The 72,089-nt window shown below is 34.0% G+C and overlaps 3 protein-coding genes across 3 annotated transcripts; 2 read left to right on the forward strand and 1 right to left on the reverse strand.

Annotated features, from left to right (window-relative positions):
• The first annotated feature begins 3,921 nt into the window (after positions 1-3,921).
• LOC134266475 (uncharacterized) lies at positions 3,922-49,326 on the forward strand. Its single transcript, XM_062748706.1, has 6 exons — positions 3,922-4,014; positions 4,172-4,394; positions 4,526-4,606; positions 6,085-6,159; positions 46,353-46,461; positions 49,179-49,326. The coding sequence occupies exons 1-6, from the start codon at positions 3,922-3,924 to the stop codon at positions 49,246-49,248; spliced, it is 651 nt and encodes a 216-aa protein (XP_062604690.1). The 3' UTR covers positions 49,249-49,326.
• LOC134266472 (uncharacterized) lies at positions 19,669-23,596 on the forward strand. The gene is made up of 4 exons (XM_062748702.1): positions 19,669-20,838; positions 22,523-22,651; positions 22,766-22,890; positions 22,987-23,596. The coding sequence occupies exons 1-4, from the start codon at positions 19,982-19,984 to the stop codon at positions 23,010-23,012; spliced, it is 1,137 nt and encodes a 378-aa protein (XP_062604686.1). The 5' UTR covers positions 19,669-19,981; the 3' UTR covers positions 23,013-23,596.
• A 2,155-nt stretch (positions 49,327-51,481) lies between the features above and the next one.
• Positions 51,482-56,011, reverse strand: LOC134266473 (uncharacterized). The gene is made up of 4 exons (XM_062748703.1): positions 55,524-56,011; positions 54,741-54,899; positions 53,226-53,418; positions 51,482-51,576 (listed from the first exon to the last, which is right to left on the reverse strand). The coding sequence occupies exons 1-4, from the start codon at positions 55,990-55,992 to the stop codon at positions 51,486-51,488; spliced, it is 912 nt and encodes a 303-aa protein (XP_062604687.1). The 5' UTR covers positions 55,993-56,011; the 3' UTR covers positions 51,482-51,485.
• Between the last annotated feature and the right edge of the window lie 16,078 nt (positions 56,012-72,089).

The following is a 72,089-nucleotide window of genomic DNA, read 5'->3' on the forward strand; positions in this document are numbered from 1 at the left end:
TTGATGCCCTGGCATACTCTCAAAACTAGACAGTGATTCCTTAAACATATTTTATCATAAATGGTATAGTCATTAATGGATTATACCTTTAATTAAAGGTTTAAAGTTTTTATATAAAATTAAAGTTTACTATAGGTTGCTACTTCAACAGATCAAAGCCAAAAAATATTACACGTTATGCTGTTAAAAGAATGTTACCAGAAAAAGAGAAAGGGGGAGGATGGAAAGGCGTTGGTAAATATAAAATATTATAGTATAAGAATTATTTGTTTCTATACATAACGTCTACAAATCTTGATATTTAAAAATGCAAGATATTTTTGGGCGAAATCAGGTTGAATGTATCCATACTTGTAAATATATACGGTCTACTTCAGATGTAAAAACATTGCATACGTCTCCTTAAGGTATATATTGCATATGTCTACCTAAGGTATATATATTGCAAATGTCTCCCTAATGTATATATAATGCATATGTCTCCTTAAGGTATATATATTGCATATGTCTCCCTAAGGTATATATATTGCAAATGTCTCCCTAATGTATATATATTGCATATGTCTCCCTAAGGTATATATATTGCATATGTCCCCTTAAGGCATACAATATGGTTTTTAAATATTAGGGGGACACCAAATTATATATATTTTTAAAAACTAATGTTTTCTTAATTTTCATTGTGAAAAACTCAAAATTGTTCTTTGTTATATATAAATTTGCGCTTAAAACATCACAAAGTAAAAGATTAAAAAATATACAAAATGTCCCCTTAAGGCAGAATATTATGTATGGTACCCCTTATGTAGAAAGCAGATATATATATATATATATATATATATATATATATATATATATATATATATATATATATATATATATATATATATATATATATATATATATATATATATATATATATATATATATATATATATATATATATGTACTGTTACAAGACCTTTCTAAATGTATCATGACTTCTGACTCTGTGACCTTGACCTTAAAGTTTAACCTACTTTTCAAAAATGTTATATATCCTTATAACTTTTGATTGAGAAGAGATATGACTTTCACATTTGACATGTACCAGAGGAGTCTGAAGTTTTTATCGTCAAAAATAAAGTAAAATATTTCCCACTCCAACTTCAAAACACCGGGATGTCAACGTGTTTTGGGGGAGCCACCTAAACAAAGAGGTCAGGAAAACTTCATAAGGACTATTGATAAAGTTGTACTGTAATGGCAATCGATAATATTTAATTAAGTCACAGCTAATAATGATGTCCTGTCTCTCTATACTTTTGTAAGCATGTAGCTATATGTATGACTACCTTGCAGTAGTTATTCAAATACCAATTAAGGTTTCACCAAAGGTCAGCATATCCAAAAAATTATTTTTTCAATACCTCCAAAACGGTTTATAAACTTAAAAAGAAAGAGGACGTACAAGGCGTAGACAATCCCCAGCACCGAGATAATTTGTTTCTCAATTTTCAAAATTCACGGAAAAGTTATATATTTCTAAAATCACGTTCTCAGTAATGTAGTAATGTCACCTTCAAAACAATTTATTTATTTTACTGAACGACTTATCATTTGATAATCTTTATTTCAAAGTTGACAGTTAAGCATTGTAAGTGGAAAATGGGTTTATTAGAGCAATAGAAAATGAATTTTGAACATGACTGGGTCAAGTCTCCATTCTTCACGTTTAAATGATGGAAACGTAAATGTGAAACATTGAAAGCATTAAACAGGTTTTTTTTTTTACATATACAAAATATTGATATATTTTTCTTTTAAAAAAAATATTTTTTTGAAATACTTGTTTTCAAATGATACTTTCTATCTATTAATCAATGATATATTTATACACTGTAGAAGTTTTAAGTAAATACCTCATACAGATTTGAAGATATTATAAAAATAAATTTTTGAACCTCTTCACATTAGGAAAAACCTTAAAAATCCTACTCCAAATACAGTTTTAATCTGATTATAATATAATGCGGCATTTAAGTAGACTACACTGAGATACATTATTGTCATTATTGTTTTTTTTTTTATTTTGATGATTGATGTTGCCATGGCAACTGTAATTAAAAATTCTATGAAATTTTATTAAAAGCTTCTCCTACAGTTGTAGTCTTATTGCAATCTTTCACCACATTTATGACATGTTTATAGGCAACATCTTTGCATGTAAAAATTAAATGTAAATCGTTTCATACACAGATTAAAAAAAAATTGAATGATGTATCTTCATTAAAAAAAAGGATTGATTTATCCTTTTTGGGTCAAATTTCAGGCGGCTGTGTCTATTGCTTGAAGAGTATGGCGCTCCAATCCTGTGAAAAATTGCATTAGAAGGAAGATCTGTATTTTCTGTACTTGTATCAAAGGTTAGTTGATTGTTTTGCTTCGAGCATTTTTCACTCGTATTGGGACACATCCAAAGCTATTTAAACGCTGACATTTTAGACTGATAGTCGACAGAGGAAATTTACACTTCTAAAATGAATTGCGTTCGCACTGTCAATGCTGACCCGTTGTCTTTTCCATACACTTGCTCCTTTATATATAACGAAATTCTGCAATAAACATCCATAATTCCTGGAAACAGGTAAGATAGCATATTGTGTGAAATAATTATCAATTGTAACATCAAATAAGAATTCTACGAGTTTAAAGCTCTACTGGTCAGAGCCCATAAGAGTTAATGCAATAGTAAGGTGTATATCGTCCTTCCGTCTGTCTGTGAACAATTTTTCAAAATGGTACTCCTCCTACAGTTTTGATCTAATTTCAATCTTACTTGGAGCACAAATAGACTACGCTAAGATTCAAAGTTTAATGCATCGGTTTTTGATTTGGATGAAAAGTGTTGCCGTGGTTACAAAAATTGAATTTTCTTAGAAAATCTTTTTAAATTGTACTCCTCCTACAGTTTTGGTCTGATTTCAATATAACTTGGCTCACAGATGATAGACTGCACTAAGAGATATAGTTTAGTGCATCAGTTTTTGATTTCGTTGAACGGTGTTGCCATGGTTAATATAAATTAAAAAAAATTCAAAAAACTCTTTTAAAAGGCTACTGCTCCTACAGTGTTGGTCTGATTTCAATATAACTTGGCACATAAGTAGATTACACTAAAATACATGATAAAGTGCATCAGTTTTTGAATTCGTTGAACGGTGTTATCATGGTTACTAAAAATAGAATATTTAGAAAAAAAACCTTTAAAATCGCTACTCCTCCAACAGTTGTTTTGGATTGATTTCAGTATAGATTGGCGCATGAGAAGAGTATACGAAGGTACATAAATCCATTTATTGCTGTCTGTTGCAAAGTTTCAAATCAAAGTTATACTTTTCTTTCGTTATATGTACAGACCAATAGAGCTACAGTCTCAGAAAGTCAACGATTTTATTCCTAGTGTCAAACATGTAGAATGTACCTGTCATTGTGATGTACGATTCATACCGCGTCGACATCATTGTACAAATACTGATTTTATTGTAGTGTGTTCGATTGAGTTTAATTAGGTCCCCTGAGTCACTAAGGAGTCCAATTGCTATCTGTTTTTGCCAGTCGTGCCACTTGTGTCGGTCGTTAATTAATGATCATTTTCAGCTTCTCTTAAACCACTTAACCAGTATCAATCTACCTTCAGATCTGTAGCTTGTTGGTCTGAAAAATTAGGATGGACAATCAGGGAGGTTAAGTGTCACCCATTGAAAAAAAAGTGTATATTTATTGCGCACAAAAAAGTGCACCGTTTTCTCGATTTATTTCTCCGTATATTTAACATGCCATCTCAAAATATTTCTATGCGTGTTCCTAGTATAGAGCTTTTACTAGTTGAACAACATAACATTACCCTAAACCGCTTTAAATAGCTTTCATGTGCATGAAATGGAGACCATTGAATATTGCCTGTTTACCATTTTTGGTGGCTATGCAATTCGGTCCATAGCGTTTCCTGCATTCAATTTTGACGTGGACGTAGTAATAAAATATGATAGAAACACATAGTTAATAATATTCTGAAATATACGGAGAAATGGTTCGAGAAACAGCGCACTTTTGGTGCGCAATAAGTATATACCCAAATCTTGGATCCTGTGTATGAATTTTTAATATTTTTACTTTCTTACATTTTTAGATTCAAGTCAAGAGACGTGTAACTATGAAAGAAATACTTGTCGTATTTGTGTTTTGTTGCTGGCATCTGATACAAGGATACGGGTATTACAAAACAGGGGTTATTAGGGAATCATGTTTAGAAAATGAACTGGAATCAGCCGTCATCAACTCTGTATCAACTGGTAGCATCTACATTCTCTGTATTCCCTCACCGCCATTTACCAAAAAATGTAGTTATCAAGGTGGGCACACACGTTTGCTTCTTATTTAACAGATATTAGTAATACGAAAAAAAGAAATATTGATACTTCTCTGATTTGATGTTGAACTTGCTTTTATTGTTGACAACATTGTGAATCTCTACCTTCATCAGATATTACAGTGAGAGGTTGGAGATGCCCTGGCAATTCTTTCCCGGATGGGAGAGTGCGATGTTATCCAAAGGAAGTCGAAGGTGAGTAGTTCGTTCAAATTTAAACACCTCAAATATCAACTTGACATTTTCAATGAAGCGCATTGAAGTGGTGAAATTTTCCGTTCGAATGGAACGAATGGAACGTTTTGAGTTATCTTGATTATCGGACGCAGCAGCGGGAGATGATACATTATTTTTCTATTAGTGCAGTCAAATAATTCTTAAATGATAACTTATATAAAATCATGAGTAAAATATTTTTAAAACTTACTTTAAACTAAGTATTTATTGTTGTTATTATGTAATGATTGTTACTATGTTTCAATTTCATTATCAGATAACTAATAATTTATGGTCAAATAAAAAGAGTTTACAATTATAGCTACTCCCACGCATGGGAGTGTGCATAAGATATGAAAGGAAATCGTCATGATTTTCCGGAATATAATGGCGTGGTAAAAGTGCATGATGATAAAAAAAATTGAAAAGTTGTTGAACCAGTAAAATTTGTTTTGAATATGCCACTGCTGCGAATGACACAATGATATTTTTTCTACATTTTGCACCGCGCCTTGCAGTATAGCCTACGCTGCAGTAACCATAGGCATTATCACGTGACAAACATCCAGGGTACATGTATCAGCATGTGGTTCATCTTGAGTGGCCTACATCATTTTGAAGACAATAATTTTTTATCATTTATCATTGACTTTATTACATCGATGAATCCATTTGATGAGCAAATGCAGTAAAATTCCCATTTAAAAAACAATTATTTATTCATTTTGCTTTGATATTGAAGACAGACTGAAATAAATATGATCACTATTTCTACTTTGAATATCTTGTGCGCCTTGCATGGATGCTTTTTTATGTGAAAGTACTTTTTTAAATGCTACATTTTGTTTGCGGCCGATTTGATGCTTTGCATCAATTTTACTTGTTGTCATATGAAGTCAAGCCTGTTTCTTCACAAAGAGATAAAACGGTCAAATGTTTATTCAAAAACCTGTAGAACAGGTTTTCGGTAAATATAATAGCCGATCAAATTGACGATCTACATGAACACAAAGCAAACACGTGTTCGACCTTAACATGTGTTGTGGTAACTGCAACAGACAAGATTAATTCATAGATATGTGTATATTCGTTGCAATACGTGCTTTACAGAAGAGCGGGATCTCGAACTCTCCGATTCATTTTTTTAAGCTCCATTTTAGTGCATGTCATGTCGCTAGTCACAAATTAAAGAGTGGTGTATCATAAATGATTACGACGAATATTTCTTTCACGTTTTTAAAGAAATGGGTGTGTCATTAAGTGATAATTGACGTTCGATATGAAACACCCAAACTTTCCATCCAAACGAAAAAAATTACCACTTCAATGCGCTTCATTGTAAAAGTTTTGAATTCAATATAAAACATGTATTTGAGAATCAATAACATAAAGTCTACTTTCATTGTGTTGAACTTGCTTTTATTGTTGACAAAATTATGAATCCATAGTTTCATCAGATATAACATTGGGTTCGAGATGCACTGCCAATTCACCTTTCCCGACTGGAAGAATGCGATGTTGTACAAAAAAAGGTCAGTAGTTCGTTCAAATTCCAACACCTCAAACATCAACTTGACATTTTAAAGTATTTAATTAAATATAATATATGTATTTGAGAATCAATAACATGAAGTCTACTTTCATTGTAAATAAATAGGTTTGGAGATTAAGAACTGCATTGTGGACCCTAACATCTACACCTTTGACAGATATTTTGTATCAGTTCCTCCCAAAGGTTTTTTTCTGAAAGGCCGATTTAGTGTGGGGTAAGATACTAGTATTTGAATAAGTATATTTGATACATATTCCATAAATCTCTACCCAGAGTTATCGTTCCACTTTTACCTCTGTCAACGTGTAAAAAGTAGTGCGGAAGCGGAGGAGCTTTTTTCAAATATTGTTTATATTGGCCCACACGAAGAATAACACCTTTACATATCTTCATGTGTGTTAATACTGCAAGTTGTTTGTCTATAAAATCTAAACCTTGCTGATATTTATCGGCAATGCGTTTTAAATTTTCCACGTTCGTAATATCCTGCCGAGAAATAATCCCTTGTGAGATATGGTGAAAAAGCGATATCTGATTCTAATTCTAATATATAATCTTTTATTTAAGAAGTTAAGTAAGAATATAGAAGTTTTAAATTTATAATTTATTATGTAATAGGTAAAAGTAGTTTTGCCAAGAACCCTGGCATTTATACGTTGACGGAGGTGTTGTAGCGAAGCGTAATACGCCCTCTGCTGAGAGATTGGCATTCCATGACGCTTGAATTAAAGCTGACAAGAATTCTTAAAAAAACAATATTTTCATCTATGTACGACGACGTGTTTTATACCTACTATAGGCGTACTCCGCCATATTTCTTTCATATACAGTAAAACTCGGTTAGTACGTACACGGATATTGCGAATTCCCGGATATAGCGAAGTCATCTTGAATCCCCAAATATATAATTTAATTGAATTTGTTATACGGTTATAACGAATCAGGGATATAGCGAAGTAATTTCATAGGTCCAAGCGACTTCGTTATAACCGAATTTTGCTGTACATGTACCTTTTCGTATTGTAACGATATATACCCCAATGCGCTCGTTACACTTGAATAAAAAATTTTCTTGGCTGTCGACTTGTGCATATATCAGATGGTAAAGCATTTGTGAATCCATCAGCTGATAAAGGCATTTCAAAACCACAACAGATAAAACAGTCTTAATAAGATATTTCTGAATAATTGTTGTAAAAAAAACAAGAAAGAAAAAAAATTGCAAACGTGGAAGAAACATTTAGATGCACGAGTGCGTCTTTTACAGTACGCCAGTATATAAAGAATAAACTTGAAACAAAAAGCAGTAAAACGAAATTTGAAATTTATCATTAGAATTGAACAAACAACCAGCGTGTCTATATGCAGTCGATGCATGTCAAGAAAACGCGTCGAACGCTGTATACTTATCCATTCCTGGTCATGTGATCACTGCATCGTTTCTAAGTGATGAAGGTACACAAGTCAAGTGATATACACTCCGAATTCCATTTATTGAAATATGCATCATTAAAAAGTATGAAACTCCATAAAATCTCCTCAAGAGTAGACACACTGTCACTATTCCGTATAGTCTAGCACGTCGATACACTTAGTCAATGTTGAGCAGAATTTGGTCAGGGGAAATATCACAAGTGAAAATAGAATTCATAGAAAATAGAATTCATAGAAATAGTATTAGTGCCGTTGTTTACAATTTGCACAAATTGCACAATTTATTTATCAATTTGCACTGGTTCTGTACTAATAAATCATTTCTAAACCAGGAATTTCGTGTACGGAACTTATTTTTATCATGACTCAAAAGCATATAACCTAAACACAACTTTTTAGAATGGGGTCATGTCCATTATTTCTGCCCCCCCCCAGCTTTCAAAAACAATGTACATTTCTCTCAGTCCAAATGGGGGTTGGCCTTTCTCCGCCTGCATGTTCATATTTCGGTCTATGAAAATCCATAATCATGATCTTGGTAGGTAATGCAACCTCACACCATTATTCCAAGTTCCTGTCAGTACTACGCTTCAGGTGGCCGACACAGGAAGGCATTTCTCCGGAATTTAACAACCTCACAACCTCGTACAGTTATTACGATTTCATCACTAAATACGACCTTTCTCCAGTTTTGAGCTACTCTCCAATTTTAACTTACTTCTGGTCCAAGAGACTCGACGTACTCATTTTTATTTATATAACTTCTTGCCGAAAGCTCGCTTTCTCGTGGTAATACTTATGAATGGAGGTTCGTGTCCTATATCTATTCCCTGGAATGATGCAACTGAGTGCCCGACAACTCCATCGTAAATTTTTTTTTCGGTGGCGATTTTCAATAAAGCAGCAGTCCAGATGCCGCTTAAAAAACCTAGTATATACTGTTGCTGGACATAATTTGAATACTTTGTTTGAAACTGCTGTTTAGTAGCTAAAAAATAATTGTTTTGTTTCACTAATCTATATGCATTTACTTCTCATCCACAGAAACCCGAACAATCCATTCGGTTATAGGTTAGAATATTGTTCTGTGCAACCTCGACGTCGTCAGTATTGATATCAACCATCAGTGGCATCCGACATCATCACCAGTAATCGACATCATCTTTGAGATTTTATTTAGAGAGTGATGACTAACTACATCGTATCAATATTTTTTGTTCTAATAAAGATAATGATATACCAAATTTTTGTCATTAAATTCACATATAAACAATCTACATTACAGTCATTTAACCAATTTCAAAGGATGATTTAACGCCGTGTTTTGGGTCTTTTTCAGTCGCTTCTTTTCCTTCGAATTCTTAACATAATTTCACTTTGTATATCTGCTACAAAAATCTGTCAATTTCGCACCAAATATATGCTTATATATTAATAAATTTTGCAAATAAACTCCGAAATAGGTGCACCAGAGTTCTTACCTACTCCTCTAATAATACACTACATGTATATAGAAAATGATGTCCGTAAACCATTAATACTTAGATTTCACTCGGATAGTACGTATCGAGCATTAAGGTAGGATTATTTTCATATTTCTTGCATTTGAAAATTAATGAAATTTTCACAGAATAAAGAAGACATTTTCACAAACTGATGGTATCATGGAGATTAAATGTGACTGTTTTTGAGGCAAGATCAGGTCAAGGCCATCACCTTTTCCCTGGACTTTACGAATAAAAAATACTGTTGTCAATCATGCGATCCCTACTTCCATAGAAGAAGACCAAAACTGTAGGAGGAGTTGCATTTTAAAAGTATTTCAAAGCTTTGTCAGATAGGCTCCATCACTAAATCAAGAGTATTCATTAATTCAAACCCAGCCACACTAGTCATATAAAATGGTATTGTTTTTAATGAATCAAATGTATTTAAATTTACTTACATCTCAGAAAATCTGTTGAGAGGAAAGACGGGAGTTGAGAGCCCTGTGTATATCTGCCACACAACTTTTTCCCCGCTGAAATACTTGTGACATGATTTGGAGGAGACGCAAAATGTCAAGAAGAAAAGCTGCAAATATGATGTTGTTGTCATCTACAAAAATCTTATAGAGACCAAGGGCTTTAATTTTGGCAATAGTTTGCACACATGACCAAGTGCAAGCTGAAAATAAATATGTGTTTTTATCAAAATATCCTTAGATTAAGGTAGATTCAAAGTTTGTCTTAACTTAATTCTTGCAATAAATAGAAAAGCATTCAATTAAATAAGGACCTGATAAAGATGCTGCTTGATGGCAGCATATCCATGCAACATGTTTTTCAATGCCAGTAGTACATGGCCAACCCATCTGATGCCACCAACTCTTGTTGGCCTCTTCATGTTTATTCCACGGGATTTATATGACTCTTTCGAATTAGCCCTATTCAATGGACTGTTGTGGTAAAAGTAGTATAACCCTAGTAAAAACCCAGAGACAGACTTTTCTCCTACTTTGATCGCCTTCAAAGCATTTTTGTACTAAGTCCAGCTCTAGATGTAGACGTAGATGCACGATTTCATTATCAACGATGCCCTGGTCAGTGGACCTATCACAAAGTATTGACACAAATTTCACCTTTTCCACTGCCTCTTTAGTTCTATTTCTTTCTACCTCTGCGATTGCTTTAACAAACTTTGAATATTTATCGGTGATCAAGTATTTACAAGGACGATTCCTTTTGAAAAGCCTAAACCCAAAAATCCACTGAAAGTCACAATAAGGCCTGTAATTTTAGCAAGTGCATGGGACGTTTTGAATAAAATGGTAAGTTTTTCTATATTTTCTTTATTCAGTTTTTGAAGTGCTTTTTCTTCAGGCCGTGTACCAGGCTAATAATAAAGAATAAAATTTTTTTTTTTGCTCTGCCAAAAGAAAATACCCATATATTATAGGTTCTTTTTTTCTATCTTTCCACAAGATCATATTGATTTAGGAAATTATTGATTCAAATCTATGACAATAAATTATAAAACATACCTCTTTGGTTTTTTTGGTTACAACGACAATTGAATGCTTGTGACTGTCGGAGTTCTCGTTTTTTTTACCGAGTCAATTCAAAAGCTGGTGGACCCCCCAAAATCAGAAACCACACCAGCTTCCTTACAGAAAGTGCAGAACATTTTACCATCTTTGTACATAAGCCATAGGCGTCCTGTAGTCCAAAACACTTTGAAAGATCGTTCTTTAAGATTTTCTTAATAGTTTGTTCGCTTTTCAGAAGGTTTTGTTTTTCACACCGGGCAATAAATCCCCACCTGTTTGTTTTTAACGGAAGTGCACTTGTATTATGAAATGTAAACCGGACATTTTTGGAATTTCAAAAGCCGCATTTTATTTCATACAATTGTTGTTCAACGAAGACAAGAAACATTATTAATAAGTATATTTTAGAAAACCTTATATTCACAATAGTGAAAGTACTCATTTTCATGTTTATTTTTCAAAATGTTAACATAATATGAGCCTCGTCGGATAGAAATCGACCTTATCGTATGCAACGTCATAATGAGAAATTAGCGAATAAAGTTGAGAAAGATTTCCTGGTAATTTTCTACACATGGTTTTCACGTTGATGAATGTTTTAGACATCGTCAACTGCAGTTCAAAGACTTTTTCTTTAAAAAATCGGATCATTTTAAATATATATTAATAAAATAAACAAATTTTAATTGTATTCCCCTTCATGGAGCCTTAACTTTTTATTGTTACCATGGATCAATCTAAACACAAGCCAGAGGAATGCCGAGTCCGATCTACAATTATTTTTTCAAACAGCAGAAGACGTAAGGTTATATCTAACACTAAAAGAAGATTAAGTTAGTAGACATATAGCAAAGCAAATTTGACAAGATGCATTACTGAGGAAGTACAGAATATATATTTTCTTGTAGTTTAGAGTATAAAATTCAGCCAAAGGAGGCGTATCTGCCTAATCTGGCACAGAAAATCGCACATGTACTGAGTTGTGAACTTCATTTAATAGCACCGTGTGTATTCATTCATTCAAGATTAAATTCACAATATTATATTAGATATACTATAAAGTTTCATGTCTTCGAATGAATTTACGTGTTATGATGTCAAATTTATATATGTCTTTGGAATTAACTGACCAAAACAAAACCACAACATAAGGCCTATCATCAACTTTCAAAACGCTTAATTTTTTCTTACTAGGCCTTACAATATTCAAAGATATCAGGAAACAAGTAATACTGGTACAGTGTAAGCACAGGAGTCTGAAGTTTTTATCGTCCAAAAAAAAATAAAAAAAAATAAATAAAAAATAAAATAAAAATAAAAATCCGGAAAAAAAATTTCCCACCCTCAACTAAAAAAAAACAGATTCAACTTTCGGCAGCTCCCTGCTTCACATTTGCGCATGCGCATTGCGACTTCCGCTTTCCCTTTGGATCTTGAACCGGTGAAAATTCACAGTCATGATTCTGCTAGCTATTTTCTGTGTGGTGTGTTTATTTTTAATCAGATTCTAAATCCTATTTCTTAAATAGGTTTTTCTAAAACTTTTTACTGTTTTCCCATTGAAAATAAAATCTATTTGAGCATTTAATGCAATATTATGTGCAACAGTTATTATACAATGCTATACTTAAAAATTTGATGAAAAAAAAATTAGTTGTAAGGTAGTTATCTAAATAGTTATGATTAAATGTTTATTCATATTAGTATGACACTTTTTTTTATTGATTTTATTTGGGTTATTGATGGGATACATATTTTTTTGGTTGGATTTAACATTTCTGAGTTAAAAATTACAGTACATGTAGCACTTTGATCTTAAAGTTTGCTTTCTTTAAAGTAAGTATGTTCAAAGTTGGCATTTGTATAGATGTATATTCATCCGAAGAGCTCTAGCCGATGTATACACCAGTCAATATTTTCTAGTTTACAAAAAATATAAACAACTGCAAGTAAATATTGTGATGTTAACATCAGGTCTAGTACAATCTCTTGATTTAGCTATATAGCTTTAAATAGCTAAAAAGCTTTATTAAGCTATTTAGAATAGCTTTATTCAGCTATTTATATACAGTTTTTCACAAAAACGTTTTATGCTGAAAATAAACAAAAAGTCGCATGTATTTGACTCTTCATACATGTACTATGGACTATTAAAACAACAACCAATATCAAAGATAGTCCTAACTTTGCAGCTTTTGAATACTTTTAAGCAAAAAGAGAATTTCTATTGTTAGACTAACTGTCCACTACCTTGGGTGCCTTGAGGCAAGGAAAAGTATGATTGCTTCTCATTGTGCTGAACTGTTACCAATCAATTATCCTTGTTGAACATAATTGGTCTCCATAAGGCATTATAATATCATTGCAGAAGTAACTGTATCAATTGCTTTATATACCCCCAAAACTTGTAGAACTTGGAGTACAAAGTCTCTCAAGGAGACGTAATTTGATGAGCGATTTTTACATGCATTATTTTAAGAAGAGTTCAAAGTTGTATATCATCACTGCACCATGGTGCGCTTTTTTGTAAATACTGAGAAAATTACACCTATAAGAAAAAAGTGTAGTATAATAGCTAAATTAAGCTATACTGAATAGCTTAATAAAGCTATTTAGCTATTTAAAGCTATATAGCTAAATCAAGATATTGTACTGGACCTGAAAATATTTCATTATTTGACTTAAAATTTTAATGAAGACATCTATTAGTATACCAATAATCTTTTTATTAAATAAGTTTCAAGGTATTTAATGTTGTTTTGCATGTTTTAAAAGACTTTACCTGGTTTATGTTTGACAGATTACCCTCTGGGCACCTGTCCATTGTGTTGGTGAGGATATGCCTCTACCATTTCATTCTCAGGTAAGTTCCAAAACAGAGAAATAACATATACCATGATACTTAATAATAAATACAGCTAATATTCATAGCAAACACAAGAGGAAGATTTATTATAAGGATAATGGAAAAGTACTTTTGCTTCATCATCAAATTATTGTTTTATTGTATTATTCTTCAGGAAAACTTTTTGCCACCCATTTTGAAAGAAGTTCAGTTACAGGTATGCATTTTAGTTTTGAAAAAAAGAGAATGTCATTTTTTTTACGTATAAACTAAGTTGACAACTGAAATTGAATCTTTTTGTAGTTGGATTTCATTGTTATATTTTAATACACTGTTTCTGTGATCCTTCATCTTTGAAAAATATTCCAAAATATTTCCAACTTTTTTTTTTTTTATAGTAAAATTCCTTTTTAAGCTAAATTTTTTCTATATGCGGTCTTTGCCCCCACAAAAGATTTTCTTACTGAAATGTTCTGAACTTTTTTCAATTTTTGTTTTTATTACAAAGTTTATATCATCAGAAAAGGACAAAATGGAAAATTTTCAACAATTTTAGCTTTTTTATAGTTTGTTCAGACTAAATTATTTTTTATTGATGTTAATTTACACATTACAAAATATTGCTCATACCCTGAACACACATGCGCTCGGTGACTTTTACTCAAAATATCGACAAAAAATGTACGTTTTTCTGTAAAATTCATAAAAAACTGAAATTTACGTCATGTTTGTGACGTCATTACGTACATGTGGCGTCATTACTTATGAAAATATTCAGTGCTTTGAAGTCAGCATATAGTTTAAAAACTTAATTAAATATAGACTTTTTAAGCTAAATTTTTTAGAAATTTCACAGGCTCATACCTAATATAAGGGAAGCTTTTCGGAGGTATCCCTCTACCCAGTATCAAGACCATTTTGACAAGAACAAGGTCACATTATACTTATTACATGGTTTAACTTTAAGCCCTAACTTAAGAACCAAAAAAGTTAACTTATGCTTGAGATAAAGTTTACTTTTCATCGAAAATTATGTCCTGGCCAAGGTAAATAAGACAGATCTAGGACACTAAGGATGTCATTTTGGAAAAGAACTTAAAAATATATACAGTGTATAGGTAAAAATAGTACTATTCTATAGGATAAAACATTTTTGTAGAAGTAGCATAAAGTATATATTGATCTCTTAATTAAATACTAAATTCAGTCATCATTGCTCTTATCCAGAGGTGTTCCAGCCTTCTTCCCTAATTACTTAAGCAATGAAATCAATCACTATTTTCTATGGAAGAGCTAATGTAACATCTCTAGTCAATGTGAGCATGACTATTTCCGTGTCAATGTTAATAAATATGAGTTGACCAATCACACAGCGGGGGTGTGAATTGTTTATGATGGATGCATCTGTGACGTAAAAGATAGTGACTTAATGCAAAACGGCACACTTAACTGAAAATACTAATAAAATAATTGAGACATATTAAGTTCTGGTATTCATGTCTGTCTGTTTGTCTGTCTATTCATAACTAAAATACTATCATGAACAATTGTATTGGTTTTGTGATGGATGATTGAAATGCCCATTTAAGGTGAAGATGTTTTGAACTCTTTCAGGTTTTTGGAGAAGGGGACTTCGGTTTGATCATAAGATTAAGAATTTATATATATATCATGCACTTGCTTTTTTTAACCTCTATTAACATTCTTAATTACAGAATAACAATATATATTTTCTATGCACAATTTCTTAATCACATTTTTATGCACATTTACTTTTTAAGATATGCTTAAAGTTTTTTTTTATTTTGATGGTGATGGTTTGGTATGAGGTATATATATATTTGTGTTGTATATAATAGAAACAACCTAATTGTGTCCCCATCAGAGGAGAGCGACACATAGGGATCACTTTACTTGGCATCTGTCTGTCTGTCTGGTATAACAGAGGTTCACTATGAGGATAATTGGGCAAATTTTCCTGTATTCTAGGTTATTTCTGTATTGTGGTATAACACCCTCAATAACAAGGTTTACTTAAAGCAATATGAGCTGCATTTTTGAGAATTGTATTTTGCTGGTAAAATGTGTTATTAATTTTCATGCTATTTAAGCCCTTATGATCAATAAGACCTAAATAAAGTTTTAAAATGTGCTTAAGAAATAGTTCTATACAATTGAATATAAATCAATATTGTTCAGGATGACTTTAATGTAACTTTGCCTCTATCAAAGCTTATTAAAAAAAAATCTCCCATAGCTAAAATATTTGTTTCTCGATATATCACCATTTTCCCCCAAAATAGCACAATAATATGATATTTTTACAAGCTATATTTTCAATGATTTTAAATGAATATTCACAATTTTTCTTTATAGTATGCTGTAAAAAATTTCACTTTCTTCATATTTTTAAGGTTTTTTTTTAGCTCACCTCGATGAAGTCGAGATGAGCTTATGTTATACCCCCAGCGTTAGCGTCCCTGTTAAAGTTTTAGGAGCAGGTCCATTCCCAAATATTTACATTTGCTGATGTCTCTCCTTATATAACAATGCTAATACCGGGTAAAATTGAAATTCAATTTTCAATGACATGCAGTTGGTCACATGATCAGACTTTCTTGCATATGGAAAGCAAACTGCACGAGCAATTTGGAAAGTTCCGACTGTGACGTCATATGAACGTAGATACTTTACATTGCATTTAAATATCAAAGTGTATATAATGCCTATATTTCTTTGTATCTTGAATAAAAATGTAAATATAAGAAATAAAATATCATTTTTTAGAGTTTCATAGGAGTATGACATGAAGTCGTCACGTGATCAAATCTACTATAACGCCCTTTGGGCGTTATAGAATTTGATCAGGTGACGGACTTCATGTCATACCCCAATGAAACTCTAAAAATGACACCTTATTTCTTAAGTAACTACATGTATAAGCCCTACCTGGACCAAACTTGCGTGGATGATGCGTCCAGGGATGGACACTACCAGACTTGCTCTGGATGCTGAATCTGACTTACATTTTCCAGATGAGTGACCAGGTTAAAGTTTTTGGAGCAGGTCCATTCCCAAGTAACAATAAGCCCTACCCAGACTAAACTTGCATGGATGATGCATCTAGGGATGGACACTACCAGACTTGCTTCGGATGCTGGATCTGACCTACATTTTCCAGATTAGTGACCAGGTTATTCCCAATAAAGTATAAGCCCTACCCAGACCAATCTTGCATGGATGATTCATCTATAGATGGACAATTTAAACTTGTTTCGGATGCTGGATCTGACCTATATTTTCCAAAAGAGTGACCATGTTAAAGTTTTTGGAACAGGTTAATCCCCAATGAACTTGAAGACCTATTTAAACTGAACTTGCTTGAATATTGTTGTCAGGATAAATTTTAACTGTCAAGAAAATTTGATTTGATATTTGCATTACTTAAACTGATAACTTTGTCGAGGTGAGCTTCGTAATCTTTGATTACCTTTGTTTTAAAATCCTTAAAGCGAAGGACCAAGCTCCCTTACAAGGGGAGTTAATAAAGAGAGACAAAAATAGATTTGGGCCAATAAAAAATCTTCTTCTCAAGAGCTAATGGGATAGAACAGCTGAAAATTTACTCTGGTGTGCATTGCGGCCCATGGGCCTCTTGTTTTCAATATCTTTGGATTCAAATATTTACTGCTATAAAAAAGGCAACACGTCTTTATTGGAACACTTTAGTCTGCTTAATTTCTTCTATAACCTGATAGCTTATGTAAAATTCTTTCTCTTCTTGCTGAATTCTTTGATAACCCTTAACTTTAATAGTTTCTACTATTTCCTAACACTACTGCACTATTCCTAGTACTACTGCACTATTCCTAACACTACTGCACTGAATTAACATCATTACAGGTAGTGTACGGACAGTCTAAGACATGGGTTCAATTCCCATCACTGCCAATGTTGACTAAATTTATGTATGACTTATAACCTAATTCCAGTAATGGAGCACACTGCATGAAAGTCTTTTTGCACAAGGAAAAAAATGTGTTGAACCTCACTGTTACATTGTTATTTCTCTCACAAAAAAAGACTTTTTTGTATAATTATACAGATGAAGTAATGATAATTTATTTATTAGTACATGTATCAGTATTTAACTTGTTTTTCTTGACTGTAAATGTAATGATAACAGAAAGAAAACAGATTGTTTCCTTCTTTAAATTAGAACACTGCAATACACATATTTTCATAATATATAAATGTTTTCATGCTTTATGAACGTTATTGTCTATGTAATTAGGAACTTGAGTCCATGGAAAACGTATTAAAAGAAGTAGATGAAACACAGCGAGTACAACTGGATCATCAGCTACAACTTGTTCAGCAGGATGAGTATCTTTCCCAGTATGGTTTGTATCGAACCCATATTCAAGGAGACGGTAACTGTTTGTTTCGTTCTATTAGTTTTGGTTTATATGGCACTGAAGACCATCATATCTCTTTACGGGAATTAGCTGTAAATCACATTCAAGAAAACGTAGAAGACTTCAGCTTTTATTTGTATGGAAATAGTGAATTTTCCATGACTGACTCTGAAATTGTTACCTTTCTCACTAATATAAGGCAATCAGGAACATTTGCAGGACAAGAGTCAATAGTAGCTTTGTCCAGAGTGTTAGGTTTAAATATACTTGTAACTATTGGAGGGGATTCTCAAAGTCCAGAGGTTAGAACATTAGAACACAATTGTCAAAATTCAGATCACATTATTCATTTGGTTTGGACGAGGGCGGGGGGTGGTCATTACGAAACTGTAGTAGAGAACCCAAAATTAAGAGAACAAACACTGCCTAGGTCATCAGAAAACACCAATAGGATTTCTAACAACGATAAAAGTAATTACAACTGGAGGTCTGATTCAAAAACTTGCAAAGAAATCAGTTTAGATCTGTTAGAAAATATCAAGAGCTACAAAATTAAAAATCAAAATATGGAACATTCTTATGGCAGACAAAGTAAAGATACTAATGTAAATTCAGGGTCTAAGACAAAATGCCCTAGATGCGATAGAAATTTTTACAACAAGGCAACAATGATAAGACATCAAAAGTTGGTTCATGATTTAGAAAATAAAAACAAAATTCCTTGCTCTATATCATCATGTTCTTTGACATTTCATAATGTGGATGTTTTAGTTGACCATCTTAAAAATTCTCATGAAGCCTGTATAAAAGATGAAAATCTCAGTTTTGAAAACATTGGCTTATTTGATCAGTTTAAAGAGGAGGAGAGTATTAAAATTCACTGTAGGTATGTAAAGCAGAGGAAAAATAAAATCAATAAGGATGGCAGTCAGTCCTATACTCTTGTTTGTCACAGGGATGGGGTAAAACGGGTTCATTTAAAAAAGGTAAAACTTACTCTGGAAAACGCAAAGAAAACATTAAAGGGTCTTGCAAAATTCAAAAATTATGTCCTTCTAGAATGTCGGTCAAAATTAAATCAGATGGCTCTGTTTCAGTGAAGTACATTAAGTCCCATACTCACTCAATTTCTTTTGAAGAAAGCAAATTCTTACCTTTGCCAGACTCCATCAAGTCAGAAATTTGCACAATGTTAGCTCTGAAAATTCCAATTAACACTATACTTGACAAAATTAGAGAAAATGTAGGTGAACGCAACCAACGTGATGACTTAAGTAAATTGAAATATTATCATTTGTTGGATAGAAAAACTATTCATAATTTGAAGAAAACTATTGTTGATTCATCTGTTATTAGACATTCTGATGATGCCACTTCAACCTTTCTGAGAGTAAATGATTTAAGAACCGAATTATATGATCCAATATTATTGTATAAACAGCAAAATATTAATGATCCATCTATAGGGCTTCAAAAGGAGGATTTTTTGCTTGCTCTAATGACCAAGCAGCAGCTTAATATGTTTGAAAAGTTTGCTCCTGTAATACTTTGCATGGATTCAACCCATAAAACAAATATTTATTCTTTTAAATTGATAACTCTTTTGGTCTTAGATGAATTTAGGCATGGTTACCCTGTTGCTTTTTGTATAAGTAACAGAGAGAGTGAGGATGTTATCTCTGTCTTTTTGAATTCTGTCAAAATGAAAGCCCCTAATACAAAAATTAATATTCTCATGACTGATGATGACAGTTCCGGTTGGACTGCTGCTAAGAAAATTTTTGGGGGGGACATCAAGCATTTTCTCTGTCATTGGCATGTGCATGAAAATTGGAAGAAAAAGAGTAGACAACTTGTTAAGGACCAAAACCTACAAGCAGAAATTTATTCTTACTTATGTGCTTCTTTACAAGCAGAATCTGAAACTCTTTTTTCTCGCTATGTCCAGGAATTGTCCAAAAAATTAGAAGGTGTAAATCCAGAATTTTTACAATATTTCCAAAATTACTACTTGAGTAGAAAAGAAATTTGGGCAAAATGTTACAGGAAAGGGGAATTTGGCAATGTACATACTAATATGTTTGTAGAAAGCTTCCACAATCAATTAAAAACAGTATTTTTTGAAGGTAAACGCAATAGACGGATTGATGTTTTGATTGATATTCTCTTACAAATTGAAAAAAATCTATTCATGACACGTTTACGTCGTATGAGATTTAATTTGCCCTCAGGAGAAAATATAGATAATGAAGATCGTCATCAAAGAAGTTTAGATATTAAGGACTCATGTATTTTACAAATTAGTGACAATTTTTTTACAGTAACATCATCAGATTCTACATATGACATCAAGAAACTAGTTGGCACATGCAATGAGTTATATTGTTTCAACAAGTGCAAAAAATTTCCTTGTGTTAACCTTTGTAAACATCTTTTTTCATGTTCTTGTACAGATTACAAAATTGGTCATGTCTGCAAACATCTACACAAAATACATGCAGTTGTCAATTTGAATAGCAATACAAATAAACCATCTAATGCAGATGTTGATTTTACACCAGAACATCACTTATCAGATAATGATACAGGTACATCAGTGTCTACGCAGGATCATTCTGATCAAAAGATTCAACAGATTGAGAAAAAATTGAACATAATTGCTGAACAGATTAGAAACAATCCGTCAGTTCAAAAACATACGCTAGATAATATTTTATGTGCTTTAGACCATATTATTTCAGCAAATGAGGGTAGCAATGGCATTGACAGTTCTTTAAAAGATTTCAAAAAGACAGAGAAGATTTCTTCTAATGCTAAAAATTTATTACAGCCTCGATTTAGACCAACTTCTAAAAAGCCTGGTAGGATTCCAAAGCCCCATTTTAAAAAACCAACAGATGATGAAATGAGGAATCTTCTCCCCAATGACTCAGGGTAAGTTCTCTATTACAGGAATAAGTTATTAGGCAAAGCAATTTCAGACCTATTTAAAATCTTCGATGTTAAGATGATTATATGAAAAGTAGACAAATGTGCACCTGAAAAATAAAAATATATTAGTGTGTACAGAGGTTAGGGCTTGAAGGCCACAAATCATGATGCTGTGAACTTGCTGGAATTTTTTAAAAATCATTTTTAGCTGTACTGGTCAGAGACCAGATGAGCTTATGCAATAGTAAGTCTGTATCTGTCAATCTGTCTGTCTGTAAACAATTTTTTTTCAAAATACTACTACAAATACTCCTACAATTTTGGTATGATTTCAATATAAATTGACACAAAAATAAACTACAAATATAATTAAGCAATGCATCATTATTTTTTGAAAGATATAGTCTCATAAATGCAACAATGTGTGCTATCAAATTGAGTGCAATCAAATTGAATATCTCATTAATAAATAATGCACATTAGCGCATTATGAAAATTTGTTTGCACACACGGTTGCAATTATGAGACTATATCTTTTAAAGAAAATGTTTCATTGCTTATATTTACATTTTTTAGCTCTCTACCTTCACTGCAAATGTGATTTTTGATTAGGTCAACTCAGGTGACCTATTGCTATCCGTTTTCGTCCGTCGTCGTGCGTTGTGCGTTAACACTTGAACATTTTTAGCTCCTTCTCTGCAACCACTCAACCAATATAACATAAAGCATCTATAGGTGAAGGGGAACAAAAATTGTGAATTTCATGGTCCCTACCCCCCTTCAGGGGGCCTGAGGGATGGGGCCAAAACCACTAAAATTAATGCAATCTTTAAAAATCTTCTTTACCCCTGGACATCAAGCAGTCAAACTGTTTGCATGATTGTAATCAGCATTCAGTCCTTTACCAAAATTGTAAAATTCATATGGCCCTGGGGTCAGGGGTTCTAGTGCTAGGGCAGGGCTTAAAGTAGGTTATATAGTGGAAATGCATTATTTCTTTGAAAATCTTCACCTCTGCTCCTGTTGAATGGTGTTGCCAACTTACCATGGTTACCAAAATCAAACTTTCTTTCAAATTATTTCAGTAATTAAGCTTATTTCAACTTATGTTATACAATATAACATAACGTGGGGCAGTTTACACTTCATAAACCACAAAGCGATTTATAAAAAAGCGTAAACTGCCCCAAGTTATGTTATATCGTATAACATAGGTTAAAATAAGCTAAATTCCTTATAATTTAATTTCAGTGTAGAAAATGAGACAATTTTTCCTCCTGAAAAAGGCTTCAAATTGAGCATATTTTAAAAGTAACGTCAAGTGGAGTAATACATTTTTGACGTAAAACTCATTGTTATGTAGGCAAGTTATGTTATCTAAAATGGATTAAAATGTTTTACCCAATCAAATGACGCGTTACAAGTATATTTGAATTATTTAAAAGGATACTCCAACAGTTTTTGTCTGATGGCAAAAAATCTTGCCTCAAAAAGAGACTAAGCCAAGGATCATTAATCTGTTAAATGTATTTATTGCTGTTGCAAAGTTTCAAGTCCAATTGCTAGTTTTATCGTCCTTTGTTAAGTACAGATCAGTAGAGCTACAGTCTCGTTAGAGGTAGACTTCTGGTTTGAAATTACCATTTATAAATGTATATGAAAAAATAATATTTTTATAAATTTACAGATCATCTCAAGTCTCCTCAGTACCTGTTTCCTTGCCTGGACCATCTGTGGCACCATATCCTCCCCTAAGACTAGTCCCCCAAACAACGAACGCACTACCTACACAGCCACCACAACAAAGTGTATTTAGGTATACTCAACATGTCTAATGCACATAACTCTCTCTTCTGAACTGTAAATTGTAGTTTTATGAGCTTATTTTAAAAAGAATTACAGTATGCTCAAATTTTATACTGAAATGTAGTGTTGGAACTGGATTGGGACAGCCAACATGGATGAGAGTACCACCCTCTATGATTGGAAGGAGGATTGTTACCACCATTAATGGCAAGAAGCAGGTCATTGTCTTCACAAATGGAGGAGGAAATGGTATCAATTACACACATCTTCTATGTAATTTTATGGTTTTTCTTTCTGCTATTGTTTTGAAAAATTATCTGTAACAAGAAATTTCAATTTTTTCAGATGCAGCTGAGAAAGATGGGGAGTAAAATGGGGGTTAGAAATTCCTTCAGAATGACATTTTAAGGGTATACAAGGAATGTGAATCACTATGTCCTTCTGTCTTTTCATCCCACTTTCATTTCCGACCAGTACTGGGTTACGTTTTAGAAAAGAAATTGTGTAGGTTAAAAGATTTGACAAATAATGCTCTTGACATGAGAATATCATGTCCCTGAAATGAGATTACATACCATTGTAAAGGTCACATCACCTTTAATCCATCCAAGTAACTATAAGCCCTATATTGACCAAACTTGCATGAGTGACACATCTAAGGATGCATACTACCAGGCTTGCTTCAGATGCTGGACCTGACCTACATTTTTTGGATGAGTGGACAGTTAAAGTATTTGGTGCAGGTCTCATTTTCAAATAACTAAGCCCTATATTGACCAAACTTGCATGGGTGATACATCTAAAGATGCATACTACCAGGCTTGCTTCAGATGCTGGATCTCTCTTATTGGTAAAAATTTCATGAATATTTATATCAGAAAGGACCCTGAGTGGGGTTTCCTCAGATTCTTTGTGTACAGATATATGTGAGCAGATCAAAGGATCTGAATTTAATCAGATTGACCGTCAATAAAATGTTTTTGCACCTGGTATGTACATTTAATCTCACTTCAGCTGAAAACTCAAGTAAGCTTTTCTGATCACGTGTTGCTTAGCATCTGTCCATGTGACTGTTAACTTTTAACTCTTTCAATTTCTTCTTGAGAACCACCTGGTCAATTTTTAACTTAAGTTAGCACAGAGTATCCTTTGCAAATATTAAATTAGTTATTTAGGCTTTGATTACTCAGATGAGCATTAATATGGCCTATTGCCTCTGTTGATTTAGGCCCAGATTACACAATCTATTATCTTTCATAGTTTTGATGATGGAAAAAAATTCCAAAAACAGTGGAGGTATAAGTCCTATTATAACATCTGTAGTTAGGTTTAGGTTCTTCCTTAAATGATTGATCTGTATCATTCCCTAGGTCTCGAGGTTCTATCCACCATATCTATAATTTGTAAGGAAAAGGGTTTTAAGTAGGTAAAATGGTAGGATTGTTGATAGGATCTGAGTCTTAGAGGATGTTTGTGGGACGGAATGTCAGCCCAGTAGTAGGTTGGCAAGGGTAGAAGGACAATTTTCCATCTGAAGTCTGAGGCCCCTGTTCTGCATCATTCCCTAGGTCTCGAGGTTCTATCTGGTTAAACCTGTTGAAGCCAATGCCTTAGATTATAGGGACAATTTTTCATTTTTAAAAAATGTTGTTTTTTTCCTTAGATTATGGGTTTCATTATGGTTTTTTTTATCTTTTTTACATTACTTTTTTTTCTCATTGTTTGTTTTCTTTAATTATTTATCCTAAACTTGCAAATTATGTCATAATTTTTTTTTTCAATTTTTTGCATGCTTTTGCCTAAAATGTTGTATATGTGTGAAATCACTGCATTCAATGTCCATTATTCTTAATGGGATTGAGTTCACCAAAATTTTCTTTCTCATGTTACATTCTTTAGACAGTTAAAAAAAAAAAGAAAACTTGTACTAGCTATCATGATTATTGTGCTTTAATTTTTTATCTCAATAATTTGATGTGGCAATCCTCAGATCTTGCTGCCTTAATTTTCCATTAAGACCTTCTAAGCAAATGCATACATCTAATACATATCCATGTTTAATTAAGCCAGTTGTTAAAGAAAATATTTCTAAATTATAACTGTATATAAATAGAGGAATATTTGATATAAAACTACTCGACTAATTGTATCTGTAATATAGACTTGTGTTACTACATGTATTTCAATTGAAATGCATATCAATCTGATTTTTTGTAAGTAGTAGAAATAATCTTATTTAATTAAAATAATAAAGTAAATTGACTTAACATAGGTAAAACATATTATTTTATGTTTGAAAAAAAAATGAATACTTTACATGTAATTCTAAATATTGTTATATTGTGTTGATCAGCAATAATTGTTACGATGTAGCACATACCTTGGATATTAATCTAGATCTACTTAATGTTGAAACAAAGTATTAATAAATTTATTTCTCATAAATTCATCAAAACTATAACTAAACAAATGAGCTGTATTATTTGTACATTAGTAAAAAGGAAACTAAAATTTAAACTCTGTATCATACCTAACAATCTGTATGAAAAGAGGATTTGTTTTTATTATTACTTTTTATTGTTTTTCATTGTATAACATCTTTAGGTGAAATTGATATGATATACATGTCCTTCTTTATTTCGTAATTTATTGCATGCTTTTCTCCTGAATCCTTTGAAAGGCCCTTTTTTTCAGAAAATTTCTTTTATTTTTCAAAGGTTTCAGTCTTATTGTTTCACTGTTTATTAACAATGTTAAAAGGGCCGAAACCTTCTTGGTGCCTTACATTTGAAGCTGGATTTAACAGAAAAAAATTAAAATGCTTTAATTTTCCAATTAAATGAGAAAATGATTAAATGAGAAACATGTTTTAGATCATTTTTGCACCAGGAAGGTCTCAGGTTAAAAATTTGTGTTCTCTTACCTGACTGACGAGGCCCAAAGAGAACATTTAAATATCAGTATTTCACAAAACATTTTTATAATCCATGTTATAAAATGCCAGAGAGGTACTGATTGTTAATTTAATTAATCAATGATGCATTTAAATTTTATATATACATGTACTGGTATACATGTACATGGTATAGGTGAACCTAATCCTACAAGTTAGAGCCTCGCCTAGGATTAAATACTTCTCTGCTACTATGCTCAGAGTGTAAGTGACTGAAAGGTGGCAATAAACTGGAAAAAATATTTTTAAATATGAGTATGTATGCTGAACTTCTGAAATTATAAAGCTGGAGTGGCCTTAATTCTCAACTAACCTTAATCAGTTATCACTTGCAGTAAATTACTAATATTTATCAAATTGGAGAAATAAAAATGGCCTTTGTACAGTGTATATATGTATATGCATATGTTGATTCTGAAATAGAATAAAAAGTACCTTCATGTATTTTCTATCTTAGTTTGTATCTATTTTGAGCACGTGTCTATATGTGTGTTGGGGGGGGGGGTGTAACCGACATTGGTTTGTAAACAGGACACCCCTACACATAGCCCGGAATCCCCTGTAGTGCAGGTAAAAAAAGGTATACCATTGCTCGTGGGTGTATTGTTTATATATACTATCAAATACAACATATATTGACATATATTGGTAATACAAAAATTTTTTTCTGAGTGCAAGCAGCAGGGGCTTGTCACGAGAATATATTTAGAAGCAACCAAAGCTCTTTCTGTGTGTACGTGACGTCACAGTTATGGTCACGTGTTGTGCAGGGAGCTGCCTTTAGACTCGTTAAAAAAAACACGTTTTTTTAGTTGAGGGTGGGAATTTTTTTTTCCGGATATTTTTTTTTTTTTTTTGACGATAAAAACGTCAGACTCCTGTGGTATAAGGCAATATATATCAGTGACAAACCCCTGAGAAGTGTGAGTGCAAGGTGGAAAAATTTCGCAAGTTGGGGGGGGGGTATCATTTCCTTAAAAAAATTTGTTTCGCTCTTTCGGTCTTGGTATTGTTTATTTAGCACCTGCGCATTGCATTGTGTTACCATTTCACAAATATATTAGAAATCTTTGATATATTGAGTAATACAAAAATATAATCTTATGGAAACAGCAGTTTTCGTTTACTCACGAGAATATTTATTATAGAAGCAACCAAGGCTACTTTCACTTTGTGTGTGACGTGACGTCACAGTTTTGGTCACGTGTTGTGCAGGGAGCTGCCTTTAGACTCGTTCAAAAAAAACACGTTTTTTTTAGTTGAGGGTGGGAATTTTTTTTCCGGATTTTTTTTTTTTTTTTTTGACGATAAAAACGTCAGACTCCTGTGGTATAAGGCAATTTCTTCATACATCAGTAATTCTCTAATGGAACCACGTAAACTTATCTGAGAAGTGTGCAGTGTACGAAGCGACTGGATTTGATAAATTTCGCAAGTTGCTTCCCTTTGACACAAAAAGAGGCTCAACACGGTGGTATCATTTCCTTAAAAAAATTTGTTTCTCTCTGTCTTTTGTCTCTCTTCCATTACTAATAGTTTATCAGTTTAATTTCTTAGATATTTCATTCCTTATTTTGCAAGTCTATAGATATACCGGTGATCTATGCTTTTGAATTTCTTTATCTTGGTTTGCGAAAATGTACAACGATGGGCCCGGTTTTCTACGTCATTGATATTTAAAAGAATTGTAAACCAAAAAATTACTTTAAGTCGAGTGTAAAAAAAAAGAGTTTTGTGAAAGGTGTTCTTATATATTCACCGTAATGTTAAGTATTTCATGCCCCGTTAATACCAAACTTTTCTGCAAAATCATATAGAGCAGGATTTCACGTGTTCGTGAATATTCAGGAATATTATAGTTTCGCTTTGCACAAGGACTTTTAATTATAACATCAAAAAGTTCTCTACATCATAAAATTCTTATACAATTCACCTTTTTTAAGAGTGGGGGGATACCCACAACACATAACTTCTAAATCTTAAAAATCTTTTATCTAAAAAATCAGAAAAGAAACAATTATGATATATCTATATGTTGTGTTGGACTGGGTTAGGAACGGGATAGCAGAATGTTGTTTATGCATATGACGCGTGTCTTCATAAATATTAATTTTCTCTAGAGGCGAGTTAATGTTTTTTGGGGGTGGGGGCGCTTCTAATGTCAGCATATATATAAGGCTACCTCGCTGGCTAAATATGGTATAATTCATTTAACCCCAGCTGAATCCGACTACTTAGTATCTAATTCATAGCATTAATTATCCTTTTAATTGGTTTTACTGTATTTCATATTAAAATAATTATTAAGACATTCTCAATACAGTCTATACGTACTCAATTCTTTTTATACCCCCCGCTTGAAAAGCGGGAGGGTATGCATATGCAATCGGTATTTCTATTTGTGTCCGTCACTGAACAGACGTCACAAAAAATATTTTCCTCGACCGTCCGATGCTTTTCCGCACATGCGCAGATCCAGGATAAACGTAAGTCCTTTATAAATTCCGTGTGTTCCGTCCGTCCGTCTGTTACGCTTTGGAATTGGTACCCATCTCTTATCCGCAACTCCTCTCATACCACTGAAGGAAATTTAATGAAACTTTCACAGAATCTTTATTACATATTGCCATTGTGCACCTCCTATTTTACTTTTTGATCTGACATATATTTTGGATTTTCCAGAGCAAAACATGGGTACTGCCAATATATTCATATGGGAGGCTTTTAATTGGGGGTATTTCATATTAAAATAATTATTAAGACATTCTCAATACAGTCTATACGTACTCAATTCTTTTTTTTAAACATTCAGTTCGTTTGCAGTAGTTGAATTGTAAAAGAAAGAAAATGTATGTGCCACATGGTTTTATATGTATATAATCGTAATTCAACATCGCCCGTGTTTTTCTTTTCCTCAATACATTTCTAAATTCTCCAGTTAACCAAGAAATTTTATATATTTTTTGCATTTCTGAAACTCATATTAATCCCTTCATTTTTTTTCTATTTTGTAGACTTTATGTAAATTCTCTTTTTCAAATGCACTGGAATGCTGCGTTACAAATAAACTATCGTCGGAAACCCACAAGTGAATTGTCTTTATACTTATCACCCGGTGATGAGTAAAGATTAGATCACCTTTGGGTATCCGATGATGATAAATAATGATATAAAAAACAAAAATAAAAAACATACAAAAATGAAAAAAAAAATCATCTGACTTTCGCCAAAAACGTCAGAATGAAGTGATATTTTAAAGATTAGAATAAGCACAAATCGTCCAAAAATAATGCCTGCATATTTATTGAATCGAGAATTTCAGCCTACGTGTATATATGCATGTTTCCTGTGACTTTCCGCGAACTATAAATCTTATTCTTTTAAAATGAGCTGGGTTTTCTCTTATACGAAGTAAATAATGTACGAACGATTCATGATTATTATTTTATTTTATTTTACAATATTAGATTTAAGAGAATATTAGATATTTAAAGATCAAATTGATTTTTAATGTAAAATATTACATTATGAGATATTTTGTTGATGAACACAGACAGCAATCTTTTTTCACGGTTTACATATTTTTGAAATTACAGTCCGTCAGATGGAACGTTAAATAGTTCCCTCTGTTAAGGTTTACAACTACATGAATTTTGCATGCAACATATTATAATTTCCCGCCGATAATGGCTGAAATCTTGCCAATTCGGCGTTAAGCAATAATCAATCCATCAATCAATCAATCAGTGATCTGTATACTGTTCAACATGATATTCTATTACTTATTTATTTTTGTACATTATGGATAATAGAAATTTGATGAAAAGACGATGGGGTTTTTATTACGGGAGGGGGTGTTAATGTAAGGCACAGAGTGGTTAATTTTTTTGTCGAGATATCCGTCCAATCACAGCCAAGCGAGAATGATGTGGAGGAGGAGAGGGTGGCTGCAGTAGAAACGGCTTTAGGAAAAAAAATCCTAATAAAATGAGTTAACTTTGAGACGCAAGGCTAGTATTATGTTTGATTTCACGTAGTCACTATGTACAAATTAGTGTTATTTTTTTTTATTATTTAGCTTATTAATAAGAATAATAATTTTAGCATGATTTTAGTTTTGATTTTATTGGCTGCATGGTTCATATATTTTCTGTAAAAAAAAAACGAGGTATTTTTGAGACCGATCCCCTGTAAATTTGGCCTCGCATTGGTTCCCTTTTCCTTTAAATGGTGATTACGCAAAATCAAAATAGTGTGTTAACTAACTTGCATGCTTTGAGGATACAGGCTTTATCAAACTTTGTTATAAATGAATCTTTTGATTCCGTTTTCAATTTTTGTCGTGATTTTACATGGACCACTAAAATACAAAAAAATCTCAAATTCGATAAATTTTGCCATAAGGTCGATTTCTATCCAACGAGGCTCGTATATTGAACTAGATATCATTGAGATGGTGGCCATCTCGATAGGCCCCGCTTTTAGCAATGAACATGAAAATGTAAGGTATCTGAAAAGGGTTTATTTTGAAGGTGTTTGAGATTAAGGAGGACAAAAAGTAAATACTTGCTGAAAAAAATACAAGTAAAAAACTTTTAGAAATATATCCTCTATGAGAATTGTTGCATATCCTCTATCAAAATATGGAAGGAAAATCACAAATGTTCCATACCCAGTTTATTAGTTTGAGGCTGAGTGGACTTAAGGGAAAGAAATTATGCACCGAACAAAGATTTTAAACAGAGAGGCTATTTTTGACCTTGACCTAGAAACTTTGTTCAAGGTCACTGCATATTCACTAACCAACGGTACTTTGTGAGTGAAGTATGAGACCAATAGGAGAGAAAAAATTGCTCCGAAAAAGGATTTTCACGTAATTCTGCTATGACCTTAAACCTTTGACCTAGAAAAATTATTCAAGGTCATTGCATACCCTTCACACAAAGGCACTCTTTGGGTGAAGTATTGTCCAGACTTCGCCAAGGCATGAATTTGAACAGAAAGGCTATTTTACGCCTTGACCCATGACCTATAAACTTTGCTCAAGGTCACTGCACATTCATTGACCACTGGCACTCTGTGAGTGAAGTATAAACCACATTAGACAAAGGGGAGAGAATATATGCTCCGAGCAAAAATTTTTCATATGACCTTTGATCTAGAAACATGGTTCAAAGTCACTGCACACCTGTCACCCAAAAACACTCTGTGGGTGAAATATGGGCCAAATTGGGCCAAGGAAGAGAAGATATGCTCCGAACAAGAGATTTCGGACGAACGGAGGGACAGACTGTTCACTATAGGGCGCCCGCAGAGCGGGGCCCTTATAATCTCAACTCGTCACAAGTTCGTCAATTGGGCGAGCCGGACTAAAATTCAGGTCGTCCAAAACCATTCCAGAATGGAAATGACGTGGTGACGAGCGTGAATGTTAAACCCTGGTTTACTGAGAGAGAAAAAATACTTCAGTTTTACGGATTTTTGGATCAAATAAATCTGTGCTTAGATTGGAAGCTTTTAAAAGCTAAAATAGTTCTAGTCTTTGATTATGTAAAAATTCATTGTTGTACAACAATTTTAAGAGGCAGAAAAGAAGATATTTACATGCGCCACCATTCCGCTAATAATATAGTCCCTGCTAGTTTTCAAACTCAGTTTACCATTTCTATTTAAAGCTTTACAATTGTGACGAGGAAAGAAAAATATGGTCTTTTAAATTTCTAACACCTAAATATATAAAACATCTTAGCAAATATACTTTGAATATTTCATCTAGACAGGAACTAGAGAAGAATCCTACATGTACCTTAAATTAAAAGTCTACTTCAATTTTCTGAAAACAGCCAGGAAATAGCATGAACATGAGTATAATGGGGGTTCCGATTGGCCGATCTAAGCTACTCGCAAATAGTAATGAAACTGACAACTAATCGTTTATTATCCCCTCGCGCAACTAGTTGTTAATGTTAGTGTGTTAGTTACAACTTGTGGGCAAGATTTACAGAGAACTTTGCATTAACCACTCTCAGCTTTACAAACTTGTGTGGCATTATAAAAGGACGAAGCCTATTCATTTTCAAATTAATCGATGGAATATTTCTTAAAATATTGCATTTTACTACCTTCTTCCCCTGAAATTTATTCTTCGTTGCCTAGTACATGTATTTGCGCTTTGTCATATAATTTTGCGTATTTTGAGACAGTCTGAATGAATTGACATATTATCTCGGACGCTAAGTAATTGAAATATAATTTGATGAACCGTCAACGTCACGGTTCATGAATTAACATGTCATCTCGGACGCTAAGTAATTGAAATAATTTGATGGACGTCATGGTTTCATTACCAAATTCCAACAGGTGTCTGGGGTGCGCGTTATTCTTGAAAGCACAAGTTCAATTGACCTCTCAATGTTCATTGTTTTTATTCATTACGAAAAAAAAATATATTGCCTGGAACTGTGAGATATACATAGGTAGGTAAATTACTGAAACTTATACATGTAATATACGTGATATGTTTCTACTTGGTATAAGGGAAACTGCCCAATTACGTACATGTATGCACGTTATGCCCCCTCCCCACTAAAATGCTATGCAATTTGATTCTTGTTAAAAATAAACACCCCGCCCCACCCCGATAATTTTGTTAAAAAAATAAAAAGAGCAGAAAAACATTTTATTTTCTCATCTTATATTAAACTTTATCCCAAATTAGGTATCCTTGTTATGCCCCCCTTACCAAGACGCTATGCACATTGCATTTTGTAAAAAATGGATCAACAATAGCAATCCTCTAATAATATTGTTAAAAGTCAGGGAGTTGGTCCTAAAGTTGCGGGTTCGAATCCGACTTTGGGACGTGGTGACTGGTCCTTCGAATGAGATCGTTGTAAACCAAGGACCCGTGTCCCAATAGATGCTGGCACAAAAAGATCCCTCACTGCTCAATGGCCGTCAGTGCAAAATATAGGAAAAAATGTGCTTCTCTCCACCGCCAAACCTTCATATGAGCAAAGAATTGCTGAGAGGGACATTAAACAAAATACATTGTACTAATCAATCTTTAACATGTTTAACGTCCCTCTAGAGAATTTATCTCTCTTGGGATATTGTCATTACCAGTAAAGTCCTGTTGCGAGGGGATGCTCCGCATAGCGGTGCCCTTTTTATTTTATAAAATGTCATCACTAAATTATTCAATCAAAACTTGTTATACCCCCCGCTTGAAAAGCGGGAGGGTATATAGTAATCGTTAATTCCGTCCGTCTGTACGTCCGTCCGTCCGTCTGTTACGCTTTAGGGTATCCATCTCTTATCCGCAACTCCTCTCATACCACTGAATGAAATTTGATAAAACTTTCAAAGAATCTTTATTACATATTGCCATTGTGCACCTCCTATTTTACTTTTTGATCTGACACATATTTTGGGTTTCCCGGCCACAGCAAAACATGGACTTTGTCATTATAACTATATGGAGGCGGGGGTATCATTTAGAGAGCTCATCGCTCACAGTACCTCTAGTTTTAATGATATACAAGCAAATTCAAAGAATTGTGGTCCCCCGCTTTCGGTGTCTTTGTGTGTGGGATGTCATTTTTTATGACATATTGTGTCAAATATTGTCAAAGGTAATGCGTCAGATATGAAAGCCCTTTCTCTTCTCAATCAAAAGTTATAAGGAAGTGAACATGATGACCACGTATGACAAAATAGATTAAATATATTGGTAGTTTCTTAAGAAAGGTCTTGCCACAATTATTACATACGTGAAGTATGAAAGCCCTTGCCCGAACCATTCAAAAGTTATGACCACGATTAAAGTTTTTGAAGAGTAAATGTAGGTCAAACTCCAAGGTCAAGGTCAAAGGGTCAAAGTTCATGGTATCCAATGAAAGGTCTCCTCACAATGATTACACATGTGAAGTATGAAAGCCATTGCACTAACTATTCAAAAGTTATGGCCAAGGTTAAAGTTTTTTCATAAGTACGGAAATCTCCAAGGTCAAGGTCAAAAGGTCAAAATGTTGGTATCCAATGAGAGGTCTTGCCACAAAGAATATATATGTGAAATATAAAAGCCGAAGTATCTACCGTTCAAAAGTTATGGCCAAAAGTAAAAGTTTGGAATTTTTGTGTAAAAGTGGGTCAAAATCCAAGGTCAAGGTCAAATTTGGTGGTACCCAAAGAAAGGTCTTGTCACTAGGAATACACAAGTGAAATATGAAAGTCATAGCTCCACTAAATCAAAAGTTATGAGCAAGGTTAAAGTTTTTGTGACGGACAGACAGACTGACTGACTGACAGATTGACAGACTGACAGACGAATGAGATTTAATGTCCCCTCGCTTTCGCGAAAGCGGGGGACAAAAAGAGAAAACTAACGAATAAGATACTGTTCAAATACAAAAACAATCTCGATTAAATCATTCGAATCTAGGCTAGGTTTTGTCGGCGTGCATCACCTGGTCACAGTAGTGAAAAGAACGATAAATCCAACTTCTTTATATATATTTTTTTACAAAGCTTTGCATAAAAAAACATCCCGCTTTGTAAACTAGAGGCCAAGGGGCCACATCGCTCATCTGAGCAATTGGCTAGGACAAAGCACATATCAGATCATAACTTTACTTAAGTTTACTGAGTTTGGGGGGGGGGGAGGTTTAACCCCTCAGGGGGTCATAATTTGAACAACTAGAATCTACACTACCTGACGATGATTCCATATAAATATCACTAAGCAGCATGGATTTGAAGTACTTGAAAAGAGGATTTTAAAAGGTTTCCCAATATATTCCTATGTAAAACTTTGATCGGCCATTTTTGCCCCACCCTACCCCCGGGGGTCAAGATTTGAACAAATTTGAATCTACACTACCTGAGGATTATTTCACATGAGTTTCATCTTTCCTGTCTCAATGGTTCTCGAGAAGATTTTTATAGATTTTTCCTATATATTCCTATATAAAAATTTGATCGGCCATTTTTGCCACACCTTGAATCTACACTACCTGAGGATGTTTCCACATGAGTTTCATCTTTCCTGGCCCAGTGGTTGTTGAGAAGAAGATTTTTAAAAAATGCCGTTAATTTTTCTCTAATTCCAAATTATCTCCCCTTGGAAAAGGGCGTGGCCCTTCATTTGAACAAACTTGAATCCCCTTTACCCAAGGATACTTTGTAGCAAGTTTAGTTGAAATTGGCTAAGTGGTTGTTGAGAAGAAAATGAAAATGTGAAAAGTTACAACAACGACGACAACGACAGACAACGGACAAATTTTGATCAGAAAAGCTCACTTGCGCCTTTGGCTCAGGTGAGCTAAAATGCATATATATTTTTACAGATTCACTTTATGGAATTAAATATATTTATGTTCCAATGTTATCATTGCAAGACCAAAGCATAGTCATCTTAGCCAGTTTTCTGCTGGATTAAAAAAGTAACAACAGTAATGAAAGTGAAAAAATGTCATATTTGAAGTTAATGACGAAAATAAGTAAATATATTCTTTTTTGTTTAATAATGAATGCCTTGAACTTCCTTGTAATATGTTTAATTTTTTGAAAAAATAGAACATTTTTACACGTCTGGTTGGCCGTACATTTGTTGCCTTGTAAACAATAACCGATATGGGAAGAAATGACAGTCTATACACAATAAACGTATTATCTACATGATAAAAGAATTTATTAAAATGAATTCTGTACATACGTCATCTGTTAACTAATTTCTTGTACAGTAGACTTGAAGTTTAAACCGATTCTTAGATCAAATCTATATCATCGTGTTCCTTGTGATCCACACTCGTACATTCACACATTGATTTACAGATCAATGTCCATCGCGATAAAAAAAATATTCTTCTTCACAAATATGTTTCAAAAACGGGTAGGTCTAGAAAACTTTATTTGTGTTCAGGATATTTATGTTGCAAAACATACATGAAGCAATCGACAAACGACGCTATTTTGAATAAAAATATTCAACTATAAACACATGTCAACAACGTTGTCATGCTTGTGACTCGGGGTCAAAATATAAGGGAAACCATAAAAGTTCTTTGGTTGTAAGGTCGATCTTTTATTCAATACGGGTGCATAGACACAGATTTGAAATTAAAAATATAAGGGAAACCATAAATAGTTCTTAAATGAAAAAAAATGTAAGAATGTCGAAAATATAAAATTTCCCCGGATCTTATATGTCGATCAGATTGTTTTTTTCTCACGTTTGAATAATCCTATTGCATACACAATAAAAATAAACAAACGGGGAGTCACGAGTCAGAAAATGCAATTTTAATCAAGGTTTTTTATACCCCCCGCTTGAAAAGCGGGAGGGTATATAGTGATCGGGATTTCCGTCCGTCTGTACGTCTGTCCGTCCGTCCGTCCGTCTGTTACGCTTTTTCTCTTATCCGCAACTCCTCTTAAACTACTGAGTGAAATTTAATGAAACTTTCACAGAATCTTTATTACATATTGCCATTGTGCACCTCCTATTTTACTTTTTTATTCGACACGTATTTTACGTGTCCCAGAGCAAAACATGGACATTGCCATTTTTTGTTTACCTATGACGTCACATAATAGAAGCTTCTGGATAACATTTGATTGGACGAGTTATTCCTCTTTACACATTACCGTAAAACAATATATAGCAACACATCGACATTATGGGAGGCGGGGGGTATCATTTAGTGAGCTCATTGCTCACAGTACCTCTAGTTTTAATTTGTTAAATATGTGCGACTTTTTGAAGAAGATTAATTTTTTGTATGAAGACTTTGTTTGAAAATATCTTTAACATGTGTAAATATCTTTCTTGTTCAAGGCGTCGCACATAGCCATTAAAGACGCCGCTAACGATGTCAAAAATGCCGCCATTTTTTGACAGTTTCTTTTAAACTTAGTTACCTTAAACTTTAATTCTCTGGATATTTCTGAAAAAATATGTCAATATAACCATAAAAAAATAAAAATTCTTTTCTTTCAAAAAATATCAATTTCATTGAGGTGTTTGACGTTTAAATTTTAAATAAAACGGGGTCAAAATATAAGGGAAACCATAAATAGTTCTTTGGTTGTCAAGGTCGATCTTTTATTCAATACTAAAGGTGCATAGACACAGATTTGAAATTAAAGCTGACATGAATTCTTGAAAACGCAACATTTTCATCTATGTACGACTTCTTACGTACCAACTATAGCCACAGGCACCTGAAGTATGGATAATACCCCCCCCTTTTTTTTTTTGAAAAATTCCTTTCGCTCAAGTAAGAATGTATAATAATACTGTTCTTTTCTTGGCATCCTTGTAAACGAAAATATAAAATTTCAAAATCTCTCTATATGTCGTTATATGCAAGCAGATTGTTTTTTTTCTCACGTTTAAAGAATGGTCCTATTCGGCATTATAAAAATACGTGTATTTTTATTATGCCGAATAGGGCCATTCTTTAAACGTGAGAAAAAGTACAATCTGCTTGCATATAACGATATATAGATGTGTTTGACGGGGAAATTTTATATTTTCGAGGTATTATACATTCTTACATTTTTTTCATTTAAAAAAGAAGAGGGGGGGTATTATCCGTACTTCAGGTGCCTGTGCTATAGACGTATTCCGCCATATTTTTTTCAGGTACCTTGTCTTATTGTAACGAAATTTCCCCAATGCGCTCGTTACACTTGAATGATTTTTTTGGTTTGGCTATCGACTTATGCACATCTCCGATGATAAAGCATTTGAGAACACATGGGTTGATCAAGAAAATTCAAAATTACAACAAACAACATATTTCTGAATAATTATTGATTTGAATCAAATGTAAAAAAGAAAAGTTTTTGTGACAGGCAAACTTGCACACGGACAGACTGACTGACAGGCAGTTGAGATTCAATGCCCCTTTCGTGAAATCGGGGGACAAAAAATCTGCACATAAACTTTACAAACAAACACGAGGTTGTTGAATGACAGACATGGATTTTTAATTAGGTATTAGAAGAAAAGATTAAAGACGTTTTATGCTTTAAATTCAAATTAATTATTTCCAAGAAAGTGCCATCCAACTGTGACAACGACATGACTTCCTCATTAAATGTAAATAATTTAATACATATTTCTTTTAAAATTAGACTGATGTATCGTCAATGTCATTAGAAGATTGATTTCTCCTTTTTTTTTGACGCCCAAAAAATTCCGTCGGCTGTGTGTCTGTTGTGTGAAGTGTATGGCACTCCAGTCCTGTGAAAATTTGCATTAGAAGGACGATCTGTGCGACTTGTACTCGGATTGGCTGTTTGTTGGCCTCGGGAGTTTTTGTCATATTTGGACGCAACCATGCACGGTCATTGGAAGGCTAGAATTTTAGATATTAAGTCGACAGGGGAAACTTCTGAAACGAATACGCAAGTTTCGAGATAAATTCCTGAGTCCTCGCGCTCTATCGTTGAGGAGGGAATTTTCGTTGCACGTGGCTATTTATGTAAATGTACATCTATGTATTGGACATATTGTATCATCAATTTACTGGTTTATCATTCAAACATGATTGTCAGGTTGTACTCTTCAACTCAAAATAACCAAATTACTACAACTTCGGGAAACCCACTAACATTTTAGAATAGTTTGTACAATCAAAGAACCCATGAACTACCGGTATTTTTCATGAATACTGCATGACGGTTCTTTCCTTTTCAAGTAGTATCCTAATTAAAAGTAGATTTGTAAATATACATAGTTATGTTAAATAAAATCATCAGATGGATCACTGCTTAACATTATTATCTTTCTAAAACATTAAATTGATTTTAAAAAACATAAATGTCCTTTATTTATTTATGCACGTCTGTAAACACAACATGTCCAACTTCAATGCTGATTTGGATAAAATTTGCCCCTGTATCGTAGGAGAGGTACAATCTCGAAGCTCGCGTATTGCGTTTGCAATGTTAATATTGACCCTTTTTCTTTTCCATACACTTGGTCCTTTGTATAAAACTTAAAATTCTGTTAAAAAAAACAAACAAGTATTTTTTACAAATCCTGGAAATAGGTAAGACAGCTTAATTTTTTTTATTAACTAGCGTTTGTAAAATCAAGTAAGAATTTTCTGAATTTTTAGCTCTACTGGTCAGAGACCAGAAGAGCTTACAGTACCTGCATTGTTATTCTTCACAATTCTATCGTGTCCCGTCGTGCGTGTATCCTATCGTATCTTGCATGTATCCCATCGTACCTTGCGTGTATCCTATCTTATCGTGCGTGTATCCTATCGTATCTTGCGTGTATCCTATCTTATTGTGTTTTCCGTTTATCGTGTTGATCGTTTATCAGGTTCTATCGTGAAACCTTCGAGTGTTATCTTTTCTACAGAAAGAAATTACAGAGGTATTGCGGGTTTTTTTTCTGTTTCGTGAACAAAAATACGATTATTTCAACCAAGAAGAAAAGAAAGTTTTATCCCTTAGTTTTTCATCATGAAAAGAAATATTAAAGCGTAGAAAGAATAGAATAAATAAGAGAGTATTTATCAAAATTTAAACTTAAATTAATTCAAAATTTTCGAAAATGAAATAATCCATCCTCCGGTCTTTTTTTTTTTAATTTATCGATTTGCATGATTTTTTGGGTGTCAAAATTAAATATTTTAATTTTCTTAAATTCGTCAGATTTAATAGAGGAAGGTTTTCAGCAAGCAAGGGTGTATGCGTACCCACAAAATAAATAAACGAATAAAATAAATAAGCAGGGATTGATATGCGCATTCATCGTCTGATAATATTTAATGTGTTTACGCCTCTGATTTGCATGTATGCCCAATTATTTAAAGTCTTGATATAAAAAAAAAGACCATATAGCATAAGGCATTGGTCAAGATCACATTAACACCGATTAACACGCTCAATTTTTAAAATTTATATAAAATTATTTATGAAAAATACTGTACTTTTTAATTAGCTTTAATTATTTCTCTCTAGATATTCTACATGTAAGCGCACGTTGGTTACCTAATTAATTGTAGATGTATGAAAAATTTTAAGTTGCCAGTGTAGTAATATTTTAGTTGATTTACACAGGTATAAACTTTTTTTAAAATGTATAATATTCAGGCATTGAATTTTGTAATACAGACGATTTTTATTCTTTAAATCCTCTCTATGATTTGAATTCCTTAATATTCCAGTTTCCGAGTTTCATTTTCGATATTTATAAAATAATACATCCTGAGCGAAAAAAAATCGTAAAACAGTTTAAAACCCTTTAGAAATAAATTGAAATCTGCCACTTAAAAGAAAGAAAATTAGTTATTATATTTAGTTATTACAGGTATATATATATATATATATATATATATATATATATATATATATATATATATATATATATATATATATATATATATATATGTCGTTAAATTAGATCTTTACCCTAGGCCTATATATACCCAAGGAGTTACATAGGCGTCGGAACAGAATTTTTGTTGGTTTAGGCTTCATCCCACCCCCGCTTTCAATTTCAATACGAGTTAATAAAAGATTGGAAAATTCAAACAATCCTAATTCTTAGACCCCCACCGGTCTTGATTTATATTCGGAGACGTTCGCGCAGCTATGTATTATTTTTTAATTACCCCGGTATAATATTCATTATAGATTTAAATCTAGAGTAAATGGTTGCCCTTTGCATCTATATACAAAATGTCATATGCTATGTCTGTCTTTATAATACTGAGATAGAGAGAGACATATTCTCTCTTAATCCAGATCATACACAGTGAAGCTTGTGATAGTATGTTTGTCTGTATGTTTGTCTTATAGTAATTTTTTCTGGTTTTTGCTTTTCTTCGTTTTAATTGCTAATTATCCTTGCTTTATGGTAGAAGTATAATTCATATAAGTGCGAAATGCGTAATACACGATATTGATAATTTAAATCAAAGTATACCTTAATTAGTGAGAGGATATTTTTTGAGTAATTCTTTCTTTCACAGGAAATAATAAATGTTTGGTTTTTGATATCGAAAAGAGGCGAATTCCTGCAGAATGCGTGGCGCATGGGTTAGAGTCTGCTCTAGAGTCGCGAAGTAAGGAGTTGACTCTTACGTCGCGTGATCGAATCCCACTGTGGGACGTGGAGACCCGGTCCTTCAGATGAGATCGTATAAACCGAGGCAATCTAATAAAAATCAGACTTCTTAGATATGCACCGTATACATTCGTGTACGGCGTAGATCTAAATGAGAAGTCTGGTTTAAATTAGACTGTAATCGAGGTCCCGTGTCGCAGTAGGAGCTGGCACGAAAAAGATCCCTCACTGCTGAATGACCCTTAGTGCCGAGTATAGGTCAAAATTTGTAGCAATCAACCGGCAAGTGGTGGCGTCTCCATATGAGTGAAAAATTTTCGAGAGGGGCGTGAAACAATATACAATCAATCAACCTTTTTGTTGCTATGGCAACACGTGTCTCAATTTCTTTTTATAAACCCTCCACAATCCAAGAGTCGGTAGCCCAATCCTACTAACTAGACAATATGGTTCAAGCTTCTTTAAAAACAAACCCTGAACATTACACTTTTAGACAATTTCCACCAAGTAAATTCAAAGAATAGTGTTCCCCCGCCTTCGGTGTCTTGGGGATGAAATGTCATTTTCTTTTTATGAAATATTGCGTCAAATGATTTTTTTTTTTTTACAAATAAGGTCAATCATGAAGGTTAAGGGGTCAGAAATTATAGCATGCTCGGAAATATTTTGTCACGGGTAATGCACATGTAAAACATGAAAGCCCTATCTCTTCTTAATCTAAAGTTGTAACTAACAACAGTGTTTGAGAAATACGGATGACCCCGTATGGCAACATAACGAAAATTAAATTTCCTTACATGCAAATTAAATATATTGGAACTCAAAGTAGGGTCTTCTCACACGAAATATGATTGTGAAATAAGAAGGTCATAGCACCACCTTTTCAAATATTATGGCCAGGGATAAGTTTTTGATACAATGTAGGTAGGTCAAACTTTAAGGTCAAAGATGTTGGTTTCTTAAGAAAGGTCGTCACAAGTATTACATATTTGAAGTATGAAAACCCTAGCCCTAATCGTTCAAACGTAATTGCCGAGGTTAAAGATTTTAAAAAGTTGGTCAAACTCTAAGGTGAAGGTCAAAGTTCTTCATATCCTTGATATCCAATGAAAGGTGTTGTCACAAGGATTAAATATCTGAAGAATGATAGCCCTAGCCCTAAATCTTCAAAAGTCATTGTCAAGGTTTGTTTTTAAAATTATGTCAAACTTTTAGGTCTAGGTAAAAGGGTCAAAGTTCTTTGGTATCCAAAAAAAACGATCTTTTTACAAGGATTACATATTTTTAGTATGAAATTCTTAGCCCTTACCGTTTATAAGTTATAGCTAAGGATCAAGTTATTTTCATAACTATTAAGTACGGAAATATCCAATGTCAGGTCAAAATTGTCGGAATCCAAAGAAAGGTCTTATTACAAAGAATACACATGTAAAATATTAAAATCCTAGTATCTACCGTTCAAAACTTATGATCTTGGCCAAAGTAAAATTTTAATTTTGTGTAAAAGTGGGTCAAACTCCAAGGTCAAAAGGTGGCATACAAAGACAGGTCTTGTCACAAGGAATACAAATGACTGTAAAATTTTGAAAGTCATAGCTCCACTAAATCAAAAGATGAGCAAGGTTAAAGTTTTTGTGAAAGACATACTTACAGACTGACAGACAGACGGACGAATGAGATTTAATGTCCCTTCGCTTTTGCGAAAGAAAGGGACAATAAAGCCAGTTCAGGTCGACATACGCTATTGCTTGCAAAAGCAGACTCTCTAGTTTTATTTTGGAATTATTTTTTTCTAAATAATAAATAATTCTGAAAATTTTCGATAAATATATATTTATTAATTAATTAAATGGACATTTAGTGAAAGGTGTGGCTAGTCAATTTGGTGAGCACCCGCTCAACCATCCAAAGGTCCCCGGATCAAACACCCGAAGAGGGAAACGTTTTATATTAATAAATTTATTTTAGGGCCGATGCACACGGTAAGGCTTGCCTTGCGGGATGTACGGCTCTCATGTCCACACGTTAAGGCAAGACGTACGAGATTATAAACAACATTTACATATATATTCCTTGTTTTTTAGCCACAAACAGTGTGCATTATTAAACGGAATAATTGAATGCTAGCTAGGACTGAAAAAATTTTACTGACCAGTGCATCCACACTTCTCAACAAAGAAGAGGAGGCGAACTGAAGTATTTGCGGATATTTTAATTATCTTATACGAATATACTTTGTGTTTCCTTCAATATACCAACTTGTATAGTTTAATAAAAATAGATTGAACTTTGAGTGAATGGTTTTCATAGGTTAAGAAATAAATGTCAGGTAAGTCTTGTATTAAGAAATAGAGCAATATTCATTTCCTAAGTCAGACTTGTAAGGCTCGAAAAGACTTGTATTAAGGGTGTACACAAGGTAAAGGCTACAACTTAAGTTCCGTCACTTATACGGCAAGCCTGACCGTGTGTACCGGTCCTTATGTGTTTAATAATTAAAAAAAGTATCTTACATTAAATTTCGAAGAATTTTGTCAAAATCAAAGAAGATATTGAAATTTTTGTTTAAGCCAATCTGAGAGAGTGTGCATGCACGTGAGTTCATGCTAAATTGACCAAGTCTTCTTGTCTACACTGCTTGTCTGTCTTTCTGTTTATAGTTTCAAAATATTACCTCAAAAATGTAAAGGTTATGTTTATATTAAATATATGAGTCATTTTACTCATTGCATACGCATCCACACGTCGCAAATCCTAAAAAGGTTTCATCTCAATTGGATGAGTTCCCACGAGAACACGCGGACAAGAAATATTTGGAAAAAAAACCTCATTTTGGAAATATGGACTTACCTCTTTTTAGGTCACCTGAGTAACTCAGGTGACCTATTGCTATCTGTTTTTGTCTGTCGTCGTTCGTCGTCTGTCGTGTGTTAACATTTGAACATCTTCAGCTTCTTCTCTGAAACCGTTCAACCAATTTTGAAACAAAGCATCTATGGGTAAAGGAGAACAAAAATTGTGAATTTTATGGTCCCCGCCCCCCTGGGGCCTGAGGGGTGAGGCCAAAACCACCAAAATTATTGCCATCTTTAAAAATCTTCTATTTTACTCCTGGACATCAAGCAGGCAAACTGTTGGCATGAATGTTATGAGCACTTTGTTTTGTACGAAGGATAAGATCTTCTTCGCAGCTACTTTCACTTCTATGAGTCCTCACCAGGAGATGACCCTGAATGGGGTTTCTTCATATCCTACCAAAATTGTGAAATTCATGGCCCCAGGGTCAGGCGTTTTTGTGCTAGGGCGTGGCTATATAGATTATATAGTGAAAATGCATTATTCCTTTGAAAATCTTCTCTGCTCTTGGGTATTAAGTAAACTAAGTAAGTACATAGTTATGTTGAGCACGAATGCCTCTTCCAAAATTGTGAATTTTATGGCCCCGGGGTCAGGGGTTCTGGTATTAAGGTGGGGCTCTATTGATCAGATAGGGAAAATGCATTTATTCTTTGAAAATTTTCTTCTCGGCTTCTGGGTATTAAATGAACTAGCTAAACACATAGTTATGTTGAGCAAGAGTGCCTCTTCCAAAATTGTGAATTTTATGGTCCCAGGGTCAGGGGTTCTGGTATTAGGGTGGGGCTCTATTGATCAGATAGTGAAAATGCACTAATTCTTTTACTCTGCTTCTGGGTATAGAATAAACTAATTCAGTTCACAGTTATGTTAAGAAAGAGTGCCTCTTCCAAAATTGTGAATTTTATGGCCCCAGGATCAGGGGCTATAGTGTTAGGGCGGGGTTCTATTTATTACATAGGGAAAATGCATTTACTCTTTGAAAATCTTTTCCTTTGATCCTGGGTTTTATGCCAATGATCCAAGTATATATATTTATGATGAAGAAAGGTGACCTAGCAAAATGGTTATTTTTAATGCCCCCTGGGTCGGGGGGGGGGAGGGGTTCATAGTCTGAAAATAAATTAATGCTTTGAAATCTGCTCTTTAGTATTAATCAACCATTTTATGATAAAATTTCCAAAATTTTGAAATATGTGGCCCCAGGGTCAGTGGTTCCTTTTGGGTGAGGTGCACAACTGGTTATAAAGTGGAAGTGCATTTTCTCTTTGTTACTCTGATCTTCGTCTGAGTATTAGGTAAATAGAGTAAGCATGCTAAGTTTATAATTATGATAAGCAATGGTGCCTCTTTCAAAATTGTGAATTTCATGGCCTCTAGTTTAAAACACGAACCAATTTTAATTGTTTTTGAAAGTTGTTGCACGATACTCAGGTGACCTAAAAGGCCCATGGGCCTCTTGTTTCCCAAATAAGATGTTTTATGAAAGTTCACACTAAATATAAATTTAAAAAATTTCGTTATTTCCAGATCATGACAAAAAGCATACGGCGGGTCTGACCGGTCGATGGAGGGTGCTAACTCCTCCATGGCACCTGATCATACCTTCAATGTTTTTGAGGTCCGTGCTTGCTCTGCTCCTAATATGAATTGTTTGATCTTGAAAACTAATGGAAAGAACAATTATACTTTCTTTCTTACTTTCCTTCGCAGTTCTTATGAAACGTTTGTATACGAACACAAGGACAAACAAACGAATGCCAGATCTAACTCGATTGAGCTTTCTCCTCTTGTGCGCTAAAAAAAAAATGAGCGGATCTGTCTATCAAAATGACATCAACGAGTCCCCCTCCCTTCCTCAAAGAAAGTTTTCCTCCTTGTTTAAAACCCCGATCCCTCTTAAAATCTGTGATTCTGCGCCTGAATTTTTAATATTTTGACTTTATTTTTTTAGATTCAAGTCATGAAATGTGTAACTATGAAAGGGATACTTGCTGTTAATGTGATTTGTTGCATTCTTAACTTGCAACTGATACAAGGACATTTCATAGCAGGGGTTATAAGGGACACATGTTTAGACAATGAACTGCCAACAGCCCTTATAAACTCTGTATCAAATCGTACCATCTACAATGTCTGTATTCCCTCACCACCATTTACCGAAGAATGTACTTCTGTAGGTGAGTACAAACGTTTGCTCCTCATTGAACGTATATTAAGAATACGATAAAATCGTAAGGTTCATAAACCGTCTGCTCACTCATTTAAAATGTTGCTTGAACCTTAATGATTTTTAAAAGAAATGTATTTTAATGAGTAAAAAATACAAACGTATTATAATAAGTAAAAAACAAACAATAATATACTAGTACAGCATAGCTTGCGGGGCAAAATTGGACAAAAAAGACACTTCAACTTGGCAAATCTATAAAGGAATAATATATTTTTATGTCATTGAGGGTTATCCCTCTTATCAGAGTATCAATGAACCTTAAGACTTGTGGATTTATTGTTAAACTCGATTTGATTGTTGCCTACATTTTTGAATCTATACTTTCATCAGAAATTACAGTGAGAGGTTGGAGATGCCCTGGCAATTCTCTCCCGGTTTCTCCCATCGCTGGGAGAATGCGATGTTGTACTAAAGAAGGTGAGTTGTGCGTTGAAATTAAAACACCTCAAACATCACGCCTGACATTTAAATATGAACAAATAATAGGTAATTGAATAATTTTAGAGATATGAATTGAATATAATACGTGTATTTGAGAATCATTAACTTGAAGTCTATTTTCATTAAATAAATAGGTTTGGAGATTAAGAAGTGCATTGTGGACCCAAACATCATTACCTTTGACAAAGACTTTGTATTAGTTCCTCCCAAAGGGTTTCATCTTAAGGGCCGACGTGGTGTGGGGTAATATAATATATTTGAATTGGTAAAGATTAAACATTTCATGACGCCTGAATTAAAGCAGACAAGAATTCTTTAATACACAAAATTTTCATCTATGTACAACTTGTTTATACCAATTTTAGCCGTATTCCGCTATATGTCTTTCAGATACATTGTCTTATTGTACAGTTGTATAACCCCAATGCGCTCGTATGATTTCTTTTTAGCTTGCCTAACAGATAAAAGTCATAATATGATATTTCTGAATAATAATTGTAAAATTTGAAAGAAAGAACAAGATGTGTTTGTGAAACACTGACTCCCCCGTATGGCAGCTTATGGCGAGGGTTGAATTATCTCAATTACATGTCAAACTCCAAAGGTCAAGGTCAAAAGTTTTGGTATCTAAAGGAGTCTTATTACACGAAATACACTTGTAAAATATGAAAGCCCTAGTTCTACATGTAACTGTTCAAAAGTGTTGACAAAACTACTCAACCTTGAAATGTATGGCGTCAAGAAGGGAAATTGAAAAAAAAAACAACCCCAAAACACGCGCATGTTGATGATGATAACTTTGTGACCACATTTTGTAGTACCATACGATGAATTAGAGTTATAGACATCGTCTTTGCAAGCAGTATAAATTTCTCGCACTCAAGATATGGCTGACGGAAGTTATAATGGGTCTACTAATTGAATTGCATAAGTGAATAAAAAGGCAACAACATCTTGCTGTGCAGATTGTTTTCAACTTTTCAACCAAAAATGTTTATTGAATTTTTTTTCGGTTTATAGAAAGTAACTTAAAAGGTTTCCAACCAACCATGATGGTGACGTTGGCGTGTAACATCATCACATAAAAATAGGGTTTTTCATCATGCCACCTCGGTTATTGTCAAGGCATTAACACTGAAACCAATATTTATACAGCAGACAATCATAATCATTTTTTTCACCCTAAAATAGACAGAAACTCTCTGCTCTAATTTGTTCCGCGAGCTTAGCAACTTTACGTTGATTTTATTAGGTCTTTTTCAATACAAAATTCAGATAATGCAGAGTTTGAGCATCTCGGATCAGGTTGAAAGATTTGATTTTTGGCGTTGGGCAGCTGACGTTGCTGACAATTACGCAGATGCATTTCAAAATGTTTGGTTCTCGGACGAATCACATTTCCTCCTATCTGGACATATATGTAAACAAAACATGAGATTCTGGGGGAATTGAACAGCCTTACTTTTAAACGGAGAGACCATTGCATAGTGAAAAATTAACTGTTTGGTGTGCCATATCGTCACATGGGGTGATAGGCCCTTACGTCTTTACGGACACTGTTAAGGTAGTCCGATGCTCAGGTTTATAGAATTAGCAGTTAAGTAATCAAAAATACTCATAAAAGTATCTCTGAATCCAAAGAGTCATGTAAATTTATCCACAGTATTTCTTTAAACTTAAAAATTAAGGTTAATCATATTATATAGGGAAAATTGTCAAATCTCCAATATTTTACAGAAAATGCGAATTGAAATATTAGCAATGTATTTTCTAATTGCAAATTGATCAACAAATATATTTTAGGTTAATAAACGATAGGTATCCAGGCATTCAGAGAAATTGCTATGATTTTTATACTTATTTGGTATTTTTTGTCTTCTATTTCCGTCATGTATTCTATAGTACATAGTGTAAAAGGCTTTTGCTATCATTGCAGGACACCAAAAATCACTTTTTTATTTCATATCATGCTAATATGCTTTCAATTGGTATCTAAGGCTGAATTCAAGAAAATCTTATTTCTCTAAGACTGTATTTTTTTTCTATTATAGGGTAAAAATGTCAAATTTTCAAGCTTCATTTTCATGCATTTCAAATAAAATATTAATTTTTGGAGTTATCCTTCCTGACTGAGGATCGGATATCCTTAATTTACAACGATACCTGTCATTTTTGAAAAACAAATTTGTTCCTGCGCTTCGAAAACGAACTGCAAATATGCAAAATGTATGGTTCATGCAAGATGGTGCTACAGCACATATATCTAATATTGTATTAGATTATCTCAATGAAATCTTCGGCGACAAGGTGATCTACTAAAATTATAGTAAAATGAAGATGAAAAAGACGCTCGAACCTTTTACATTGAAAATCTGACCCGATCGCATCAAATATCATTCTAGTACAATTGAGAACTTTTGGTGATCTGTATGTATCGAATACTTTATTTTTATTAACGTGACTTCGGTTTTCAAAATTTAAAATGTCGCAAAAATTACTTACTTTTATCACCATCCTGTTTATGACTCCCACAATTAGACGTTGTTTTATTTCCGGATCGAAAGATAGGGGACATTTATTGTTTTGTTCTGTCTGTCTGTCTGTTGTCAACTTTAACCTTAGCCATAACTTTTGAACCGTAAGAGATAGAGACTTCATATTAAGTATGCATACTGCACTCATTGGGGTCTTTAAAACGACTTTCTGACCTATATGTTAAAAATAGCTTTTTCGAACTGTCGCCATAACTTTCAAACCATAGGATATACAGACTTCATATTTGGCTCGAGCACTCCTCTAACCAAGGTCTCTCAAGTGACACAAAGGTCAAGCAGCTTGTACCATGTGTCCTTGACCTGTATACTAAAATTAGCTTTTTCGATTTTTTTTTGCCGGACGCATAGTGTTTAACAAACAAATCTTGTTTCACTAATGTTAATGCATTTACTTCTCATCCACAGAAACCCGAACGATCCAATCGGTTATAGGATAGAATTCTGTTCTCTGCGACCTCAACGACTTCAACATTAATATCAACCACGAGTGCCATCTGACGTCATCACCAGTAATCCGACCTCACCTTTGTGATATTATTTACAGACGGATGACAAACTAATGTTGTATCAATAATCTTTTGTTCAAATATAGATGATGATGTACCAAATTTTTGTCATTAAATCTACATATAAACAGTCTACATTACAGTCGTTTGACCAGTTCCAAATTTTGAAAAGGTCTGAGTTATAACTTAGAAACTTATAGATTTAATTAAGACAGTGTTTGATACAAATTCAACCATTTCAGTTAAAGATCGTTTAAAAAATTCTGTTGAATTTGGAAGAATGTTATAAAACCAAACGATTAAATTTTAATTGTTATCAAATTAATTTGGTTATAGGATAGAATTTATAACATATTCTAAAGTTGTATCTTTGTCTAACAACAAATCAGTATAAGGTTGATTCTCAGGCACGTAGCATCGTTTTTGAAAGTGGGGGGGGGCAACCTGAGAAAATTTTTTTTTACTTACCTAAAAAAAATTGTTGACTAGAAAGAAAAAAAAGGAAAAAAACCCGGAAAATTTAAAGTTGCCCAAACTCGAAAATCCTATTTCGTGGGAGGGGGGGGGGGGGTAGTGGCCAACTTTTTTTAAGGCCAACTTCAAATTTTTTTCCTATCTTTCCTTGCCATAGATATACTGTGGTTAAAAGTGGGGGGGCCAACCATCTTTTCAATGGACATTTTCTATAGTAAAGGTAATGTTCGGAAAAAAAGTCCCCCCCCCCCCCCCCCCCCCCCCCCCCCCGTTGCTACGTGCCTGATTCTTGATGTTAGATAAGTGAATACATGCGTTGTAAAGAGAAAACTCAAATTCGATGGGTCTTCAGAGGATCTCAATTTTGCCAAAGGTTTATTCATGATCAAATTTGATTTAACTATTGATATCATCATGTAAACATTAATCCTGATTTCTCCTGTAATTTCGATGGCTCAAAGCGTTATTTCGTATTCACAGTCCTACCCTTCGGTCTTAGCAGTGCTCAGCTGGTTATCTTTTACTAAAGTATTAAGACCATTAGCATTGTATTGGAGAGCAAAAGCACATGGAATTATGTTCTAATTCGTTTCACTCAAACGAACATAAATTATTTACAATCAAAACAAGAACACTTGTCTACATAGGAAATGGAAGCGCTTGCTTGCCAATATTTATTAGACGTATACATTTACAAAAAACAAGTCTTCAATGGTACCAATTCTCTACCTTCCTTCTACAATATATCAAAAATATAATTAATCACACATAACAGTACAAAATGCATTTTTAACACAATGCTTTTATATGTCCTCACTTCGCTGATTAAAAACGTAATATAATGCATGTATGAACACAATTATGCTTCCCTCGCCGCCCAGGAAAAACCATAGATAAAAAACAACATCGATTTATGTTGAAAAAAACTATGGAAACCTGTAAGTCCGCAGCAATTGCGAGGTAAACAAAATGAATGGCGGACTCATTCTCACAAACTTACGTACGTATCATATATTATAATGTACAATTAATCGACTAGTTTAAGTAAAACCTATGCAAAATGAATGTAAGTTAGAACTATCTGTAAACACATTTCGACTATATGTAGTTAATATGTACCCTTACACAATAATCTTACATTTATATCAAATTTTACATAAAATTATCTAGAGCGACTAAGCAAATTGTTTCCCATCTTTGACAGTTAATCTGTTGTGTACAAAACTTTTAATTTTCTTGAAATGAAAACAATTACTTTCTTTATTAAACAAATTACTAGTAAAAGGTTGAAGTAAGTAAGAGGGTGCGTGGGTGGGTGTGAATGTCGCAAAGCAAAGCCTTCGAATGAGTTAAAATCGTGATTAAAGTGAATACCTGTTCACCCGTTCTACAGGTATCGACCTTTAAATACTGACCAATAGCTACTGTCGCTATTATTAGCACATAATAAACAAAAAAACGTGTTCCTAGTACATATTATAAATAAATTTATGTTCTAATTGAAGATTTTATGAGGGCATATTGCCCGAAATGAAATATTGATTATATGAAGAAAACTCATAAGATATAACATTGCAATGCCTTCAAATTTAGCTCAAAAATCAGCTGTTTAAAGTGACCACCCCTATGAAAGTTTTTAGACTCGTCCATTACAGGTGAATGACACACCTGAGTGACCACTTAAACAATGCTTTCAATTTTGCAATTGTGATTTATAACAACACAATATTACTTATTTCAATCCTTTAATAATTTTAATACTGGTATAACATTTTTTCCAGGACATTTCTGTGCAACTCTCTGTCTCACAGGGTCTCTTCACTCTGAAATATATTAGAATTAGAATTATATATCAATGTAACTCAGTAAAAGAAAAATGCATGAATTAAAGTCAAAATTTTTTGTTTGTTTATTTGTATTATAAAAAATCTGATTATGGGTGGGATGTGGAGGGATTGCAATGTTATATCTTATGAGTTTTCTTCATATAATCAATATTTCATTTCGGGCAATATGCCCTCATAAAATCTTCAATTATATTTCAGAAAACATCATAAGATATAACATTGCAGGTTCAAAGCTCAAACTAACCTAAAGTCAAAACTGCTTTGGAAAATCCATCTGATTTATCTAAGCATGTAGACCTACAATAAAATTTATAAAAGGTTCCTGCATGTGACCAGTCTGCCATTTCTAATACCTCATTTACAGATGTACCTTTTTTAAAGGCCTTACTGGTTGATGCACTACGAGCTGAATGGGGCTTAAATTTAGCAGTATCAACACCTGCCATGGCCATAACATCCCTTATCCAATTTGAAACTGTATTGGCTGTTAAACCTTTATGTGGCTTAATAACCGACCGTAATATTGGATCACCTGAATGCTCAATAAGAGTCCTAAATGTCTTTGTTCTGTGTAAATACTCAAGTAAACATTCAACTACACACAGTTTTTCATGATCTGGAAAACGTGCATAAAACACTTCTTTTGAACTGCAATCTCCTTGCGTCTTTGACAACCCCGGCAAAAGAAATTTAACACCTGATGGTATAACTTGCATGAAACCCTTATCTAATCTTGCTATTTCTGAAACTCTTTTTGGGGCAGCAATAGCTAAAAGCGTAGCCAACTTTTTTGACAAGAGTTTTAGAGAGAGTTCTTCATTACTTGGGAGTGAAATAAAATAATTCAAAACCTTATCTACATCCCATGTCTCTTTATATCTTGGTAAGGGGGGATTTCCTCTTAAAATACCTCTCATTAGAAGTTTTACCATGGAATGCTGGCCAATGGGCAAATTATTGACATGAGGCATCACAGAGGAAAGAGCAGATCTGTGAACATTAATTGTTCTATACTGAAACCCCTCATAATACAAATAGCTTAAAAAATCTAATACAAAGCTTATAGGGGCTGAAAATGGATCAATTTCCCTTCTGACACACCAGCTCACCCACTTTTTCCAGGCTGAATTGTAAGAAGATGTGCCCTTTCCCCATGAGTTACAGATGAGATCTTCAGTCTCTTGCGATAAGTGCATTGTTTGCATGGATCTCCTGAGACAACCCATCCGACTAACTGGAGTGAGTTGTTCCTCACTAGTGGGTGAGGTTCTCCCTTGTCTGACATTAGGAGATTGGGAATTATTGGGAGGAGAATGGGATCCTGAATGCACATCTTTAGAATTGTGGCATACCATGGTTGGGCTGACCATGCTGGGGTTACAAGGAGAATCGTTGCTTTTTCCCTCTGAATCTTGCTCAGACATTGAGAAATGAGACAAAACGGGGGAAATGCATACCCCCTTATTCCCACCCAGGGATGCAACAGTGCATTGTGTGCCATTGCTTCTGGATCTGGCATCCAACTGATGAACTTGTCTAGTTTTGCATTGGTTCTGTCTGCAAACAGATCTACTTTGCATTCTATTGTTCTGTTCATTAGAATTTGAAATACGTATGGATCTAACCCCCAACTGCTTGAGTCCTTGTGATGTCTGGACTCCCAGTCTGCTATGACATTTTCCTTTCCCGGAATGAATTCTGCTCTCATTGAGATACTCTTTTTCAGACACCATTCCCAGAGATCTAATGCTAACTGATTGCACACCTTGGATACTGTTCCACCCATTTTGTTGATGTAAGTCATCGCTGTTTTGTTGTCTGTTTGAATCAGAACAACCATGTTTGTTTCTTGTTTCAGAAATGCCTTTACTGCATGCGTTATTGCTAAAAGCTCTAGAACATTTATGTGATAATGAATCTCGCTTTGTAACCATGCACCCCCTATTCTTACATTTTTGCAAGTTGCCCCCCAACCTAGATTGCTTGCATCTGTCTGTATAACTACTGATGGCTGATTCATTACAATACTCTTCCCATTTGTGTCGCTTAAATGGTGAATCCACCAGAGTAGATCTCTCTGGGCTTCTAGAGTTAAGAAGACTTGAGCATTGTAATCTTGATATTGACTGAAAATTTGGTTCTTTGCCATTTGTAGATGGCGATAATGTAATGGGGCTGGGTATACTGCTTGAATGCTTGCTGTGAGATTTCCTATCACTTCTGACAATTTCCTTACTGAAACAGGATTTGAACTGAAAACCTCTTGACAAATTGTTCTTATCTTCTTTGTCTTCTCTAATGGTAAGGAGAGTGTCATTATACTGGAGTCTATCTTGAATCCCAGATATTCTAGAACTTGGGAAGGGACTAAATTTGATTTCTTGAAATTTATCAGAAACCCTAAACTTTCTAGCAAATTGACTGCTCTCTCGCCATCTATCAATGCCCCCTCCTTGGTCTGATTCATGATCAGAATATCGTCCAGGAAAATCACTAATCTCACCCCTAACCTTCGTAGGTAACTTATGGGAACTTTCATTAATTTGGTGAAAACCCAAGTGGCTACTGTTATCCCAAATGGAAGACAAAGGAATTGATACACTTTCCCCTCCCAAATAAATCTGAGATATTTTTGATCTTCTTTTATAATGGGAATTGTGAAATAAGCATCTTTCAGGTCTATTTTTATTAGCCAGTCCCCTTTTTGAATCATATCTCGTACTAGATTGATTCCCTCCATTTTGAAATGTCTGTATATCATGTAACCATTTAATTCTTTCAGGTTTATTACAGGTCTTTGCCCCCCTCCCTTTTTCTCTACAAGAAATATGGGGCTTATGAACCCGTCCAATGTGTCTTCCACTTGTAAAATTGCTCTCTTTTCTAACATGTTGAGAATTTCTTGGTTTACTAATGCATTCTTTTCCTTGGAAAATCCCTTGAAATGAGGAAGATTCACTTGAACAGGGGGATTTTGAGAGAATTCTAGTTTTAAGCCTAGCACTGTTTCTAGAACCCAGCAATCTTTTGACAGATTTTCCCAGTTTTGATGGAAATATTTCAACCTCCCCCCCCACAGGGATATTCTTGAGATTTTCTGTCAAAACCGGAAATTTTAATTCTGAAGTGATTGGCCTTACCTTCATTTCTACTGATTTTCTGTCTTTCTGGAAAGAGGAAAGTTTGCTGAACCTCTGCCTCTCTGGCTCTGTTGTCCTCTGTAATTGTGGCCCCCAAACTGGTATCTGTTGTTTGAGGGCCCTGTCCGAAAAAACTGCTGGGGTCGACCTGCACCATTTCTGAAAGAATTCCTTCTCTCGTTATTGTTATCATAGAAATAAGAGTTCTTATTGTCAGACTTGAACCGTTTTCTTTGTGGAAGAAGATCTGAAATCTCTCTATTATCTTTACTGTCTTTAGCTAACAGCTTCCTAAATGTGTTTCCAAACAGTTTATCTTTTGATTTTCTTAATGCTTTCTTTCCAGAACTGTCCTCAATTAGGTCAACACACTCTGGTACAAGTTTGCTTAATAAAGTTTTGCGTCTATCGGTGAGATAAACATAATGAGCGTTTCCAATCAACACTAATGCTCTCTGTACAATATTTATAACATCATTGGGGTCTATGCCTTTATTAGCTTTTCTGACCTTTTCAGCTTCATGCCAAAGTATGGCTAATGGACCAGTAGCATCAAGAATGCGATTTTGTGTATTTATTATAATTTTCTCTTTTTTGTTGGACATGGCCTGATTGAATCTTTTCCTAAAAAGTTTTTTAATGAATCTGTCAGTTTCTTTGATTTTAATCTATTTGTGTTTGGTGTTTTACAGTTCTTTGTTATTTCTTGTCGAGTAGCTTTAGTAATGCCATTGTTAGCATACTTCTCAATGTAATTCGTTATTTTCTTTGGTAATTTCTCACCTCCCTTCATCTTCAAAACCTGTGAAGGATTGAATATATCTGAATCTGACTCTGACTCTGAATCATTTGAACTACTGCTGTCATCTGAACTTGATTCTTCTGAATCGCTATCGCTCTCCTTCTCACGCTTTCTCTTTCTACTTTCACTTTTGGATGCATTAACTCGTTCGTTTCTCCATTCTCTTCCCGAACCCTCATCAGAGTGAGGTTCTTCATTAGTGCCCTGAATCGGCGTACCAGCATTATTAGTGCCCCGTATTGGCGTATTTCTTGTGCCCTGTATTGGCGTATCTCTTGTGCCCCTTATTGGCGTGTTTTTGTGTTTATTGCCCTGAATTGGCGTTTGCTCATAATCACTTTCTGCATCGTCGGAAATTTGCTCGTTTTCCGAAACACAAACCTGCAGTCTATCAGAAGACGGTGTTCTTCTCCCTAAGGCATCTGGGGAGAAAAGCTGACTTTGCGCCATTCTAAACGTCTGCAATGCCTATAAAAACATGCGAAACGTGGAGCGATAAACTTACGTCCACTCACTTACAGAGCTAAAATTGAAAGCATTGTTTAGTGGTCACTCAGGTGTGTCATTCACCTGTAATGGACGAGTCTAAAAACTTTCATAGGGGTGGTCACTTTAAACAGCTGATTTTTGAGCTAAATTTGAAGGCATTGCAATGTTATATCTTATGATGTTTTCTGAAATATAATTCGTTTCACTCAAACGAACATAAATTATTTACAATCAAAACAAGAACACTTGTCTACATAGGAAATGGAAGCGCTTGCTTGCCAATATTTCGAACATAAAGAAAGAGGGCTCTGGTTTTTCTACAAGCTCAAGAAACAGTTAAAATTAATGTTCATTTATATAAGGAATTTTTGCTAAAATTTTTGTAAATGTTGATCTTTATTGCATTTTCTTGATCATACGTGTGTTTAACAATTTCTGGTGGAAACTTTATTTATTTATCTATTTTTAAGTAAAACTAGATATGCAATCTTAACCTATATTTGTCCAAATAAATATAAAGCATTCAAAATGTTTATCCGATTTTTGTGTTGAATATATGTTTGGAACAATGATCCTTTTTAAACAAACTTTTGCAACAAAGCAACCATAGTTTTGACGCTGATACTGGAAATAAAAAACTAGATCGCACTCACTTTGTTCAGGTCCGTTTTGTTATTTCTATAAATGATAAAGAATAAGTATCAAAATAACATCGAATCTCCAAACATTATTCGTTCAATTAACTCAAACATCCATCTTAAGCTATCAAACATAAGAAACTAAACAAATCATATCTTAGTGTTTTATATTATTGATATGGATTTCACCATTAGCAAGATTGAACGCATACATATATTTCTTTTATAAAAGTATAAGTCTTTAAGATTTCATTTTTCAGACATGACAGATGTTATCAGATGTAAATCATCATAATATGCGCTGTTAATACAGTTATATTTTCCTTCAATTCACTTAATTGCCTATTAAAATTGACCGTTCAAAAACAAAAACATCAGTATATTCTTTTAAGTATATAGAACCATACAACTTATGTCATTCTTTTTGGGTATAGACTTTGATTTTACCATTTGCTAGATTGAACGCAAACATGTATTTCTCCTATACATTTAGGAATTTTAAATAAAAAACATCTTTACATTCCAAACAAAACAAATGACGATTGTTTATCTTAAGTAATCATCATAATTTTCGCCGTAAAGCATTTTCCTTCAATTTGCTTGCCGCAAGTAAATAAGTTCTGAAATCAATTAAAATTTGCAACAATCCTTTTAGAATACATGTATATCAAATTTGTATAGCATAGCATCGCTGTAAATTATTTGCTGGCTGCATATTTCCGTGCACCAGAAATCATCATGATTACATCACTGACAACATACTATTCGACCAGACTTTAACAAGCTGCGGCGTGCTACACACCAGAAAAATGTTTAGAACTACACTGGCTGCGTCAATACGCACCAGGACTTCCACTGGCTACAACATGCTATGCACCAGGACTTCTACTGGCTGCAACATGCTATGCACCAGGACTTCTACTGACTGCAACATGCTATGCACCAAGAATTTCCACTGGCTACAACATGCTATGCACCAGGACTTCCACTGGCTGCAACATGCTATGCACCAGGACCTACACTGGCTATAATGTGCTATGCACCAGGACTTCCACTGGCTGCAACGTGCTATGCACCAGGACTTCCACTGGATGCATCGTGCTGTACACCAGAAACACCCTGAAAACTCTACTTGCGTCACATACGCAGCAACATCAACTTACTAACTTCACTGGCTGCAACGTGCTATGCGCCAAGAACATAATGATAAATCTACTAAATGAGGCATACTAAGCACCAGGATTACTATAAAGATCACTGTGCATTAAATGTATCTTATATACTGAATCTTCATGTGCAGTAAAATCAACACTTCATAACTGTGCAAAAATATAACTATTTTATAAACTTCTATTACGAAATACAATTAAGTACTGTTTTTCCATTATACTATATAAAGAATTTTTCACATGTAATTATTTAACGACTTCTAGATCACTATTCATTTTATATTCTGCGACAGTGTGCATGGATATTATTTTTGTAACATTTTAAATTTCTTACGCCTTTAAAACGGCATTTCCATGTACATCTGATTTTCTAATTTTAAACGAAGCAGTATTATATATAACACAGATAAAGTATAATTACAACCGTTCAATGTTCAATGTAGATACAAATACAGGGTCTTGAGCCTTTAGAGCGGCATTTCCATGTACATCCGATTTTCTAATTTTTAACGAAGCAGTATGATATATACAATGTAACACAGATAAAGTATAATCACAACCGTTCAATGTTCAATATAGATTCAAATACAGGGATATAAAAACGTCCCTCATTCAAAATTTATAATTCATTACGATTATTTCAAAATAAAAACTAAAATAATAATAGTTAAGATATTCCTATTTAAGACGTTCTGGTATTCCAAAAAAAAAATTATATATACAATTTTATGCTTGTATGTTCTTGAAAACTTAGACTGCTATCTATACACTAAATCAAAAAGCTCCTCGACACGTAACAACTTCAACCGACGTTTACTTGTTTTCAAATATCGCATATCTTTTGAAAACAAACTGCAAATTAAATTTTATTTGCGTCGTAGTGCTGATGAGTGAAATCTAGTTTGTTCAAGTCGTGTCCAAAACAATATGACATGGCTAATTATAAATATCAATACGTTCACAGTTGAATCAAAATTTGACCGTGAAAACCTGAACACAATCAATCGTATTCCATATAACCTCATAATAATATTTTACTGAAATATATAGTATACTCGGATATTTATCATTAGACCAGAAAAGAAAGTCAACAATATAAAATAACATTTCTTAACTGTTTGAAAGCTTTATAAAAAATTTCAAAGAGATAAAATTAATCCAGAGCTTTCCCTTCTATCTTTCATTTAATAACGAGAAAATGAAATGATTTCATTTACAAGCAGTAGGCTTTTTGTATTTTTGATTGATAGTATCTAAAATACATCTATCTTATATCTAGAGGTTTTATCTAGAGTTTGTTGATTTCCATGTGAAGCTGAGTGTGTTGCAAAGAGAATCTGTAAAAATTAAGCTGAATTATAATCTCCCGACCTAATTTAACTTAGTTGTGAAATCAAATCAAAATCAGTCTTTAAGGGTTTGTTAAATAAGCATACATGTACATACGTACAAATGCATTCATACAGTATATCGAAGCCTGCTGTAGATTCTAGCTACTCTCTCATAATCATAAGCGAAATCATTTATCGAAGTGGTATATATTCTGTGCGTTCAAATGAATGTCATACTGCCCTACAAACAATTAAAAAATGGTTTGTATATTCTACATCATCATGATACTGATTGTATAATTATTATGCTGACTGTTAAAAAGAAAAAATACCTGCGCTATGCTTTACTGTTTACAAGTTATAAATTTATATTGTATACAATAAAATGTATGTCTTATGTAATAAAGTGACTTGAATTCAATTGTATTCAAAACGTTTTCATTATAAATAACTTAAGTATTATCGAAAATACTCATCTTTTACTTCAATGACCATTATGTACTCTCTGCTTATGGATGTAAAATCTGTTGAACTGTTCAGGCGATTCTGGACCTTTGTCTTCCGATGAGCAGTGGAAAATTCTAAGAAGATAGACATAGGTGAAATAACTTATCGAAAAGGTATCTTGTCTGTGTTTACTTTCATTATGTACTTTTATTTTTATAATAATAAACGGGGGATAAATTAATGCCGCGTTCTTGAACTTGAACCTTAATTATCACCAAAAACTGAAAACATTATTTTTAAAAACTTATCTTCTGTTTCAATGGCCCTTTTTTTTTTTACTCTGTTTATGACTGTGAAATCTCCTTTGACTGTTGATGTAACGAATGCTGGACTTCTCGTCTTTTGTTGAGCCGTGAAAATCATAACTTCAGGTATACATGTACGTATCTAAGGTTTGAGGATTCTCGGTGTGCATGCGCTATTCTGGATACTTCACCACGAGAACTGTGTTTAATGAACCGTCTTTGTATTTTCGATGGTAAACGGAATGTTTGAAGAGAATAGATTTCTTTGTCGAATGCAATGCCATATAAAATTTGTAGACTGGTTGTAGAATCGACTTTCCAAACAGGGATGGGCCTGTCTCCTTACAATTTTTGTTATTAGGAAGTATACGTCTGAATGTCGCAAAGCAAAGCCTTCGAATGAGTTAAAATCGTGATTAAAGTGAATACCTGTTCACCCGTTCTACAGGTATCGACCTTTAAATACTGACCAATAGCTACTGTCGCTATTATTAGCACATAATAAAAAAACGTGTTCCTAGTACATATGATAAATAAATTTATAATGTATTGACGATGGCTGGGTTTGCCGTTCCAAATAAAATTGTATTTGAATTTCACAGAATATTCAAAAAGATTTGTTGCATGCAGGATTTCTTGTTAATGAAGCTAAGAGCGTTTGGAACCCAGTGCAAAAGTTAGAGTGGTTTGGTTACGAGTGGAAATTAGAAGTCGGTTTTATTGGTATCCCTCGACGTAAATTAGAGTTTTGTGTAGCAAGATAATTAAATTTTAAAAAAAATACCTGCTACAGATCTCTAGATCTCGCTAGAGAAGTATGTACTTAGAATTATTTCGTTTAAGTTTGCACTTGAGCCTGTTTGTCAAATAACAATTGTTAAATGCTTATTGCTAATGCATCATCTAGGGATGAAAGTATTAATATTTCACTTTTTGCTTGGTGTGAGCCAGAGTTTTGGTTAAAAAAAGTTTATCAATTCCACCAGGGTTATTTCCTCATTGTATTGCAGACCGGAACGCATTGTTTTTACTGATGCTAGTGATTTTGCAGGGGGTGGAGTGATGTTAGATTCGACTAAGAAATTTTTTCATGTTATGTTGGACGAACCTGAGAGAGTTCGAAGTTCAATTTTTAGAGAACTTTCAACAGTTGAAATGTTCGTGAAAAGTTTTGGTGGTGTTTTAGAAAATAAATTTGTTAAGCTACAGTATACACACAGACAATCAAAACGTTGATAGAATTTCGCAGATCGGCACCATGAGTTCGGATTTATTATCTCTTGCTTTTACTATATAGTACACTTTTTCTGTAGCTTGGTTTCCATGGGAGCAAAACGTAGAAACAGACTTTGTTAGCAAAGTTTTTGATTTTGATTGATTGATTATTATTGTTTAACGCCGGATCCGCAATATTTCAGCCATATTTCGGCGGTGAAATTGTTTGAAAAGCTAATTTGGGTATTTCTGGCGGCCCCCATTGAGCCTATTCTTTTAAAAAAACAATAACACGGTCTTTACCGTGCCAAGGGGGTTGTTATCTGAGACACAGGGCAACATTTAACGTCCAATCCGACATTCGTTAAATGTAAAAATATGTTAACAGTTCAATTAGTTATGATAGCAATATAATTTTTTTTTTGAATATTGGGGTATCAGCAATAATATTTTTGCATTTTTCAATAAGGTTTGGGGATCTTACACTTGCGATATCGTTACAATAATATCAAAGTGAAAAAAAATCTTTGTTTAGACCCCTGGAGCAAGCGGCGTCGACGCATGTGCGTTCGCCTAATCACAAGATTTGAATTGGATAGTTATTCCCGTTTATTTGATAGGGAGGTCAATAAAACATTTATGAAATTGCGGGTCTAATGGTACCTTCATTGTTCTGAAATGGAATTCAGCAGCTTTTGGGTCTTCTGATCGACAAAAATGAAAAGTTCTTGTGGTTTGTGAAAGATATAAAAGAGTATGAAAAACCAACACTTTTTTTTCATTTCTGGTGCTGATAAAAAAAGCTCATAAATTTATCAGGAATGTTAAGGCACTGGGATTGGTTGTTTCGTAATTAAGTCACTGTAACACTATATTTATATGTTCATTTGCATGAAATATGAACATATTAGTACACAAAGGTTGACTGCTAACCAGCGTACAATGTGCATGCATACTGAAATGAAATGCTCGGATGACTGATATCCAATAAGGAGGACTGCTCTCCTACATATAATGTATTAACTTTGAATATTGCAATGCTAACATAAGATTTTAACCTAACATACTGGTTCTGAGAATCGTATAATTTGATGACTGATGTAAGTCATGGAGGACTGCTCTCCTATTTTGATGCCGATTATAAAGTTGTTTGCAATTATGTGTGATATAATATAGTGGTTATTATTGGTTACTGTGCAAAATTGGTTCGAATGTTCATGTGCTTTATTGTTATATGTTTCAGATATTGAAGAATTATCAAGGCCAATAGATAAATATTGACCAGTTTTTATACAGGATCATCATTTTAGCGATATAGTGGAGTCTTTGCCGCATATCTTGAGAAATGCAAAATCCCAGTCAACGAACAAGAAGTATGACATATATTTCTCTAAATTCAGAGACTGCTGTTCGAAGCATTCATTAACGCATCATCCGGCATCAGTGTTTACTGTGCCTCTTTTTTAAGAGAGGTTTGGTGCAACAGAGGGTATCAAGGTCTGTTCCGGAAGCGTATTTCTACAGTGTAAGTTTGACTCAAGAATTTTCTTCAAATTTGAATGAATGCGAGAACAAGTTTCTGAAACTAGTGTTGAAGGTGGAAGGCGTATGTTATCAAAACCTATCAGCAATATAAAACATATCACCACAGATATATTTACGTAAATTAATGGATTTTTCTTGCAAGGATCCTTCAGATGTGCTGAAATTAAGATCGTTGTGATATGTTTTTATTGTGATTTTCTGGTTTCTTTAGATTCAGTGTATTATAAAGTATTCAATTATGTGATATCAAATGGGAAAGTGCTCACATCGAAATTATTATTCCCAGAAGTAAAACAGATATCTTCAGTAGAGGAAATTCAAATAAATCCAAGCCTCTGTCATATACAAGATCTAGAGAAATATTGTTGTCCTTCTTGAAATGAAATTGGCCTTTTACAGTTCTAAATATTCTTTGCATAGTTTACATAGCGGCGGAGTTACAGCCGCTGTTAATAATTATGTGTCTGATCGATTGCTTAAAATACATGGTCGGTGGGTCGCAGATAATAGAAAATATTTATTTTCGGAGGAGTGAAACGAGGGAGAAAATAAATTTATTTCTTTACGTTTTTACTTCGGTATTTTCCGTGAAATTTCGTAACAAACGAAACAATAACGTGATCGAGAGTTCAAGGGGATAACTGTATCAAAAATTGCTCGATCGGGTCATAATAAAAAAAATGTTTGCGTCTCCTAATTAACCAACTAGCTATTATGGCCCAACTCCAAACTTTTTTTTATTATATTTCATGTTACGGAATTCCTTTGTTATTCCTCTTATCCTGTCAACAACAAAAATTTCCCACCTGTAGCTACATATCGACCTATACCTTAATATTTTAGAGGTGGTCTGGTACCCAAATGAAAACCTTGCCTAGATGATGATAAAACTACCAATAACCGGAATTTTGAATTAAGTCCATGGAGCATAGATGTCACAACATGCTCGAACACCCCCCCCCTTTAAAAAAAAACTTGACCTAGATATAAAGTCCAAGGGGCATCTTCTTAATTACAAGAATCTTTTAAAAGTATAGAAAAAAATATATTCTTGAAAACTTTGTGACTTTTTACAAAAAAATGAAATAAGAAGTATCAATCGGTATAAATTCTTTTGTTTTTTAAAGGCTTGATATTTAGTATTTACGGAACTACTTCTTTTTTAATCGTTACACTCACTTTCATTTTAAAATCAAGGAGACAAAGATGATATTTACTACTAGAAAGCTGAAATCACGTAACATCTTTGACAAAACATACATACAAACAATTAATCTTTATACAAATTTCGAAGTCAATTAGGCGACAACCCGAACTATTTTATATATGACAACAGAGGTTTAAGTGGAGCTTGCAGATTGCGCCCCCTGGTAAGAGATTTAGTATCCTGGCACGCAGTTAAGCCTCTGGACCAGACCAAAACGTCTACATCGTCGAACGTGGCACAAAGAACTTGCTGACAAAGTTGCGTAGATGAGGACTTGCATTTAGTGCGCCATTAGAAACTGCGCACAAAATACTCAGACTCTTCTTGGCCTAATTGTAAACGTGGTAGACCACTACAAGATCCAACATCTTAACTGTTCTGTTTACAGCAGATCCTTATAACAATAAAGTTGTCACCAAAGACCCTCCAACGGAGCAGCTTTATCGCAATGCATTTCGAGTACCTCTTAGTCGGATACTATGAAACTAAAAAAAAAAAAACCATCGAACGACGCATCTGAAGAATGTTTCTTGAGCTTTCAAAGTGCTACAAATCATCCACCAACAAAAACCAGACGTGTTTGTGAAACGCTGAAGCCCCCGTTTGACAGCTTTTTGAAAAGGTTGCAGTTTCTAAAGTGCAATTCTAAACTCAATGTCAAGTCTTAGTACCAACTGTTTAAAATTGATGGCAAAGGTTAATGTACTTTATTAGGTTAGTCAAACTTGAAGGTCAAGATAAAAAAATAATAAAACCATCTGAAAGATCTTTCATATTGAATACACATATATGTATAAAGGATGAAAGCCATAGCACCAACTGTTCAAAAGTTATGGCCAAGGTTAGTTTGGTATTCATTTTTTAAGTGGGTCAAACTCAAAGATCAAGAGGTTAAATTTAGTGGTACCTAAATATAGGTCCTGTCACAAGGAATAAACCTGTGAAATATTAAAGAAACAGTCGAAGCCAATTACACGTTACGGACAAGTTAAAAATTTTACAGACAGGGCAAAAACTCTACACCCCCGAAGCTTCGATAACTTTGGTGCTGAGAAGACCTTTATAGATTTTAACGTCAATAGGTCAACGTCATAATTTCATTTACTCTGTCCGTTTTAACACTTTCGTTTCTGAGCGATATCTTGAGAAGCTTTTGAGCCTTTGTGAAATTTTATACCACTACAATATAGAATCTCGACCAGAGACGTCTGAAAGGGTTAGTTCTAGGCAGTTACAAGAAAAATAAGTAACTGTATACTTCTCATGCTGGAAAGTATAAGACGTCTTTTAAACTTGCAGTAGTTGCACAGGTCAGTGCATTATACAAACAAACATAAAAACACGTTACTGCAATAAAATACAAGAGGCCCATGGGCCTTATAGGTCACCTGAGTATCATGTAACAATTTATCTTTCCGACAATGGAATTTGATTCGTGTTTTAAACCTGAGGCCATCAAAATTCACAATTTTGAAAGCACCATTGCTTATCATAATTATTCACTAAGCATGCTTACTCTATTTACTTAATACCCAGAGGAAGATCAGAGTAACAGAGAAAATGCACTTCCACTTTATAACCAATTGTGCACCCCACCCCACAGGAACCACTGACCCTGGGGCCACATATTTTAAAATTTTGAAAATTTTAACATAAATTTTATTTCATCATAAATGGTTAATTAATACCAAAGAGTAGAAGATTTCAATGCCATTAATTTATTTTCAGACTGTGTACTCCCCCCCCTCCCCGATACCCCTGACCCAGGAGGCATGGAATTAACTATTTTGCTAGAAGCAACCTTCTTCGTCACAAATATATAAACCTAGATCATTGGCATAATACCCAGGAGCAAAGGAAAAGATTTTCAAAGAAATAATGTATATTCACTATATAGTCAAAAGAGCCCTCCCCCCTTTTAAACCAAATAGCTGATTTACTGATTGTATGTTGTTAAACATTCTTCTCAGATTTTTCACTCATATGGAGACGCCACCACTTTCCAGTGGAGAGCTACAAATTTTGCCCTATACTCGGCACTCGAGCAGTGATTGATCTTTTTCGTGCAAGCACCTACTGCGACACGGGTCCTCGGTTAATACATTCTCATCCAAAGGGCTGGTCTCCATGTCCCACACTGGGATAAGAACTGACTCTTTACTTTGCGACTCTAGAGCAGACGCTCTAACCACTGCGCCACGCGGGCTAATGCTAGATAGCCAGCACGAAAACGCAGGTCACAATTCCTCACCGATCCCCCTGACAATAAATCAGTCTCTGTGTGGAAAGTCACAAAAAAAGTTGTAAGTTGTACGACAGGTAATTTTAAGACTGTCCCATCAATGTATATAAAACCGAAATATTTTAGGAATCAAAGAGTTAAAATTTCATTCAGAAAATAAGTATTGGAGATGGTATTTCCGATGATGATCAGTCTGTCTGTCTGTCTGTAAATAATTTTTCAAAATGCTACTCCTCCTACAGTTTTTGTCTGATTTCTATATAACTTGGCACACAAGTAGACTACACTAAAACACACAATTTAGTGCATCGATTTTTAGCCGGGCTTATTGCTCAAAGAGCAATTGCCGGCTTATGTGATCCTGTTCAAGGCAGGATGTTGACCCCATAGTCGCCATTTTAAAGTTACGTGCAAAAATATAGTTCTTACTCTCAACCGCTTTTGAGATAATACAAACGCTAAATAAAGCAACAAAAATAAAACGAAGTTTTATCTATATAAAATAAACATTAGTAGTAATGACTTTAAAAACTTCATAAGTCAAAGAACATAGTTCATTAGCGTAAGGATTTCTGATAATTAGTGTTACCATAGTTCTCTACACATACGAAGTAAAGCAGGAGAGGGAACCAGACTGGCCTGTTTGTTTACATTCAGCTGCGGTACCAGACTAATTCTGATCCTGACAAAATCGGACCGTGGTATTAGGATTGAAAAACTCACTGTCAGTGCCTTATCATTTATATTGATAGTTTTAAAATAATTTTTTCATCAGAATATAAACGTGATTCATGTAAGAAATCCATTCTACTCTGTAAATGAGCCCGGCTCTCTGTACTTCTGAGTACTTTGATTGATTTCCATGAACGCTATTGCAATGATTACTAAAAATAGAAATTTCGTTGAAATTTCTTTAAAACGCTACTCCTGCAGTTTTTGTCCGATTCCAATATAACCTGACATACAAGGAGACAACACTAAGATACATATTGAGTGCATCGGTTTTAGAGAATTCGCCGTGGAAAAAGGAGCCCCAGATAGCAGTTATGTCATATCATCCTTTAATGCATCCGTATTGGTGTTGCCAGGGTTACTAAAAATAGAAATTTCTGTAAAACTCCTTTAAAACGCTATTCGTCCTACAATTTTGATCAGATTTCGATACAATTTGGCACACAAGTAGACTACACTTAGATACATTAGTCTATCTATTGCTGCCTGTTGCAGAGTTTCAAATCCAAGTGCTACTTCTCCGTCGATGGGACCGTATAAACCGAGGTCCCGTGTTACAGTAGGTGCGGGCACGAAAAAGACCCCTCCCTCAATGGCCCTAAGTGCCGAGTATAAGACGAAATTGCAGCTTTCCACCGGCAAGTAGTGGCGTCTCCATATGAGTGAAAAATTCTCGAGAAGGCATTAAACAACGTACAATCAATCATTCAATCCTTTTTTTTTACACGTACAGACCAGTAGAGCTACAGTATCATCAGAGTCTTCTGATGGTAATATAGCTTAGATTTCGCATTTCTTTCTGTCCAACAATCTGATTGAATAATTACTAAAATGCTTGCATCTTTTCAAGTTTTTCAGATTTGGAATTTTACTCGTCTACTAAATACCCCCCCCCCCCCCCATTTCAATTTGCTAATTTGCTTCCGACCACAATGGAATTATTTACTATCAACAACACAGTAGTCTAGAGTTTTTATCGTCAAAAAAAGAAAAAGATCCGGAAAGAAATGTCCTACCTTGAGCTAAATAAACACCAGGATGGCAACGTGTTTTTGGGGGGGGGGGGACTAAACAAATATACCTGGGCTTGGCCAAAAAAAATTTCAAGTTCAATATCCGGAGTGTTTGTGTTATTTATTCAAGTTGAAAAATCCAATCATGCTTGACGACTACGGGCCGTGCATGGCCCTTTTTCAACATTGAAAGCTTATACTGGACTCCATGTCACTGAACCGGAAGTGAATATCGCAGTGTATATTTGACGTCTATAAAACCTTGTTCAAATAATTGTTCAACGTTATTAGATTCAGTTATTTGAAATATCTTTAAGAGAAAAGTTATCAATTCTTTTTCTAACTTATATAATGACGATATGAACCAGGGACAGATAATTCAGTTTTTTATAAGGCTTCAATTTTAATCATTGAAAGCCAAGTCAACAAAGAACCAAGCAACTAGACTTAACGACCTGATGAGGCACTGTTTTGTTTGATAAAATATTTTTTTAATTGATCACATTGGTAATATAATATTGTTCATGAACCTTTACATGTAATTTGTTTGTTTCTTTTCTTCAATATTACGTCAAATATTCACTGCGGAGTTCACTTCCAGTTTAGTGGCATGGAGTCCAGGATAAGCTGTCAAAGTGGGTAAAGGGCCAGGAACGGCCCGTAGTCGTCAGACAGATTGGACTTCTTAAATAGCACAAACACTCCGGATACTGAATTAGTTCTGAGATTTTTCTGACCAAGCCCAGATCTATTATTTTAAATGGGTCCCCCCAAAACACTTGGCCATCCTGGTGTTTTTTTAGTTGATGGTAGGAAATTTTTTTCCCCGATTTTTTTTTTTTTTTTTTTTTACGATGAAAACTTCAGACCCCTGTGATCATCAATATAAACATTCTTACTCACTACTAATCACCTCTGTCGCTACATTGTGACGTAACAATCGTGAATAACGACGTTTCGTTTCCGGGCAAACATGACGGTCACGTGACTTTCACGGCCAATCCGATGTTATTGAATTTGTGATTACTTATGTGAGGTATAATAATGTATTTTGTTTCCCATACTTATTTCGTGTTTAAATATTGGATGCCACAGCCACAAAAGTTTCTTGGTCATTGTGTGACCTTGTGTGTCTACTTCTTATGCATAAAGAAATGTGGAAATGCTGCAAGTACTCTATGTACCTCACCATTAATACCTCCTGATGTGTTTCGCCAGCTTCACAGATTACTTGATCCATTGGTTGATCATGTTACTAAACATGAAGTAGTTGTGTGTTTGTGTTTTGCTTCGCAATTGTTATCGAGTTTTCAGAGAACGGGAGGACACAACTTCATATTTAACTCCACAAGGTAACCCAATGTAATGTTCAATTATATTCATTGCTCTAAGTACGAAAAACTGAACATGAAAGGTGATACTGAACCTATTGGGTACTTTTAACGTCTAGCATATAGCACATGTGCTGAATGTTTAATGTGGGTAACGTAAATTTACCGTGATTTTCATTTGACTATTTATCATACCCCACTCAACAAGTTGTGTGAGGTATACTGTTTTTGACCTGTCCGTCTGTCAGAGTGTAAGTCAGTCGTTCCTGTTTTTCTTAATCCTCTTAAACCACTGCACAGAATTTCACCAAACTTTGCAGATATTTAGAACACAATGTGTAAATGTGCATATTACCAGGAAATTCCAATTCCTTTATTTTTCTGAGAATTTTCACACTTTTCAACTTAGATTTTTGGCCATGTCTTGTATATGGAGATGAACAGTTTGCCAGCGCAACTCCTCTTAAACCACTGCACAGATTTTCAGCACTTCGAGTTTCGTCGGAGCATGGGGTATGTGAACCTGCTCACTTTTTCTTTCATTAATAATGCATGTGACCTTTGCATTGAAAAAATAAAAACAATGGCCGGAAGAAGCAATGTACGCAAATTTTACAAAAAATCATTTAAAAATTCCGACTAAGACTAGAGGTCAAGGCCGAATCCAGATGTCTTTCAAAATATGCATCAGGACCTTTCACATCTCTGTGATTTTCATTATATTTCAAGAAGCAATGCTTTATTACATCTGAATACAAATCTTTTCTTGAACTAGATATCATTGAGATGGTGGACATCTCAAAAGGCCCAATTTCAATGAAAATTTAAGATAACTGAAAAGATTTTATTTTGAGGAGAAACACTTGTGTACTATCTAGGGATAGGTTGTTTTAGTCTAGAGGTGACAAAAAGTAACTAAACAAACAGAAGTGTCTGATGAGACTGTACTTCTATTGGTCTGTACGTAAAACAAAAGAAAAATATTTGGATTTGAAACTTAGTAAGCAGCAATAAATAGAATCATGCACTAAAATACATACAAAACCACGATTACCCCCTGTATGTTTGGTCAGATCCCCTGATCCAGTTCGAAGCATCTTAAATTACAGTCTTTTTCATGCTATTAAATCGTTTTCCCTTAGTACGCTAAATATGATATGTTTAGAGGCCTTAACACGCTTGTTTGTTTTTGAGGGTCACCGGTGTAACGAAGTGTTTAACACATCTGCTCTACACTCGCGAGGCAATAAGTCGATCTTTATGTCGCGCGTTCGAATTCCACAGTGGGACGTGGACACCGGTCTTTCGGATGAAACCGTTTAAACCGATGTCCCGTGTCGCTGGCACGAAAAAGATTCCTCTCTGCTAAATGGCCCTTAGCGCCGAGCATAGGATAAAAAAGTTGATGCTCTCAACCAGCAAGTGGTAACACCTTCATATGAGTAAATAAATCTTGAGAGCGATGTTAAACGACGTACACTCAATCTTTTTTTAAGGTGAAGAAAATCATCCACAAAATGTATGGAATGCATTCCATACATTTTGTGGATGTCTTTAAAAAAACAGTTTACTGAAGAGCATAAACCATCTTTGCAGACAAATATAATCTTTAATCAAGAGATTAGAGTTCCCAAACTAAAATTGTTCAGAAAGTTTTTCCAGTATTGTATGTGAAAAGCCACGTGATTTTATGCTGCTATAACGCTTTTTGCATTGGAGCTTGTGCTCATTACAATTACATCCTAGAATCTACACTTAAATTAATATTAATATAACGGGGACTTTTATGTATAATTAGCTAGTCAAAGTACAATTACCATGCAATAACTTTGTAAACGTAATTCATTTAATTACAAATCAATTTCAAAAACACTTTTTGAAACTTAAGCAGAGAGTTCACATAAAATGTAAATACGAATGCAGTATTAATAATATAAAGTAATAAAAGTTGACTTATAATATTGTAGCATACAGTATATAGGGAATTAATACTGCCTCGCTAGAGAGCTAGCTTCTCTGGTGATGCGGTCTCGTCTCCCTGTATTTCAGGCAAGTTAAGCAAAGGCGAGTCTGTTTAATTCTTGGATGGGTGACCGCTTCACGTAAAATATGCATATGAATTTTGAGCAATGTCTTTAAAATTACATTTAATATTCAAATGCAGTGTTCCCTATCCTACATCTGGTCAAAAGGTTTTCACCTGGCTACACGTAACGTTTTTCCACTTGGACTGATGTTGCAGAAAAAAGAAATTGATGGAAACATATTTACATGTCTTTTCTAGAACAAAAGGGTATTTTCAGCCATGTCGTAATATGGCTGTATAGAAACTCGTCAAACTTACATTGCAGTTTTGATTCGAGAAACGTGTCTATTTCTAGAAAATGTAGTATTCTTGAAACTGAAAGAGTCATCTGATTTCTTACATGTACCAGGAAGAGAAACACATTGGATGAACTAAAGTACTTTCAGTGGGGTATTTCTTTTTGCATATTTGGCTTTCTTCAGATCAATATATTTTGTGACTTTGTCATTGTCATATCTTCACTGGGGTCATCCACTGAAGTTATAATGAAAAGATCATCACATTCATACACAAAGTCAGACAGGCTAGAATTTATGGACTTCTTCAGGGTTGAGAGCAACTTTGAACTTTAGACTACATTGAATAGGATGCTCTTGGCCACTTGAAACTGGAGTGGGGAAATTTTCAGTGATCGTACTTTCACCTTGAGGAAAAAAGGGTAGTCTTTACAGATGGCTCCGCTCCAGACAACACAATTCTTTTTGTTTCATACGGGGAAAATTTTACTTAACACTTAGTTTTGTTAAGCTTTTCTTCAAAGACGTTCTATATATATATATATATATATATATATATAT

Source organism: Saccostrea cucullata, unplaced genomic scaffold (genome assembly GCF_032062105.1).
Source record: "Saccostrea cucullata isolate Sc308-1 unplaced genomic scaffold, CSIRO_AGI_Scuc_v1 ctg2691, whole genome shotgun sequence".
Taxonomy (NCBI): Eukaryota; Metazoa; Mollusca; class Bivalvia; order Ostreida; family Ostreidae; genus Saccostrea; species Saccostrea cuccullata.

Excerpts from the sequence above, each read along its gene's own strand:
- LOC134266475 (XM_062748706.1), top strand. The coding sequence starts at position 3,922 with ATGGAGACCATTGAATATTGCCTGTTTACCATTTTTGGTGGCTATGCA. Across the intron at positions 6,160-46,352 it reads GCGATGTTGTACAAAAAAAG|GTTTGGAGATTAAGAAGTGC; the intron begins GTCAGTAGTTCG and ends TTAAATAAATAG. Across the intron at positions 46,462-49,178 it reads AAGGGCCGACGTGGTGTGGG|AAACCCGAACGATCCAATCG; the intron begins GTAATATAATAT and ends TCTCATCCACAG.
- LOC134266472 (XM_062748702.1), top strand. The coding sequence starts at position 19,982 with ATGTTTGTAGAAAGCTTCCACAATCAATTAAAAACAGTATTTTTTGAA. Across the intron at positions 20,839-22,522 it reads CTTCTCCCCAATGACTCAGG|ATCATCTCAAGTCTCCTCAG; the intron begins GTAAGTTCTCTA and ends ATAAATTTACAG. Across the intron at positions 22,652-22,765 it reads CCACAACAAAGTGTATTTAG|TGTTGGAACTGGATTGGGAC; the intron begins GTATACTCAACA and ends ACTGAAATGTAG.
- LOC134266473 (XM_062748703.1), bottom strand. The coding sequence starts at position 55,992 with ATGGCGCAAAGTCAGCTTTTCTCCCCAGATGCCTTAGGGAGAAGAACA. Across the intron at positions 54,900-55,523 it reads GGTTTTGAAGATGAAGGGAG|AAATGGTGCAGGTCGACCCC; the intron begins GTGAGAAATTAC and ends GAATTCTTTCAG. Across the intron at positions 51,577-53,225 it reads AAGGACTCAAGCAGTTGGGG|AGTGAAGAGACCCTGTGAGA; the intron begins GTTAGATCCATA and ends AATATATTTCAG.